This window comes from Erigeron canadensis, chromosome 7 (assembly GCF_010389155.1).
Source record: "Erigeron canadensis isolate Cc75 chromosome 7, C_canadensis_v1, whole genome shotgun sequence".
Taxonomy (NCBI): Eukaryota; Viridiplantae; Streptophyta; class Magnoliopsida; order Asterales; family Asteraceae; genus Erigeron; species Erigeron canadensis.
Genome location: NC_057767.1, coordinates 18927341 through 18999429, shown reverse-complemented (window position 1 = coordinate 18999429; position 72089 = coordinate 18927341). Strand labels below are relative to the sequence as shown.

Sequence of the window (72089 nt, the reverse complement as noted above, 5' to 3'; positions counted from 1 at the left end):
AGATGGTATAGTCCAAGGCATGTAGCCTTAAAGTCTGACATAAGCAATGGAGCATAAATCTCCGAAGTCCAGTCCTAACATCCCTGATTAGCCTCAATACCTGAAAAGTATACTAAAACTTGTCAACACAAAGGTTGGTGAGTTCGTAGGTTTTTGTCAAAAAGTCTAGTCAAAGAAATAAGTCTTTTGTCGATTCTTTTAAGTCAAATAAGTATTTGTTCAATATATAATGAGCAGAGTTACGCCATATAAGTCAAAGTACTCAAGTCTCAAAGTCACAAGTCTCAAAGTCTCAGAGACCTCAAAGTCTCAATGTCTCAAAGTCCGGCCTTACAGTACCTGCCTTAGTCCAAAGTCTCAAGGTCTCAAGTCTCCAATACACAGAAAAAGCACGTCAAATAAGCACGTCATAAAGCACCACAACAAACACATAATCACACACATACAACAAGATAGAAGCACGTCAAATGGCACAAGTAACTCTCTACGCATAGGCTCAATATTGAACATAAACAAAAATTGATAAAACTGTTTTAAAAATAAGTATACTTTTCACCCAAAATTGATAAAATAGGGGCTACGAAACTCACCTGAAAAGTGTTATGACAGTATAATGAAAGAGCACGACAAGCACAATCAAAGTCCATGACAATCAACACCTATCAATAATACATGACAAGTCAAAATGAACGTCTTTTGTCTTAAGTCTTAGCCTATTAGAAATGCCTTTAAGTCCATATGTCTTTATTTTACTTTTAAAAACGACGTTTGTTAAAATTTACGAGACTCGAATAAACCGAACAAGAGTCTAGATTTGACACCAATGACCTTTCTTAAGTTTAAAATACATTATTTTATCAATACAACCTGAATTACATAGCCCAAAATAAGTCTTACTCGAATTTAATCAAAACTAGACGAAACCGGAGATTTTAACCGAAAAGCTTACGAAACCAAAACGAGTTAAGGTTGAGCTCAACCTTATGGTTAAACTCGACCAACTACAGCCCAAAAATGTTATTTTGAAACCATTTAATCATACGTTAATCAATTGGACCAACACTACACTTTTTGGACCAACACTAGAATCGATTATGTGTGTATGGACACGAAAGGCCAAAGAAATCGATTATATGAGTAGGGAAGTGGTTGGACTCGACCATGACAGGTGTAGTTTGACCTGGACAGAGGTCAAAATGATTTTTTTTCCAAGTCTTAAAGGTTCGAGAGTTAAAACAAGTCATTTCGGGTCAAACTAGGAACCTTATGAGCCGTTTAAGCGACAAAAGTCAACAGAGGGTCAACCTAGACCACCAGAGGTCGAGCTAGACCAGGTAGAGGTCGAGCTAGATCAGCCTAGGTCGATCTAGACCAGCCTAGGTCAAGCTAGACCTAGCCGGGGTCGGATTCATACCCGATTTGATAAAAAACGAACGATTTTGACGAGATTTTGTTAAAATAAAGAGATCTAAGGCTAGCCAATTCATACCCATGAGTCTTGATTGCACAAAAGTGTCACGAATCAGTACAAAAAGTGTGAAGTTTGACCGATTTCATACATCATGTGATCGACAATTGCACAACCTTAATCTTGGATACGGAATCGACTAGTTTTAGAGTCTTTTAGCCAAGTAAAGGATATCTTCAATTTTTGTAGTTGCACAAAATCCAAATTACATAAGTGCATAATGTATCAAATCAAAGCCTTAATCATGGTTCAATTCATTTCTTACACACAATTGTTACCGAAATTGCACAATCAACAATCAAACACATGATTCGCGTAGCTTTTGATAAGAACCGAAAGAGTAAACATATATATACATATAAAAACGAAATGGAGAGATTAAGAACAAAACTTACACAAGTTTTTGATGAAGAGAATGATAATATTCACTTGTTTCCTGGTCAAAGATTGAAGCCTTGATTGATTGAAAGCGTTAGAACCGAAATTGAGAGAATGATTTAAGAGAGGGTTTGAAAGACAAACTCTTTTCTTTTATTGTCTATGAAATCGAGAAAAAGTGTTTTTCAAAGATAACCTTAGAGAGAAATCTTATGTGCGTAAAACCTTTTTGATGGAATGAAAGAACAAACTATATATAGGCATGAATATGGTGGAATTCAACCATGGTTGAACTCAACCAGGTCTAACTCGACGAAGTCGACCTCAACCAGGTCGAACTTGACCCATATCAGTAAACTAGACTCTTTTACGAAATTGTGGCCGCTTGAATCGTCAAAAACGGAGTTACGGTTAAAAAGTTATGACCAAAACAAAAATCAACACGTTTTTCAGTTACCGACTTGTTTAATTATTTACATATACCATATTTTGTAGGAACGACACATCTTAAAGCATGGTAAATGATATCCATTGATCCCCTTAATATTTTAAAAGTTTATTTTAGCTTTATTTGGCATTTCTATTAGGCAACTAGTCTTCCTCAAACCTTTTTTTTTCCAAGTCTTAAAAAGTCGAGAACACCCATACTCAATAAACATGTCTTGTCTTATTCATACTCTAACTCATACAACCACACGTTTAATGCCTTAAATTGACAATCATTGACCATATACGAACAGAAAATTATGGTTCGACGAAGGGCTTAGGTGACGGTTGTTACATCATTACCCAGTTAAAAGAATTTCGTCCCGAAATTCAACTCGAACTAGTCCCATTAAACAATTGGGGGTATTTTGTTTTGAAATGATCTTCCCGTTCCCAAGTATACTCAGGCCCTCTCTTTGAATTCCATCGAACCTTGACAAGTGTATACTTGGTTTTCTTTAGTTTCCGCACGTTGCGATCCACAATCTCTAAAGGTTCTTCAACGAAATTCAACTTATCGTCAATCTAGTTTTCGTCCATAGACACATGACGATCTTCTTCAGCTAGACATTTTCGAAGATGCGACACATGAAATACGTCGTGAACTCCCTTAAGCTCTTCCGAAAGTCTTAATCGATAAGCTACCTCGCCAATTCTTTCTAATATCTCGAAAGGTCCAATAAATCTTGGTCCAAGTTTTCCACTCTTGACAAATCTAACCACTCCTTTCCATGGGGAAACCTTAAGAAGTACACGGTCCCCGACACTGAATTCCAAGGGTCTACGTCTGATGTCAGCATACTTCTTTTGACGTTCACGTGCTAATCTAAGTCTCTCTTTAATCTGAATTATTTTCTCGGCAGTCTCTTCAATGCCCAACCAACTGACTATCAACGAAGTCAGCCCACACAACAGGTGATCTACACTTCCATCCATTCAATGGCTTAAAAGAAGCTATATTATTACTCGCATGATAACTATTGTTGTCCAAATATCCTGTCAAATATAGGTGGTCATCTCAGTTACCTCCAAAATCTAAGACACGCGCTCTCAACATGTCTTCCAAAGTCTGAATCGTACGCTCACTCTGACCATTGGTTTGAGGATGGTATGTTGTACTCATGTCTCTTCTAGTCCCAAAAGCATTCTGAAGCCCTCGCTAAAAAGAGGAATTGAAACGAGTATCTCTGTTTGAAATAATCGAAACCGGTACGACATGCGTCGATACGACTTCCTTTACATACTTGCTCACCAATTTCTCTGTGGGATCTTTCTCGCAAATGATCAAGAAATGAGCAAACTTTGTTAGTCTATCAACAATCAGCCATATCATATCATGACTCTCTTTTGTTCTAAGCAGTTTCGTAATAAAACCCATAGTTACACATTTCCACTTCCATTCAGGAATTTCTGGTTGTTTGAGTAATCCAGCAGAATTATGATATTCCACTTTCACCCATAAGCACATCAGCCATCGACTTACAAACTTAGCAACATCCTTCTTCATGTCATGCCACCAATAAAAACTCACGCAAGTCATAGCACGTCTTGTTAACACCTTGTTGTACAGAATACATTGACTTATGAGCTTCATTCATAATCAATTTCCATAAATCGCTAGTGAAAGGAACCTATAGTCTTTTCACGAAATACAAGCCTCCATCGTCTCTTTCATCCAAATGGTATTCTATACCTTGTAGTTCCTTCTTAAGAAGTTCTTTATCGCCAACAACCCTTGTCTATGCTTCTATGATATGATCTCTAACACTTCTTTGCACTGTAATGCTCATCACACGTACTCATCTAGGCTTAACCCTTTCCTTACGGCTCAGAACGTCAGCCACTACATTAGCTTTTCTCGGGTGATCACGAATGTCACAATTATAATCACTAAGTAACTCAAGTCATCTTCTTTGCCGCATATTCAGATCTTGTTTCCTAAAGATATGTTGCACCCTTTTGTGTTCAGTATTAATTACACACTTGGTCCCATACAAATAATGCATCCAACACTGTAGTGCAAAGACTACTGCTCCTAACTCCAAATCATGAGTTGTGTAATTCTTCTCATGGACCTTTAATTGTTGCGAAACGTACATGATCACTTTGCTCCTTTGCACGAATACACAACCTAATCCTTGACACGATGCATCATAGTATACTACAAAATCATCTGACCCTTCAGATAGACTCAAAATCGATACGCTACACGACATATCCTTCAAAATCAGAAACGCTTTTCCTTGTTTCTCGCCCCAAATACGGTGTATCTTTCTGCGTCAATTGCGTTAAAGGTAGCGTAATTCATAGTAAAATTTTCAATCAACCTTCTTTAATAACCCGCAAGACTAAGGAACTATCTAACCTTAGTCGGCGTCTCTGGCGTTCTCCAATTCATAACTGAATCAACCTTGCTAGGATCTACATGTATTCCATCCTTGCTCACAACATGTCTCAAAAGTGTACCTCATTCAGCCAGAATTCACATTTAGAGAACTTTCCATACAGTTTTTCCTTCCTCAACAATTCTAGTACCTTTCTTAAGTGTTCATTATGTTCCACTTTTGTCTTTGAGTAATTTATAATGTTGTCGATAAACACGATAACAAACTTGTCCAAATACAGAAGGCACACTCTTATTCAAGCCCATGAACACTGCTTGAGCATTAGTTAATACAAAGGGCGTCACTGTAAATTCAAATTGTCCATAGCTTGTCCTAAAAGCGGTTTTTGGTATGTCGTCCTCACATACACGTAATTGATGATACCCTGAACGTAAGTCAATCTTTGAGAAACGCTTTGCACCTTGGACCTGGTCGAATAAATCAACAATCATAGGGAGGGGATAACGGTTCTTCACTGTTAACTTATTCAGCTCACGATAATTGATACACATACGAAATGAATCATCCTTCTTTTTGACGAATAATACAGGTGCTCCCACGGGACTGGCTAGGTCTAATAAATCCCTTGTCTTGAAGTTCTTTTAGTTGTGTAGCCAATTCTGGTAATTTAGTTGTTGCCAGTCTATATGGGATTTTGCTACAGGACTAGTGTTAGGAACAAGGCTAATACAAAAATCAAATTGTCGGGATGGAGGTAAGCCGGGTAGATCATCAGAGAAATCATCCTGATAGTCACGAGCGACAGGGAATCACTCAAGCTAACCTTTTTAACAGATGCACTCATGACATGCCCCTCAAAAGGCTCAGACCACTCACACTGAACTTCTAGTATCTCACCATTAGGTAGGAAAAGAAAGTGGGTTTTAAAGAAAAACTTAGCGTCAATTTCTCATAAAGCATGAAAGAGATAAAGAAATGGTGAATGTTATGACCTTTTGGAACCGAATTTTCTGAATAAAAAATTATAAGGGAATTCTAATATATATATATATTTTTTTTTGCACTATATAGTATCGTCGCATCGACCAAAGACATCCAGTCCATACCAACAATAACGTCAAAACTCCCCTTTTCAAAAGGTACTAAATCAATAAAGAAACCATAGTCATTAAGAACTAACGTGCACGAACGAATGACCCGGTCTAGTCTGACTAACTCTTAGTTAACCCTTTGTACATTAAAAATATAGGTAAGACTCGGTCTAGTATTCAATAGCAAAACAAAACTAGTCATGACAAAACTATAATCGGCTCTCAAGTCAAAGAATAGTAGCATAAAGAATAGTAGCACAATCGAATCGTTACGAGTCTTTGTTACATTTAGTACATAAGTACGACTTCTAGCAGCTTGAACTTAACTACACCAACTCATCAGCCTTAGCCTCTGATCTCAATATAGTCGCTCCCAGAGTATGCGGATGAACAACAACTATAGTCGACCTGAACCAGAGGATCAACCTACGAAGATACTTCTCTATGACTTTGCTCTGGGGATTAACCAAATGTGAAACAAACATTCACAACTCATTGAAACGTGTAGCGTAATCAACATGATCAGCACCAATCATTTTATGCTCCAAAAGTCCTCAATATAACCTTATCAGTTCAGTTGCCATACAGAACTTTCCTGTCAACCACTCTTTAAGATTTTACCAAGACATCGCCTCAGCCACTACTCTGCCTCTGGCACGACACTGGCCATTCTACCAAGATAGCGCATCCAAGGTAAAGAAATATGTCACAAACTGACCCTTTGAACAGGAGTACACCCACTAAAGCCAATCACCACTTCCATCTATCTAAGCATTGAATAAACTTGACTGCTCCACCTTTGCCGTCATGATCTTGTACACCACAATCCTTGAACTTTTTGTAAATAAAACATTTGACACCACCTCTAGGCTCTCTTAGTACCTTTACAATACGAAATTCTATCATCAGCGTTTGCATAGTATTCGCTTGTCTCCTTGTTCACTGTCTCCTCATACTGCGCATCCTCTGCTTCATTACAAGTCGGCCCTTCTTTCGTCGCATTTCGTGACAGGACAACATTGATGACTTCAATAATCGCGGTAATTGTCTCCTTTCACAATAGCTCTCATCTCACCGTTATTCCACACACGTTAATATATCTCCAAGAAATCAGTCGCGAAGAAACGCTCGAAGATCTCAATTTCTATGTCACATGTTACACTCAGCAAGCTCTCTCATCTTATCGTCTAAGGGATGCTATCTATAACTTAAACTAGTCATGCAACCTACATCAAATGCAACATAAATACATATATATATACTATTAATATATAACCCTAAATCGAAGTTGAAATGTGGTCCGAATCTAACACAAACATCTGATGCACTAGCGGTGTTTGTATACAAGGTGTACCAGCGGCTAACCCTCCACGCCCCTAGTACATCTAATGCAAGGTCAGATGACGGTACTGGTATGCTCCCTAGGTATTGGCTCGGTATGTATACAGGGTGTTCCAGCGGCTAACCCTCCACCTAACCAACACCCATTAAGCAGCCCAGGGTAGCTACCACACTTTCACTACAAGTGCAATATGTGATAACACAATTTCTAGCACCGAATTCACGTCATCAATGGCGATTTTCGTGAGTGTGTGTTCTTGGTGTTTGTGTATGTTTTGAGAGAGAAAGTGTATGTGTGTGAAATTAAAGTTGCTGATTGGAATTAATGTGTGAGTGTAAGGCTTACAAAGTTTAAGGGTGTGAAAGGTTATCAAAGGTTATGATAACTAAGGTTATGATGGGTATTTATAGGCTAATCTATACATTTATGCTAATTATCACAATTAGCCCCTCAACCTAGTAATCATACACCTATGACTTAACTACAAGAAAGTCCTCTTGTTTAAATTACAATTTATCACTATTTTGGATTTTGAACATTCTCCCCCTTAGTGATATATTTTAATGAATGAAGTACGTGTTATCTTGTCTTTTTGGTTTGATGAGCCCTGTGGTGAAGACAATTGGTGTGTTGAAACAAGTCTTAAAAGCTTCCTTTCTTGTCTTTCTAGAACTTGATTCAGTCTTGATCTTGGACTTCTTGAAGTTAAATCATGAGTTGATTCTCAATGTTCTTTTTGAACAGAGAATAGAGAGTGTGTGTGTGTGTCTTGAATCTTCGAGGATTGTTGAATCATGAATCAGAGTTGTCTTTGAAATGCGGAAGGTATAAACTTGGCTTTTGATTCTTCAATCTTTGATTCTTGAGTGAAATTCAACTTCTTGATTCTTAATGTCTCCTTGAGTGAACTTTATCTTCTGGGAATGAATTCTCATAAATAATTACTCTCCCCCTTGATGTATGCATTGGAGCTTTCTTGATGAAGTGTTATTGTATGACTTGAATATCTTGAATGAAGTATGTTGATGAAGACTCCTTTAAAGCTTTACTTAGTTGACTTGAATCTTCTAATCAATCTTTCAACTTTTTTAAGCTCTGATCTTTGTCACAGCAACTTGAACACTTTGTAGAGTAGACATTTGAATGAAGTTTGGATAAATCTCTTATAAAAAATTCATGATCCCCCTCAATTCATGAGTATAAACATTTTAGAGCAACTTTGTACTTTTGTACCATATCGAGTGAATATCCTTTCATTTTTGATCTTGATCCTCTCATCTTTTCAAGCCAAGATCTCAATTTTCATACTTAGAATATTTTCAATCCAATATCTTAGGACGATCTTCACAAGATCGTTCCTATTCCAAAAATCTGAGCTCAATTGACTGAAATATTAGTGAAAATCTTTGACACCATGAGAATTTTAATTTTCTCCCCTAAACTTTTTGAAAGAACCAAACACAAACTTTTCTCCTTGCTTTCCTTATCAATCATCCTTATTTCTTCCCTAATCAATATCAATCATAATATTTTCTCCCCCTCATAATGACAAAGTTGGGAACCAATGTCATTATGCAAACATTGATTGATAGAATGTCAAAAGAAATAACACGATCCAAAGCTAGAATTTATGCACATGGAGAAATATGGACCATCAAAACATCAACCCAAACCATTAGCCCAACCCAAAGAATCCTAGGGGTGACTAAAATGTAAGGTTGAAGTTGTTGGTACAAACATTATAGTATGGTGTTCATGGAGTGAATGAATCGCTCATGTGCAAACTAATCACCGAACTTCAATTGATTGAAAATCATTTGAAAATCATCAAACATGTGTATGAAAAAGGTTTAAAAACACATTTGAAGTTTTGAAAGATTTTTAAATCACAAACTCCCCATTAATCTATGCAAGAATAGATCAAAATGTTTTTCCATAGAAAGGTGGAGCAAAAATTGGTTTTGTGAAATCAAAATGAGTAAAATTCTTTATTGTGGTATTTTTTGGAAAAATGAGAGTCTATCGTGAACAAGATTTTTCAATTAAAAAAATTTTGCTTCAACAACAATGTTCATAGTAAGACTGCTAGGGAGTACACAAAGGCGTTCAATCCGTCACATCTCACATCAACAAGTTGGAAGCAATAAAACATTTTAAGCAAATTTTAACTCAATCAATTATACAACATGAGACAACCAGGGAGTACACAAAGACGTTCGATCCTTTGCTTCTCATATCAACAATTGAGAGTTTTGAAAAAACTTTTATTTGAAACACTTTATTGATACCAGTTAATTGGTTTCAAACATGCTATTACACATACATATTCATATAAGATTACTTGGAAGTACACAACGGCGTTCGATTCCTTGTTTTCTTATATCAATTTATATCTATAACAACAGGATCTTTAGAATGAATAAACACTCTAAAATAAATAAATCTTTAAAGAACGGGTTACGTACATAGTATATGTAAGCCACTGTAAAATAAATAAAACATTTAAGAACGGGTTACATACAGAGTATATGTAAGCCTCTTTGAAAAAAAATCTTTTTATTTGTTTTCAAGATTTTCTATTTTTGTATTTGATTTTATCTTTTCAAATTTTGTATTTTTGTTTTTCTAGAATGTAAGAACAAAATAATTTAAGGTTCAAGATTTAACATGCCAAGCTTGGAGATAAGAAAGTTAAACCTCTTTTCATCCAATGATTTGTTTGTGAACAAATCTGCAAACTGATAGTTAGTTCCCACAAAGTAGAGTTCGATGTCACCTTTCTCAATATGATCTTTGAGAAAATGATATCTAACATCAATGTGCCTTGATTGAGAGTGATTGACTGAGTTGACTGCAATAGCAATGGCACTTTGAGAGTCACAATAGATAGGGATATGATCATATTTCAGACCATAATCAGTTAGTTGAGTTTTCATCCATAAAGCTTGAGCACAACAACTAGCCGCAGCCACATATTCAGTTTCAGCAGTTGATAGTGACACACAATTCTGTTTCTTGGAAGAACAACTCACAATTTTATCACATAAAAATTGTAAAGTACCGGAATTGCTCTTGCGATCAAGCTTACAAGCTGCATGATCTGCATCTGAATAAGCAGTTAGATTGAATCCAGTATCCCTTGGATACCAGAGACCTAAATTGGGTGTACCCTTCAAATAACGAAAGATTCGTTTCACAGCTTGATAATGTAAATCAGTTGGAGCAGCTTGATACCTAGCACACATACATGTTGCAAACATTATATCTGGGCGAGATGCTGTTAGATACAACAACGAACCAATCATACTTCAATATCTCTTTTGGTCAAATGGTTTCCCATTTTTATCAGCATTTATGTTTGTTCGAGCAGCCATTGGGGTAGAAATTGATGAACATGAAGTCATATCAAACTTTTTCAACATGTCATTTATATATTTACCTTGTGATATAAAAATAACAGTAGGTAATTGTTTGATTTGAAGACCCAAAAAGTAGTTCATTTTCCCAATCATGCTCATTTCAAAATGATTAACCATAAGAGATGAGAAGTTTCGGCAAAATGTTTGACTGGTTAACCCAAAAATAATGTCATCAACATATATTTGGACAAGAAAAACATGCTTACCTTGTTTGCGAATGAACAAGGTAGGGTCAATTGTGCCTTTGGTAAAGCCACCTCGTAGTAAGAAAGTAGTTAAGGAATCATACCATGCTCGGGGTGCTTGCTTAAGACCGTAGAGAGCCTTGTCTAACCAATAGACATCGTTTAGTCTTTGAGTATCAACAAAACCTTCTGGTTGTTCAACGTAAACTTCTTCTTTGAGATCACCATTCAAGAAAGCAGTCTTCACATCCATTTGAAATACAGTAAAGTTTCGGAATGCTGCATATGCTAAGAAAATTCGAATGGCCTCCATTCTTGCAACTGGAGCAAAAGTTTCGTCAAAGTCAACACCAGGTTGTTGACAATAACCCTTTGCAACAAGTCGAGCTTTGTTTCTTACTACTACTCCATTCTCATCCTTTTTGTTTTTGAATATCCAATTTGTTCCGATTGGCTCAGCTTTTCTCGGATTTTGAACTAATCTCCATACTTTCAGTCTTTCAAATTGCATAGCCTTAACACACTCTGGATCACAAAGAGCTTCAGAGACAGTTTTGGGTTCGATGTTGCTGAGAGAAAGTGCAACAAGGCACTCGTTTACTGAAGTACGAGTAGTTACTCCGGCTTGTGGATCTCCAATTATTTGATCAGTAGGATGATCTTTCAGCATACGTGACCATTTGCGTTCATGAGGAAGAGGATCTTGTTGTTGAATATCAACATCATCATCATTAAAACTTGAGTTTTGTTGAGAGATAGAATCATAGCTTGGTAGAACTGCTTCCTCATAGGATGGATGATCAAATTCAAATGGCACATATACATTTGGAGTGTTCAATGGATTTGTTGTTTGAGTAAAGCAAGTAGGTTGTTCTTGAACATTCATTTGAGAAGAATTATCAGGAGAGGATGATGAAGAAGAATTATCAGAAGAGGATGAGGAACTACTACTAGAAGATGAATTTTCTTGCTCAGAAGAACTTGATGATGATTCATGCTTGTTGTCAGGAACTAGATCGTTGTTTTGAATAGGTTCATTGTTTGAAATTGGTTCAACGATGACTTGAGGTTCATCATCATGAATCAGTTTTGAATTGTAGAATTCTTCAAAAAGAATATCTAATTCATCACTCGTTGGAGTTGGAAACTTCTTGAACTTAGAAGCTAAGGTAGAAGTCTTTGTTGAAGTACTTGAAGCACTTGGATCATCATTTGTTGGTAGCAAACTTTCTTGCTCAAAGATCATGCCCGACATCTCATCAAACCAAACATTCATTGTTTCTTGAATTGTGTTTGTTCGGTGATTGTAGATTCGATAGGCAATTGATGTTTTGGAATAACAAACAAAATATCCTTCATCACCTTTCTTCTCGAACTTTCCAACATTCTCCTGATCATTCAAAGTGTGACAAACACACCCAAAGATATGAAAGTAACTGATGTTGGGTTTGCGTTTGTTAACAACCTCATAAGGAGTCTTTTCGAAACCCTGATTGATGATGGACCGATTTTGAGTGTGACAAGCAGTGTCAACAGCTTCAACCCACATATTAGATGGCAATTTGGAATAAGCAAGCATTGTCCTTGCTGCTTCCACTAGCGTTCGATTTCTCCTTTCAACGACACCGTTTTGTTGTGGGGTACGAACAACTGAAAATTGGAGAGTAATGCCCTTGGATTTACAAAACTCAGCAAATACGGCATTCTTGAACTTAGTTTCGTTATCCGAACGGATGTAACTAACTGAAAGTTGAAGATTTACTTGAGTAGTAGTGATGAAATCTATTAGAATCTGAGTTGTTTCATCTTTGGATGCGAGGAACTTGACCCAAGTATATCTTGAATAATCATCAACAATAACCAAGATGTATTTCTTCCCATTTCGGCTTTGTACTTTAATCGGTCCACAAAGATCCATGTGAAGCAAATGAAGAGGTGCTAACGAGTTTGGAGATTTCTTTGGTTTATGAGAAGCTCTCTTGATCTTCCCAACAGCACAAGAAGAACAAACATGCTCACTTTCATACTTATAGTTAGGCAAGCCTTCAACAAGACGCTTTTTGACCAAAGCATTGATAGTTTGAAAATTCAGATGAGAAAGCCTTCTATGCCATAACCAAGAATTCTTTGACGTAGCCTTTGAAATGAGACAAATATTGTCGGTTGGTTGGTTATCATCGAGATTGACGGTAAAAAGGTTATCATCACGATCACCGCAAAGAATATCAACTCCATCTAGAATTTGGACTTTACAAAGAGATTGTCGAAAAATAACTTGAAGATTTTTGTCACAGAATTGTCCAACACTGAACAAGTTATGACTTAATCCTTCAACATAATGAACTTTCTTGCTGACAATTCCATTTCGTTCAATGTCTCCATAACCTAAGATAGGAGCGAAATTGTTGTTTCCAAAGCGAACAGTCTACATGAATCGTTCAACAAAATTCTTGAGCAAAGCTTTATTTCCAGTCATGTGTTTTGAACACCCGGAATCGAGTATAAGATGGTTATTTCCTGCAATCAAAGGAATTTAACCGACTTTAGGTACCCACTTGAAGATGGGTCATTTGTGGTTAGTGAACACAGGCAGGGTATATAACTTAGGAGCTGTATTCAAACATGCTTTAGAATCAACATAAGAATTAACAAGCACATCATTAATAAGCACATTTGGATAAAAAAGTACGAACATTCACACATGAATTAAAAGTAACATGTCTACAAGCATTCAAATTAACATCAACCATATGAGTACGAGAATTAAAATTGTTTACAAGCTCACAAGGCCTTGCCTTGGCACAATCAACATTGTTTATCAAAGATGAATTGTTTGATTTAACAGAAACACCCTTCCTCCCATTACCAGTCTTTCTCCTCCTTCTCTTTTTCTTTTTCTCAACATCCTTTTGATTCCTAGTGATCTTAGGTTCTAAAGTTTTAGCAACCCATTTTGCACCACTAGTTATGCTCTTTCCACCTGTTGAATTGAAACTAGGAAGATTAGAACGATGGGTTTTAAACACTTTCATCCTTTTAGGATCTTTTGGAGGAGAGTAAACTTCTTGTTTCTTTGGTTTGTCATGTGAAAACCATCCATATCTATCCTTATATCTAGTTGCACCATTAGATGTATCCTTATTTAGCAAAACTAAGCTAGACTTAGATACCTTAGATAAAGAACTAGATTTAGAGTTAGATGAAGAAGCATTAGGATAGTCTTTCGGAAGTTTCACTTTGGTGTACTTTGTTCTGGGTGGGGTCTTAGCTTGTTCCTTTTTGACATGTTTCACTGGAGTAGGAGTTTTTGTTTCTAACTGCACTGTCTTTGGTTCAGTCTTGACGAGTTTGGTCTTAACTCGTTTCTTTGAATAATATGAAGTTGGAGCTTTGGACAAAAGATTTTGAGATTCCTCTTTTGTTTCAACTTTGATTTTGGTAGATTCAATCTTTTTCTCAATTTCTGAATCAAAAACATATTCTCCCTCCATGAATTTATCAAAATCAGCTTTAGTGAAAGATTTCAATGAAGGTTGATTATGTAACACCCCAACTAAGGCGGAATGACGAGATGTACAGAAAGTCGAGTTTTCAAAACAAGGATTATAAATAACATTCACCATAGCTTTATTTGATAAAAAGGAATTCACAAATGTACAAGCATGTGAACCAATTTCCAAGTACAAATGCGTCCACCATACTTGAATATTAAGTTCACGAAACAAATATCAAGCACATGAATAGTATACTACAATGATCAAGGCGGATTCCATTGCTCATCACAAGGTTTGATATTCGACTCCAAAGTGCAATGCAAACAATCATGATGCATATAAATCTTCAAAGCTTATGCTAATTCCTGAAAAGCATGAAGAAAAAGTGTCAACTACGAAAACGTAGTTGGTGAGTGCATAGGTTTTTATATAAATCTTGGTACATCACCGTTTTAATACTTAGAAAACCGATTACTATTACATTTCGAAATACCCAAACCATATGACCGACAAAAATTCTCATATCATATTATCGAGTTTTTCTTAAATACCACAATGTTATTAAAAACGTTCAAAATCCATGGTAATTATAAAGTTCTCATTTGTCAAATATTCTTAAGGGGAAAAATATATCAAATGATTAATCATATATCACATCGAAACCATTCGGTCATCAATATTTTAATATCGCCAATTTCAACGACTTTCAAGATTTCATATGAGGGACGATACCCAAACCGTATGTTCAAATCAAAATATCCAAACATATTAATATCAATTTCATTTAGCCACACGGGCATAATTTAATATCAATTTCATTTAGCCACACGGGCATAATTTAATATCAATTTCATTTAACCACAAGAGCATAACTTACATAGTTTTTGATGAGTAAATGCTTGAGCCACTACTACTACCTTTTCATGTCCAAACAATATATTATTTCATTTCATTTCATTTCATAACACAAGCTGTCAATCAAGTGCCTTAATTACAATTGGGGTCGTGCCATGGAGACAACCATTTAAATTTAAGGTAGCTAGAACAATTGGGGTCGTGCCATGGAGACAACCATTTAATTATAAAGGCAACCAACCTTCCACCGTTACGCTCCGGGTGGGTGGACAAAACCTAGTTGCGCAACTATCTAACTACAGGCCTCTACTTTCGGAGTAAATAGTAGTGTACCGAAAGAAAACGGGTTGACAGAACCCAAGCTCATCATAAAATATTTATCACATTGAACATACGAAACAATTTCATTTCAAAGTCATATTATCAAGAATCATTTCATGTATATATATATAAAAGTAGTTTAATTTATATATTATGCTTTTCACCCCGATAGTTAACACATAAAATAGTTTGAAATGGGGGCTATGACTCACCTTGATATGCCTCATATTATACTCATCTATCCAAAATGGGTACTTCCCATCTATAGCTTCCTTGACCATATATCCATTATGTTCCTCCATCATATTTCAAGCCAAGACTATCCCTACGATAGGACTAATATACGTAAGTTCCTATCTTAAGTCATCACTTAGAAATGCCATTTTCATTATGTTGCTATCAATTGTGGGGTCCAAGTATATTGGTAACACTCACATCGTTTTGGTTGTAGAGATTGATGGTGTAAAAGGTTAGTTTCATTACATGCGTAGTTATAAGTTGTTAGATTTTCGGCAACTTGACTTCATTTGTGGTTTCACTTGATATATTAGGTTATCATATAGAAATGCCATATTAAGTTATGTTATCCTTATTCATCATTTGCTGTGTAACCGATTTTAGCGTGAATTAACATATGTGATATCAATATATAGCTTGGTTAACATAATTACTTATGTCAATCTCACTTAATTATCTTTGTTTTATTTTGATTACACTTATCTTCAAATCATATATTTCTCGATTTGTCTTACGATTACTTGGTTCATGAAATTCGTTTAAGTGTTATGGGCCATTACCAATTGGGCCTTAAGTGTCATGGGCTTTTAAATATTTTGGGCTTACATTAGTTATTGGGCTTTACCTTATTTGGGATAGGTGCTTAATAGGTCATAGTGGTTATTGGGCTATAAGGCTTATTGGGCCAAGTGGGCCTACTGATTTGTGTTCCTTATGGGTTCATTATTTGGACCAGGCTAGCCCATTAACTCCTTAGTGCATCTTTTAACCCATTACATACATGATTAGTTTTCTTTTAAATTTTCTGTTTTCATACCTTATTATTACGAATTGTTGGTCACTATTTTGGGGTCAAGACAAATTATTTGGACCTTCCTGATTTTTGTCTAGCAACCTATATGTCTCTTGTAATTTTGTGAATTTTTACTTAATTTTTAGGCATTGTTTGCTACCTCTAAAAATTTCCAAACTAAAACTGGTCAGAATGGTTGCTGTTGTGCGACTTGAAATGTTTTATAAAAGTTCATAAGGATGTGACCTTCCAAAAAATACCACAAAATTTTTTTAAGTCATAGGCACATTGAAATTACTTTCCACCAAGCATGACCTCTTAGAGCCTTTTGGTTTAGGAGATAAAAATTGTCAAAGTTCATAAAATATTTAGACAAAATTATAGTTTTGACCACTTATGGTAGAAAACTCATATCTTTTATTTGGTTCAGTATTTTTGAGTAATTCCAGTTGGTGGTTAATCTTAACTCTTTTGTCTACAACTTTTATTTTGAAAGTTTTGCTTGAAAATGCCCTCACATATTCAGTTTATTCGTTACAAGACAGAAGATTAATTCTGTCAGAAAGTTTATTGGTTAATACATCCCACCAATGATATTGATTGCTTGTGTTAGCCTCTAAATTACCACTAACAAGATTTTCACTTTATTTTGTATCTATTAACATCAATTTTCCAGATTATTAACAATTTCAAAATCATCACTCATCATTCAAAGATCCATCTCAAATCCAAGCTCTTACAACCTATTTAACACAACTTATGTACATCCATGTCAAGATCTAACATTTTTAACAACAAAACCTTTATTAAATCTTACTTTTAACATCAAAATGAGTTAATCCATGAAAATATACAGAATTATATAAATAAATATATGCAAATATGTCTTCATTTTTAAAGCAAAAGTCATTTTTACTAGTTATTAACATAACACAACACTTTTGGGTCTTTAACTTGTTGAATCCTTGAATCATTCTTCTAGATCTTGACATGCATGAGCATGAGGAAGAAGATTCCATCAACTTGCCTTCATCAAGTGTGTTTTCAAGAAGAAAATCAAAGAAAAACATGATTTTTGATAAAGATGTTTTAGTATATACAACAAGATAGATTAAACAAAGAGATGAAGATTTATACCCTTGGTGAACTCGATTTGAAGATGGTTTTTGGGCAGGAATTTCGTGGCCTCTTATGCTCCAAATGACCCTTATTCCAAGCTCATAATAACCTTTAAAACTATCTTGAATCAACCCTTGTTTAATCCTTTAAAAACCCTTATTATTACTATAACTTTAGATTGATTTTTCTTGTCTTTTTCTTTGTTATTGGAGCTGAAAATTTGAAGAAGAGAATGAAGGAAGAGTGCAGAAAATTTGAGAGAGAGAAAGAGATATTGTGTGTGTTGGTGAGAGTGAAAATGATGGTGGAGTGTGGAGGATGGTGTGAAGTGTTGTAGTAACCAAAGGTGTCTTGGGAGTGTAAGGATGAAACATCTAGTTATATTTTGAGTGGGTGAAGTGTATGGGGAGGAGGGGGCCGGTTTTAGGGTGGTGTTTTGGGGAGGGATTTTAAATTTTTGGAGTGTATTTTAAGTGAGTATGTATTTGTATAACATGCATGTAAGTATGGATGCATGTATGGACATTTAAATTAACTAGGTAGTAGACTTTTAAGATATATTTTGTGTTCATATGTATATATATATATATATCCGTGTATGTGTATATACATATTATATCTTGGATTTGTTACTTAACTCTTTAGTTATAATCTTGCATTTTTATTAGACATACATATATTTACTTATTATTATTCAACTCTTTTGCATGTATAAGATTTATAAATAAATTTTTTGAGATGGTCATTATATTTTTGTGCTCATATATACTTTAATTAACTTGGTGTTTGAATTGTTGGATATCCATAAAAAAAAATTTGGGTTGTTATCTCATCTTGTGTGTCTTGCATAGTTATGATTTAACTCCTTGAAATTAAATTTTTGGTTTGTTAACATTTTCATGAAGTTCAATCAGAACTAATTATAGTATGAGATTGTCTTGAATGATTATAGTTTTTGTTTATAGCATTTCTAAGGCATTTCACTGTACTAGAGGGCAATTAGCACTAAGCTCTAAATGTCTAGAAGGCAATTCTCTTAATAAACCTCTACGGATCGATACCTAGATAAGTATAAGTAAATAGTCCTAATTGGAAATTGAGGGTTGTTACAGATTAGTTTTAAATTCTTCTGAAAAATTAGGAATCTTGGTGTCCAACTTCACATTATGGGTAGTCCTAGAAATCAGGTCAACTTGAACTGACACATCTTTGGTCTCACAAGAAAATTTAGTAGAAGTATCAACACCTATACTAGTACTAAGCTTAGGGTGAACAACTAACTCATCAATTGAATTGCATGTGAAAAACCTATAAAGGTACCATATCAAAACTAAACTATGTGCAAGTTCTTCATCAGATAAATCAGATTGCACATAATCATCAGCTATTAAAGTAGCAGAATTTTGACAAGTACATTCAAGAGAATCAGTCAAGGTTTGAGTGGAGGAATTTGTAGATGAATCACAAGTAGTTTAGGTAGAATGGTCTACTAAAGAACTTAGGTCAGTTTGGATAGAAACATTCTCACAAACTTTCTTAGTATCAAGAACAACAAATTTATCCTCTGAAATCGGACTTTGAGACTTTAGGCGATTAATAACTTTTTGTTGAGATTCCACCTTTTGTTGTAAACCTTCTATTTGTTTTTCCAAAATTGTGGTTGGAACATACATTTTAGTTGGTTTAGGTGAATTACCGATAGATTCTTAGTTTTGAAAATTTGATGCTATTTCTTCCAATTTAAAAATTGAAGACTCTTTAGAGTTGGACGAAGCATTTAAAGCATCATAATTAACCAAAAATTCATCTTTAGGTATTCTCTCAACTTCATCAGTCTCAAATTCGTCATCCAATGGACGAATAAATTGTTGTACCATACCAAGTCGAAGAAATTTTTCATCATACAAAAGTTCAATTTCCTCTTTGGCTTTTTGTAATGGAGTGATATTCTCAAATCCCAACCCGAGAAGAAGATCCGTTTTGTCAATTTTTGATTTGTTGAAATTTGCAGTAAAATACAAGAGAGAGTTTTGTTCAACTTTATATAACTTTTCTTGATAGAAAAGTATATTCTTTTTAAATTCCTCAACTTCCTTTTCAAGATTCTCAATCTCAATGCCTTTTAGAAAACAAGTATGATTTAAGTCGGAAATCTTTCTTTCGAGTTCAACATTGTTTGGTTTACCTTCTAGGAGCTTTTTATTAAGAATATCAACATCCATTTGTCTAGCATTTGCCCGAAGCCATTCATTGGTTTTTTGCATTTCAAGATCTTGAATGGCTTTTTCAAGATCATGAATGGTCTTTTCAAGATTGTAAAATTTTTGTAATAACTTAGAGTCAGGAGAGGCATTCAACTCACACTCTTTAACCAACACTTTTTCTTTATATATTTGAAAGTCTTGTTTAATAGCATCATCTGGGTATTCATCATCAGTGCTTTCAGCTTCAAAAACTTTTTCCTTGGCCAACCTCGCCATAAAGCAAACATTAGCAGAGAGATCTTCATCTTCATCTTCATCATCTGAGAGCAATAGCCATTTATCATCTTTAGCAAACAATGCATGACCTGCTTCAACTTGTTTGGCTAACAACATCTTCTGCTTGTAGTACTCATAGTTCCGCTTTTGAGGTTGCTTGCAATCAATAGCAAAATGACCTGGTATTCCACAATTGTAGCACTTTTTGTCTGATGCTTTACCCTTCTCAACAACTTGTTTTTCATTAGCTTCCTTCTTCTCACCATGCTTTGATCCACTTGTTTCACCTTGCCCATAACTCTTAGGATGATAGTGATCTTTCTTGGGAAATGCACTTGTAGAAGAAGTGCGGAAATTGTTGTTTGTTGGCCTCACTTTGTAAAATTTCCTCTTGAAATGCTTTGTTACCGCGGCAAGAGCTTGATACAGTTAATCTGAAACACCATCTCTTGTAGCCATCAAATCATCTCCCTCCTCATCAGATGAAGAAACAACTACCATTTGCCTCTTAAGAGCTTCAGAAACTTTCTTTTCAACAATCAATGCCAAAGGATCAGCAGATACAACTTCTGGCATTTTGCTTGATGAAGCTTTGTTTAGAACTTGGTGTTCATTGAGTTTGAAAGATTCATGAAGATTATGAATGGTGAACTTGGTCAGATTTTGATGTTGCTTAATCTGTGTTCCAAAATCTTCCCATTCTGGACCAAGAGCTTTGATAAATTTGATTTTTAACTCACTCTCTGATTTCTTGACATTGTTCTTCCTAAGTTCATTTATGACATTGCAGAACCTACAGTAGACAGCCTCTAGAGATTCATTTGGCAATTTGTTGAAGTTGTCAAACTCAGTCAACACATTTGTCAATCTTATTGTTCAAGTCACATCAGATCCTTCCATTTGTCTTGCCACCTCATCCCATATCTCCTTGGCTGTATCATAAGAATCAACAGAGCCATAGATTTCATCTGGTAGTGCTTTGTATAAGCATGATCTAGTTCTGTTATCTGCAGCTGTTCGATCTTTATGTTCAGCATTCAAAAGATCAAGAGTGAGTATTGCACCGGCAGTGGGATGGCGATAAACTACAAGTCCATTAAGGATGAAATCTTTAAGCAGGTGACCATTTGGTTGACATTCCACATAGTCCATAAATCTTTTTTTCCATAGTCCATAGGAACCACGGTAGAGAACTGGAGGTCTTGTATCGGAACCTAATGTCAATGCTTCACGAGAAGCCATTTGAACTTGATTTGATTTGAAAATTGGATTGAATTAAGAGTTTGAAGAAAATTGGAAATGAAACTAAAATTTGTTGAAATTTGGCTATGTATGAAATGAAACTGAAATTGAGGTTTGTTTTTGGATTGAAGTAAAGGAAATGAAATGAATTAATGAAGATTGTTTTGATTTTTGAAAAATGAAAATGAAACGGTCTTGTGAAATGATCTTGGCAAGATTGTTTTAGGGTTCTTTGAGTTTGAAGAATTTACGAAGTGTTTTGGGATGATTTGGACAGAGTAACAGTATGAATTGGAATGAAAGAAATTGAGCAAAACCAATCTAGAAGATTAGTTACCCAAGAAGTGTGTGTAAGTCCACCTAACAAGATGTACACGAGATCAAGATATAACAAGATATATAAGGTTAGACAATAATAATCACAAGTTATATCAAGTAACCCGACTGGCAAGTAAATCGAAACTAGATAGGACTAGTTAGAATTACGATCCAGATAATGGATAAGAGTAATAAAGTATAATTGCTTGAAACTATATAAGTTACTAAATATAATCAAGTATTATGGCAATGAGTCGAGATGTACTTTTCAATGTATTTCATTTACTGTTTATAAACAAAATACAAGGGTTGTTGCGGAACAAAGATAATCACACTTGTGAAAGTATCTAAACAACCCAGAAATACAAATGATCTATGTAACGAGGAATTACTCGTAAGAATACTTAGAGTAATATCACACGTTGCAATTGCCAAAGTTCCAAGCAATATTGCAAGTGTGAGAAGTCTTATATTTATAGGCAAACATGTCCTGATGACATGGCAATATGTCGTACTAAATATGGTTGGATGGATTCGTGGGACAAATCCATAACATGCTTGTTTAAGGTAAAGTATGTAAGTTTCTTGATGTGACTTGACATACTTTATTCCCAACCTTTTTGCTAAAACTTTCCCAATCCCAGGTTGATAGTAATTAACCAGGTAAAGGTAGTTAAAGCTGCAAAAAGACTTTCCTCGTAATTAGTGAAAAAGTGTTGTAAGTACTTTTTCACTGAGCCTCTTCAGATTCAACTTCAGGTAAGATCTTCTCTGAGCTCTGCTTCTGAGATGATCTTCTTCCTCAGTCTTCTGTCTTTGACTTCCGTCTGAACGTCTTTAGTGTTGGTTGATTCTGAATCTGAAGTGAAGCTTCAGTGAGCTATATTCTGAATGACTTCAGAATCCTGAGCAAGCTTTCTTTACTGAGCTTCAACTATTTTGAACAAATTATACTTAGTCGATTTTCGACCTAACAGTGTGTGATTCCCAATCACAACAACCTCAAAAGATCAACCAAAACACACCTAAGTACAAGAACAGTGGGACGGTCTTGAAAGGAAATGGGACGTTCTTGGTCAGGATCGTCCTATTTCACAATGCTGGGACGATCTTGGTCAGGATTGTCCTAGCTTCAGTGTACTGGTACGATCTTGATGAAGATCGTCCTAAGTTCTTGGCTTAAAATCTTCAAGTATCAAACACTTTCCAAGTGTTTGAATTGACCAAACCAATCCGAATGGATTAATTAGCCACAACAAACACTTCTCCAAACACAAACACTTGTCAGAACGATCTTGTGAGGATCGTCCTACAAGCCACAAAGCACTAGAAGGAAAAATGAAATGTTCAGAGACTAGGACGATCTTGGCAAGATCGTCCTAAGGCAGAATCGTCCGTGGGTCTTCATCTTCTTCAACAAAACAGTTTTACACATGAACTCCATTAACAACTTTAAAAAGCTTCAATAACTTTTGATTTACTAGGAGTTAGAACTTGAAATCACTGGCAAACTGTTTGTTTTCACCTTAGCAACACACCAATTAACAAAATTCAACACAAAACACAATAGATTCCAAACCCAAATTTTGAGCCAAAATCCAAAAATTCAAACTCGAGATTTAGATCGAATTGGAACTTGAAACTTGACAGGATTATGTTTTAAGCTACTAGGAATCTATTGGTGAATAAATATCTATGATTTTATGTGATTCGTAAGGTGAAATTTGATAGAACAGTGAACATAAAATGACGTACAAAAATATGAAAATATTTTTGATTTGTGATGAATTTGTGACTGAATTCAGTTGTGGATCGAATCAAAACGATGTTTTGCTCTGATACCACATGTGATAACACGATTTCTATCACCGAATTCACGTTATCAATGGCGGTTTTGGTGAGTGTGTGTTCTTGGTGTTTGTGTGTGTTTTGAGAGAGAAAGTGTATGTGTGTGAAAGTAAAGTTGCTGATTGGAATTAATGTGTGAGTGTAAGGCTTACAAAGTTTAAGGGTGTGAAAGGTTATCAAAGGTTATGATAACTAATGTTATAAGGGGTATTTATAGGCTAATCTATACATTTATGCTAATTATCACAATTAGCCCTCAACCTTAGTAATCATACACGTATGACTTAACTACAAGAAAGTCCTCTTGTCTAAATTATAATTTATCACTATTTTGGATTTCCAACACAATCACTGATGTCAATAACTGTCACAAGGAATGGCGATAATCATAGAATAGTTGATCAGGCTTTTCTATGATTATCGCTATGCGATACTAGTTAGCGCCATCACTTCATCTTGCCCTAATACACATAAATAATCACCATAAGTACACAGTCAAAGCACACAGTCACCATAAGTACACAGTTACCAAATGATAGCCATAGTCAAAATAAGCACAGGGATAATAAATCTCAATAGAACTTGAACTCAAAATATCAGTGACGTTAGGACGTCTAGAATGCATCTATGATTCCTATCGTAAATGCTATACGAGGTTCTTAGGTTATAGTCTAGGCTTTTTCACCTAATTCTCTACAACCACGACTTTGATACCATTCTGTAACACCCTACCATTGGCGGAAACATGAGGTGTCATGAAAAGTATAGCACGACATGGAATTACATAGATAATACTAATTAAAATGAAATAGAATATAGTAGATATATTCCCAACACATGAGTTCAAAGACATAATGATGCTAGAACAACTTAATACAATAAGTCCATAAATGGTATAGTCCAAGGCATGTAGCTTTAAAGTCTGACATAAGCAATGGAGCATAAATCTCTGAAGTCCAGTCCTAACATAAAAGTCTTTATCCCTGATTAGCCTCAGTACCTGGTAAGTATACTAAAACGTGTCAACACAAAGGTTGGTGAGTTCGTAGGTTTTTGTCAAAAAGTCTAGTCAAAGAAATAAGTCTTTTGTCGATTCTTTTAAGTCAAATAAGTATTTGTTTAATATATAATGAGCAGAGTTACGCCATATAAGTCAAAGTACTCAAGTCTCAAAGTCACAAGTCTCAAGTCTCAAAGTCACTAGTCTCAAAGTCTCAAAGTCTCAGAGACCTCAAAGTCTCAATGTCTCAAAGTCCGGCCTTACGGTACCTGCCTTAGTCCAAAGTCTCAAGGTCTAAAGTCTCCAATACACACAAAAAGCACGTCAAATAAGCACGTGATAAAGCACCACAACAAATAAATAATCACACACATACAACAAGACAGAATCACGTCAAATGGCACAAGTAACTCTATACGCATAGGCTCAATATTGAACATAAACAAAAATCGATAAAACTATTCTAAAAATAAGTATACTTTTCACCCAAAGTTGATAAAAAATAGGGGCTACGAAACTCACCTGAAAAGTGTTATGACAGTATAATGAAAGAGCACGACAAGCACAATCAAAGTCCACGACAATCAACACCTATTAATAACACATGACAAGTCAAATGAACGTCTTTCGTCTTAAGTCTTAGCCTATTAGAAAAGCCTTTAAGTCCATATGTCTTTATTTTACTTTTAAAAACGACGTTTGTTAAAATTTACGAGACTCGAATAAACCGAACAAGAGTCTGGATTTGACACCAATGACCTTTCTTCAGTTTAAATTACATTATTTTATCAATACAACCTGATTTGAAATCATTACATAGCCCAAAATAAGTTTTACTCGAATTTAATCAAAACTAGACGAAACCGGAGATTTTAACCGAAAAGCTTACGAAACCGAAACGAGTTGAGGTTGAGCTCAACCTTATGGTTGAACTCGACCAACTAATGCCCAAAAATGTTATTTTGAAACCATTTAATCATACGTTAATCAATTGGACCAAAACTACACTTTTTGGAGAAAACTAGTCAAGTTTAAGAATCGATTATGTGTGTATGGACACGAAATGCCAAAGAAATCGATTATATGAGTAGGGAAGTGGTTGGACTCGACCATGACAGGTGTAGTTTGACCTGGACAGAGGTCAAAATGATTTTTTTCCAAGTCTTAAAGGTACAAGAGTTAAAACAAGTCATTTCGGGTCAAACTAGGAACCTTACGAGCCGTTTAAGCGACAAAAGTCAACAGAGGGTCAACCAAGAGTACCAGAGGTCGAGCTAGACCAGGTAGAGGTCGAGCTAGAGCTGCCTAGGTCGAGCTAAACCAGCCTAGGTCGAGCTAGACCTGGCCGGGGTCGGATTCATACGCGATTTGAGCAAAAAGAAACGATTTTGACACAATTTTGTTAAAATAACGAGATCTAAGGCTAGCCAATTCATACCCATGAGTCTTGATTGCACAAAAGTGTCACAAATCAGTACAAAAAGGGTGAAGTTCGACCGATTTCATACATCATGTGATCGACAATTCCACAACCTTAATGTTGGATATGGAATCGACTAGCTTTAGAGTCTTTTAGCCAAGTAAAGGATATCTTCAATTTTTGTACTTAAACAAAATCCAAATTACATGAGTGCATAATGTATCAAATCAAAGACTTAATCAAGGTTCAATTCGTTTCTTACACACAATTGTAACCGAAATTGCACAATCAACAATCAAAGACATGATTCGCTTAGCTTTTGATAAGAACCGAAAGAGTAAACATATATATACATATAAAAACGAATTGGAGGGATTAATAACAGAACTTACAAAACTTTTTGATGAAGAGAATGATAATATTCACTTATTTCCTGATCAAAGATTGAAGCCTTGATTGATTGAAAGCATTTAGAACCAAAATCGAGAGAATGATTTAAGAGATGATTTGAAAGACAAACTCTTTTCTCTTCTTGTCTATGAAATCTGGATTTTTGTGATGAAAAAGTGTTTTACAAAGATAACCTTAAAGAGAAATCTTATGTGTGTAAAACCTTTTTGATGGAATGAAAGAACAAACTATATATAGGCATGAATATGGTTGAATTCAACCATGGTTGAACTCAACCAGGTCTAACTCGACCAATTTGACCTCAACCAGGTCGAACTCGACCCAAATCAGTAAACTAGACTCTTTTACGAAATTGTGGCCGCTTGAATCGTCAAAAAAGGAGTTACGGTTAAAAAGTTATGACCAAAACAAAATCAGCACGTTTTTCAGTTGCCGACTTGTTTAATTAATTACATATACCATTTTTTGTAGGAACGAAACAATTTAAAGCATGGTAAATGATATTCATTGATCCCCTTAATATTTTAAAAGTTTATTTTAGCTTTATTTGGAATTTCTATTAAGCAACTAGTCTTCCTCAAACCTTTTTTTTTCCAAGTCTTAAAAATTCGAGAACACCCATACTCAATAAACATGTCTTGTCTTATTCATACTCTAAATCATACAACCACACGTCTAATGCCTTAAATTGACAATCATTGACTATATACGAATAGAAAATTATAGTCCGACGAAGCGCTCAGGTGACGGTTGTTACACTAGCTAATAAAGGTAACTTAATTTATGTAATATTTGATTCCTTTACGTTTGATGTAGCTATTAATACATGTGTAGTTGAATCTGGTTCTATGGTCCATGTGACCAACTCTATACAAGGATTCCTTAAAATCAAGAAGCTGCTAAATGACCAAACAGATCTTAGACTTGAAGGGGTGATCTCTTAGATGTCGAAGCCATGGAGACTTATGATTGACATATAAACACTGGAAAGTGTATTAGACTAGTAGATACGTTATGTGTACCGATAATTTCTCGGAACCTTGTATCTATTTTTTCTATTCTAAGACCTTGAAGGTTATGTAATAATTCATGGTTGCGTCAAGATTGTCGTTACTCATAATAATGAATTCCTTGGTCTTAGTTTCTTGGATAGATTACTATATAAGTTATAACTAGATCATAATTTCTTACAGTGTTTGTTGTCTCCTAATATTGATGACATAACTAAAACAAAGACAAAATCATCTAGATAATTAGAGAATTCTTCCATGTTGTGGCATAAACATCTTAGCCACATCTCATGAGTTCACATGATATGACTCGTAAAGGATATATGAAATATTACATTCTCTTGACTTTAGTGATTTTGAAACATGTATTTAGTGTCTCAAAGGCAAAATGGCTAAAGGTAATAAGAAAGGAGCCAGAAGTTCCAACCTGTTGAAAATAATTCACTATAATATTAGAGGCCCCTATCCCACATCCATCATTAAACATATATGATTTATTAAATTCATTAATGATTATTCGCGCTAATGCACCTATATCTGATCTGAACACTTAGAGACTTTTATTGATCTTAAATCTTTGGTTTCAATGAAACTTGATCGTAAACTATAAAAGTTGTGAGATCCGATGAAGGAGGTAAGTATTATGGAAGACATACGGATATTGGTCAAGCTCATGGTCCTTACCATAACTTTTTTAAGGAACATGGCATAATTATCCAGTACACCATGTCAGGTTCTCCTCAACGAAATGATGTCGTTAAAAGGAGAATGTAGCACCTTGCTTTATAAAAATGTGAATTTTCAAAAAAATTCAACTTTAAATATAACAACGTTACAAAATGCGGAAGCGATGTTAAAAATCTCATTTGATTCCTGACAGAATCATTAAACAACTTTAAATTATGTTACTAGCATTGTATCATCACAATAATAAAAGGAAATCACCAATCAATAATATGAAATACCAACCGACATAATAAATAAGTCTACTTAAAGCTACTAGCAAATAGGTAACTAAAGTCATCGTCCACTAACTCCATTATAAGCTACCCCGCTCACGATCAAGCCATCAAATGATCAATCAATGCCTTACCTGAGGGCACAACACATTTTCCACAAAACAAGTGTCAGCTTTAAAAGCCGAGTAAGATAACCACGAGTTATAAAACAGTTGCTAGTTAAAACATGTTTTCAAATAATCATAACTATTTCAAGCAACAAACAACAACAACGACAATAAGCATTAGGAATATCATATTACTAGATGTGCCTAGCAACCTCATCAATCAACAATAAGCATCTCAACAAATCAACTTCAGGTTATGCCACAACAAAGCCAAGTAACTTAAGTCACTTGTTATCGACAATATAAATTGTGTGAAGGTGATCAATCGACCTTTAGGAAGCCTCACACCCGACATGATGGGTAGACCATTCGGTGGTTCATCGGCGTCGTAACGGATGGCATAACCAATCCACGAGTAAGTCGGCATCAACAAAAATGGTCTGCCCACGCCATCCGGCAAACCCTAACAACAGAATGAGTCGAATGGGGGGTTATCATGATTACCCCAGGTGACATCGACAATAGCATACTAGCCAAGGCTAGCATGGATTAAGCTTAAGAATTTCGACAATAATTATACTAAAGTATCAACAACAACAACAACTTTTAGGGTCCTTAACGTGTGCGTGATATGGTCTTCCTACCAAGTCTAGTGTACTAGATGTACAAGCCAACATGTATCCAATTAAACATCAATCACAATCATTTCCAACATCTAATCATGCATATCGAGTATAACGACAAATAAAAAGATCATTAGCATGCATGAACAACACCCATGTGATCTCCCGTGAGTTCTCATACCCAACATACGTAAGAAAAGGCTTTACAAACATTTATTATGAAAACTAAGTTTATGTCGTGTGTCACCACGTGCGTCTTCTTACGTTTCCTCTATGTGTTGAATTGTGACATAAACTTCTCTTTCAAGGTTTCGAAGTCATTTGTTGGTTCTGCACTCAAGTTGTCAATCCATTCCTTTGCTTTTTCTATTAAGGAGTAGGAGAAAATACGGCAGGTAGTTCGTGAATCCCATCTCCAAATTGCTGCAATCTTAATCAATTTGTTTAGGAAATCGTTTGGGTCCCCTTCACCGTTATAGTATATGTTATCATGTTGTTTCTTTTCTGCTTTTACCAGACAGCTCCGTATATTGTTTGCCTCGGGGAGGCACTTCGTGCTGTTTCATTCTTATGAAGGCTATATGGGGCTATAGGCTCTAGTTCGTATGTTATTTCTTTTTTGCCTCGGGGAGGCACTTCGTGCTGTTTCGTTCTTATGAAGGCTATATGGGGCTATAGGCTCTGGTTCGTACACCTGATCAGTTTCTCTCAGTCACCTTATTATCGTACATACTACGTCATAGTTTGCTTATACGTAAGCATCAGTGATTCCCTTGTCTACCAATGCGGATACCCTTTCTCCGGGCATACCCATTTTTATCAGCGACATGTTCGATGGGGGAATGACCATGTGTGATTCTTTCGCGGTGTAAAGGGTGCATCTTGGCTCATACTTTCCTGCCTTTTAGGTTTTTACAGACGTCGAGTTGCCCAGATCCTGCGGCATTATCCCTATGCTACTCGGATTTACTGGTTCCGTAATGGTTTCGCCTGGTGTCTGGGTTGGCGCCTCTTCCGAAGGTTCATCTTGATCTGAGCCTAGAACATTCAGCTTTGATCCCTTTCATTTTTGGCCTCGCGATTCTGGCACAAACTTGTTCTTATAGGGGTCCCATAGTTCTGGCATGATTCTGCTTTTGCAGGACGGACCTGGTAGAGAGCTCTTCTGGCCCCTATCCCGTAGTCCTGGTTCGGGCTTGCTCCGATGTTTACTTGGTGATCCCGGTGCGAAGCTATTTGGACCTACCCCGGTCTTGACCTTGCAGACCTGCCATGAACTCGGTTCGGCCTTTGCCTGGTGGTCCCAGTGTGCATCCGTCGTGGGTTTGACCACGTGGTCCTAGCATGAACCCGCTTAACTCTTTACTTGTTAGTCCGGGTGTGGACCTATTCCGGACTTGAGCTGGTAAGAACCTGCTCTGATCTTGGCCTTGCGGTCCTGGCATGAACTCGGTTCAGCCTTTGCCTGGTGAGCCTAGTGCAGATCCGTTTGGGTTTTGACCCTGTGGTCTTAGCATGAACCCGCTTAGGTCTTTACTTGTTGGTCTGGGTGTGGACCCACTTAGGACTTGGGTTGGTGATATTTCTTGCATCTTCCCCGAGTGATTCTTATTCGTAGGGACTCTCTCGTGTGTTCTGTTTTTTAAAGGAACATCCCCGAAGTCGACTGAGGCCCTTCGGCCAGCGTTAGCTGAATCGGGCTTACGGGGAGAGGAGTACAAAGCCAGGGTTGTTTGTCCATCCGACCCTTGATTCTCAGATGTAAGCACGTGATACTTTTGAGACTGTCCTCGCACATTCGGTGTTTTTTCTGCTTCCACTGTCATACTATCTTAGCTGACCGTTGGCGGATCTAAACCTGACGCATGCGGGCTGTCCTAATATTGTTTCTTGGCGTCTGGTTCCTCTAGAGGTGTCTGCAGTTTGCGTGTATCTCGAACGTCTGACGGACGTTTGGCTTCTAGTTCGGTCATCACCATTGATTATCATGACCGTAGGTGGGTTAGGAAAGAATCAGTGTTAATGGTCCCACAGATGGCACCAATTTGTTTGATCAAATAATCACTCTATGACTTAACCGGAGGTGTGAGTGGGTTTGGTGATGTTTTGCTGGCGATTCCCTTCCGGTCAGAGGTAGAGGACCGCTTTACGCCTATCGTTCGCTAATCCTAAGTCGTTGTATGAGACTTAGGGTTTATGGATTAAGTTTAGGGTTTATTCGGAGGTCGAATAAACAGTAGATGATTGAGGGATTTTGGTATATCGCATATGGTATATATTGCACGTATATATGTGATGATGTGTCATGTGTCTTCTTCCACTATTTATATAGAGGGTAGATAACTTAGAGGATGGTAAGAGAATTAGGGTAAATCTCTTCCTCTTTTGTGAATATCTTATTTCATTTATGAGGAGATTTATGGTAATCTTTTAGCAAGTCGTGCCCGAGTTAATCGGAGCATAAGTATTGCTTAATCGGATAATCATTGAAAAGATCTATATCCGATCTTTCTTTTATATTTCCTCAGAGCTGGGTATTTGATATCTTAGGAGCTCCAGAGTGATTATGTTGAACGGAGGTCGAGCTCCGTTCTGGGTAGGTTTTACCTGTACGAAGGTGGCGTCAAATTCTACTCGGGTACGGAGGTTGAGCTCCGTATAGGGTATATCATCACTTCTTAAGAAAAATATCTTTATCTTTTTCTACACCCAAGCCTCTTAATTGATTGATTGATAAGGCTAGTAAATTTGGTGTAAATATCACTTAAACTTTCATTGTGTAAAGAAAAGAAGGATTCATACTTCTTGTTTAAAGCAACCTTTCTAGTGACAACAGTGTCATTACCTCCTTCAAATTGAATGACCAATTCATCCCACATAGCCTTGGCATTGGGATACAACACAAGTGTTGGAATTAGGTCTTCAGGGACCAACCCCAAGGATCATGTTTTTCAGTCTGGTATCCAAGTCTACCAGTCTGCGATCCTCATCAGACCAATGGTCTTCTGGCTTTTCTCTGGTGCCTCTTCTTCCAGTTGGATCAAGAAGAGGACTTACCCCAAGAGACATGCATATATAGGGTCCATCCTTAAGGATTTTCGGAATATACTTCTCTATCCCACCAAAATGCAGCAGCATTCTGGCCTTCCATGTCCCAAAGGTCTCACTGTTTCCATCAAATTTGGGAACAGGAGTATTGGAGTACTGGACATGGACATAATTAAGGGCATTTGGAAGAGGAGGAGGAGGAGGAGGAGGAGGATTAGTATTAACATTTTGTATAGGAGTCACGGGTGGATTATTAACATTAGTTTCATCGTGACCAGAACCATTCTCACCTTCAGTAGTAGACTTCGTAGCAGATATAGGCAAGTATGTTAGCCTTCTGCTCTGATACCACTTTTAAGTTCCAACTCAAGAAATGGTACAAACTGAAGACACCTCTAAGTCGATGGTGAGATTACTTTGCAATATAAACACTAAACTGGAGATGACCAGTTACCAAGTTCTTGGTTAGATTACTTATAAGGTGACAATAAGTAAAAGACAATACAATAAGTAAATACAATAAAGTAAATATGGTGAGACCATGTTTTAATTTTTCAAGTTCATTTTATTTCAAGTAAAATACAAGGTTGTTATGGAACCAAGATAATACAAAGTGTAAATATCCTAACAACATATGAAATACAATTGATCTAAAACTTGGAAATCTCTTGCCAATCGAAACACTTAAAGTTGTGAAATGTTCCTTTATGCGATTGAGAAAATATTACACAAGTTCACCAAGAATATGCAAAGTCTGAATATGCAAAGGTGGTTTCTTGGTTGTGCAAAGACCTCTATTTATAGGTAAACTTGTCATTGGGATTCCAACTTTACCGCTCAAATATGGTTGATAGCATTTAAGGATTCAACTTGAAATCCTTTGAAAATGCTGGATAAAGTAAGACATAAAGTCCCTTTATCAGCCTACTTTATGCATTTTTGTACTTCAATCGAAGAAAATTGATAATGTCAGGATAAAGGTGCATAAAGTAAAAAAGGTCTTCCTCCCAATCAGTGTAAAGCTTTGTAAGTACTTTACAATGATACTCTCCAGTTCTTGATCTGGGTAGAAATTCAACTGGGTTTCGCTGCCATTGACATTATCTTTCTTCCATTTGATGTCTTCGACTTCAACTGGAATGTTTTCCGATGTATTGGACAGATCTTCAACTGGAGGAAGTCGTCAGTTGCATAAACTGTATGATGCAACTGGAATTCTAATATTTCTAGACAAATCTTCTGGTCTCCGGATGCAACTGGAGACTGACCAGTTTTCAAATACCAGGTTTCTAACTCTTTACTTCTCGGATGCCCGAACACCTAAACAATTGTATAAACAAAGGCGCTAAATTAAAATGCCAGATATTTCAAACACATCTAAAAATAATATATTACGGTTACAACCCATACAATAAATGGACTCATTACTAAATAAACAGTTATGCTATATGCTTTCATAAATTTAAATAAACCTCCTGTATCTAGCTCGTTCGCAGTCACGTAAGGATATTTAAAATATGGCATTCTCATTTGCAATAGCTAATGTGTATACATGTACACATAGTCATTTACTTAATCATGACAATTCTTTATTAAGTAATTTACTAGTGATAGCAAATTCCAACATGACCTTTGAATTAAATTCAATATCATGCAAGCTCATGTGCATTCATGTAGAAACATTTAGCTAGCTAATATGTCATTCTTTTATTAATGTTTCTATTTACCATAAGTGACATAATTAAAATCCATCTATTATAACTCACGTATTATAGCTTATATAAATGGGAGTATGAATTCATGCATTAAAATAGAGTTTACATGACACATTACTTAAACATTTATTTTTGTTGACTGGCTGTTAATATAAGTGACACTTCATTAGCTATTCACAGACACTTAGTTATTCATTGCGAGCTGCTATATGTTTCGAACAAACCTTGTTATGCTCTATTTCTGTTTTGCACATCAATAGCAATAAATTGTAATAGTAGTTTTTCTTGATCCGGAGTCTATAGTCGAAACTATAATTTATAAATCTTTCCCTATATTACACTTTACACATATTCCGATCCAGATTTTCTGCAATATGACAAGGTATGTTTTATGATGAAACCTTAACACGACTCCATATAAACACATAACTATGAACTTTACAACAATCATAAGAAAAGAACTAAGATTTGTTAATTACCTCAATGATAGTAAGACTTGATCTAACATATCCAAATATTTTAATAACCAGCCAAAAATAAGGATGACTCAAATGGGATGATCAACACCTCAATAGGGAGCTTAAAATAGCAACAATAGAATTCTTTCAATTCTTCCGTTTTTTATTTCATCTAAAAGACCAGCCGTGGCATAAGTGAATTAAGAAAACCTAATAACTATATCTATATCTATACTATCTTATAAAGCATTTTGCCCTTTTTGAAAATCTCAATTCATGATTTAAACTACCCAAATTACCCTTATTCTTTATTCATTAATTTAAACATCTCTACCTAATATATCTATAATAACCTTAAATCTCAACCACTCATTTTTTTCTCTCTTCTTCATAAATCATTTTATTCCTCTAATTCATTCAAAATCTTTTCTCAAAAACCGTATATCGATAATTTATAAAAGTTGTATGGGTGTTCTTAAAATTTCATGCTCTTTCATTAGAGATGTCATTTGATATACTTTTGACGAATTTTTAAATGCGAGGGCAGAGCCCGTACAGATAAAGTATTTGGCTATCACACTTTATGACTTATCACCTCTTATGACCTATCACCTCTTATGACCTATCACCCCTGCCATCTCACCGCTGCAATACGCTGGCACTTTCCCTTGTTATATAGTAAAGTTTGGCTAGGCTTTGTCTCCCGTTAATTCCAATGTCACGTATGGCCCATTTATTTAACACAATTACGTTTTTATTAACCCATATGCTAAATTGTCAAACCTAAATAATTCACTTGTTGAAGTCTATTATATCTTTTAGTCTTAATAGTGACATGAAATAAGACACATTCAAAGTGACACGAAGCATGTTGACCAACACAAGTCAAAAAAGATGTAAATAAAATTTAGGATGTTACAATTACTTCCTCCTTAAAAGGATTTTGTCCCCAGAATCTACTAAGCTTAGAGTAAATGAAGGTGATGACTATCTTTCACCACAATCTTATTTCTCACGTTAAGTTTCCCCCCTTGTGTTTCTACTATTTAACCAACACTACATCAATTAACTCCCTACAAAACTTCTTATGGTAAAGAGTATTTTCCGGATCAAAAGATTCCCACTTTTAAAAAAAATAATTATTAAAAACAAATACTAACAAACGTAACCTTTAAAATCTGATTTTATATTGCAACATAAAAGAAAATATATATATATTATTAATTCGCAAACTGATAATGACTTACAACCTTTTGTGAAAACTAAAACTAGATAGTCTTAGCTTTTAAAACCACTTCATGCTTACTTGTATTAATAGCCAAAGAAAATTTGCACAATTCAATTCACTGATTTAGATGTCTAATCGAACAAACTTTCTTACTTTGACTTATTACTCACAAGCTTAGAATATCAATATGCCAAAGATTTTTACGTCTGCAAGTTAATCAACCTGTAAATAGACTTTTGATAAAATTATGACATGTTATATAAACTACTCCATGCAATCTAAACTTAAATTTATTAGTAACAATAAAGTATTGATTATTAAGTTACTTTTGTCTTTCTATTTTACTTCGCTAGATCACCAACAAAACCTTTTGTTTTCGTAAAATACAGTACCACCTATTATTATATTATTATTATTGTAACCCAACAAATAATAATAAGGTATAATTGTTTTGTGGTCTTGCCTTGTCATAGGCTACAACTAAGGAGACTACAAAAGAGTGCTAACACATTTTCTATTTTTTTTTACCAACCAAGAACAACACAATGTCACAATCTTTCTTTTACTTAATGCACACTAAATCTCATAAACCATAACTATACTTATATACATGTATAATCGGCTAAGTGAATAAAGAAACAATAAATACAACAAACTTGACTCTTTCTTATCATGTATAGTGATATCCCACCAGTAGTCGAGTAGGCCCATAAACAATTAATTTTTTTTTTCCTTCTATTGACTGATATCTAAAACAAATATAGTGCAAACATTAAACTTTTCCCTATTATCTTTGATGATTGCACACGACAACACTCCTAAAATCAAGTCTACCATTCTTCTTATTTTGTATTCAACGACACGAGACATAAGCAGTGTATATATATTATATTCTTTCGTTTTAAGGTTAATAATATATTAACCATGGTCGGTTTGGTTAGTCGAGTATCAAGGTCAAAAGAGTTTCACCAATCGACACTTAAATCTTCTAAATTATTAACCAAATGGTTATCAAATGATCTCTCAAACATCTAACATTAATTCAAAACTATAGGAAAGACATACCACCTAAACAAGAATCGATAGTAGCATTTATTGACACTTTTAATCACTATATGGGAACCCATGCCCAAACTTATCCACATATATGGCACACATTAATCTAATTAGTTAGCACGCAAGGATATAATACTACATGTCAATCTCACTAACTTAATTGCATTCAGCACTAATCAACACAAGCATGGTCGACAAATACGCTTGAGTAAGGATACACTTGCAATTATGTTCCGGACCATAATTGTAATTGTATCCTTTCACACGTGTGTTCATTAACCCACTTGTGTATCACCGATTGAACCTCTTTCTTTTGGGATTCCTCAAGTCAACTCATTTAGCACCATCCCCACACATCATCTTTACCAAACATTATCACTGACCTAGTGCTCTTGACAACAGTGACCATAACTCACGTCACAACATTATCTACTTAATTTATCAACTTTATTGCTACATAAAATTGTCAAATTTCCACGTTTACTATTCTTACTCATTTCCTTCCAATAATTCCCAGTTTGAAGTACATATCAAATTTCAACAAATAGAAATTTCCACATCTTACGAAGAATCATTAGTTAACACTACCATATTATTTGTAAGCAAATAAGACTAAGCAACATATTATGCATATAAATAAATACATAAAAACCATAATCTTAATCTCACACTCAACCCAAATCAATCCTAAAAGGAAGCTCCTTAAGACTAAAGCACAATTACCTAAGCTCAAATGCGCAACGACACTACTAGTTTAAGTCCATGATCACCTACACCTATGGCCAATGGTTCACTTAAACTACTGCTCTGATACCACTAGTAACACCTTCGCTTTATGAAAAATATGAATTTTCAAAAAATTTCAAATTTAAGTATAAGAACGTTACGAAATGCGGAAGCGGCGTTAAAAATCTCATTTGATTCCTAATGAAATCATTAAACAACTTTAAACGGTGTTACTAGCATCGTATCATCATAATAATAAAACGAATACACAATCACTAATATGAAATACCAACCGACATAATAAATAAGTCTACTTAAAGCTACTAGCAAATAGGTAACTAAAGTCATCGTCCATTAGCTCCATTATAAGCTACCCCACTCACGATCAAGCCATCCAATGATCAATCTATTCCTAACCTGATGTAACACCCCGACAGCGGCGGAAAACTCGAGATGTAAGATAAAGCACACACGCACATGGATGTTATATAGGAATACTAAATGAGTGCATACATTAAGCTTAAATAGTCAATTTCATAACCAAACAAGCATAATAGTAGTCATCACACACAAGTTAAAACAAGCATTCAAATAGAGATGAGATAAGTTCCCTCGCAGGGGAAAAGGTTAGGCATCTTGCCATCAAGCATAAACAAGAGCATGCAAACTTCAAAACCTAGCCTGCAGTCTGCTAAAAGTCCCATGCTACCAATCCTAGCCACGATTTGCTTGATTACCTGAAACGAATACTTAAACGTGTCAACACAAAGGTTGGTGAGTTCGTAGGTTTCAGTACATAAACAAGTTGTATAAATATGTTTTATGCCGTCGATAAAATGTTGAGAATAAAGTAGTATGATGTGGCTAGAGACTAACTTTGCACATAAGTATGTGTTTGAGTATAAACGTGCACTTACGGTACCAGGCTAGCATATATTAATCGTGCACACACAGTCATCAACATGACCGGCAAGTATATCAATCGAGCACTCACAGTCATCAACATGACCGGCTAATATGTATCAATCGAGCACTCATAGTCATCAATATGATCGGCTAATATGTATCAATCGGGCACTCACAGTCATCAACATGACCGGCTAGTATGTCACAAAGTAGTCAAACAGCCATAGAATAATAAAAGCAGTTACGGCATATAAAAGCATGTGTAGTATTCCATTCACCCCAAAACATAAGTAAAGAAAAAGGGGCTACGAAGACTCACAGTGATCCGGTACAAGCGTAGTTTGCAAGCACAGAGAACAAGCACAGATATAAGTAAGATATATCTATTCGAATCCAAGTACGTCTTGATGTAAGCCTAATCACAAGTCATTGATCATAGATGAACACATGTATTAGTTCTTGTGATTAATTATTCACTGAAATAACCTTGATGAACTGATGATTTGGTCCTTTGATGATCTTTCAACGTTTTGACTCGAAAAGTGTTTAAATGAACTTTAAGTACTCGTACTGGACTTGATATGAACAACTTAGAACTCACACATAAGTAATTATCGCATTAATGAGTTGAATGTGACTTTAAATAATGATCTTTAGCCTTAGGAACTCGATTTAGTTGTTCATAGAACTCGTACTTTAATGATCAAGATAGAACATGTCTTTGTGTAATCAATTAGGGTTTGCACAATATTCTTTGTTTTAGCTCGATTCATGAACTAGCTCGATGTTAATAAGTTGCCTTTAATGTGTTTAATCGAATGATAATGATGTTATGAACTTGGTTTGGTGTTAAATGATCAAGTGTAGTATGTTAGAGAACTAGTTCGTGTTGTTTTTGAATTTCACAAAGTCATTTTAGGGTTAGGGTTTCAAGATCGTCCCTTTGGATGAGCTTCAAGATCGTCCTATAGTTTCAGGTGCAAGATCGTCCTACCCTTAAGCTACAAGATCGTCCTAGCAGACCCTAGTTCAAGACTGTCCTACTGACCTTATGCTAGGTCAAGATCGTCTCATTGTTTTGATGTACAAGATCGTTCTAGGTGTCTCTAAGTCTAGATCGTTTCAAGTGTATCAAGGATCCAAGATCGTTTTAGGGCTTAAGAACTCAAGGTCGTCCTAGTACCAACCTAGCCAAGACCGTCCTAGCTTCCAAGTATGAGGACAAGTATACAAGAACGTTTTATGAACAAGTGTTTGAGCTAAACCAATCCAAAGGATCGATTACCCATTAAACGTTCCAATACATCACAACACCACACAAGATCGAACAAACAAGCTCAAGTACCAAATAAGTTGTCCAGGACAATCTTGAGGACCAAGATCGTCCTACAGAGATCGTCTCTCCTCCACCACGAGCTCTAACAAGGACTTAATCAACACACGAAGATCTAGATCTATTCCGGGACTTGTTAGAACACAAAACTAGTACATATATACATAATAACACTAACCATTAGCCCTTTTTACGATTTCAAGACCATCTATAACATGAACAAGGTGTAGCACATCAAGAACAAGTTTTCCCTTATTTTCAAAAATGGGTTTTGTAGATTTAAGCATGTTATGACCCAAATTTGTTCACAAAAAGGTTACTAAACACATTTAGACACAAACCCATTAGCTATTAACACGTTTTTCATTCAAAAATTGGACCAAATCATCAAGAACATAAACTTAAAAAGTACACTTTTAATTTGATCAAAAACTCAAAATTTGTTGTTGTTACCTGAGATTTGATGCTAGAAATATGTTTTGATTATCACAAGGAAGCAAAAGTACAAATAATTTTGGTTTAACAACCCAAAATCAAAAGATGAATTTTGTGTGTGTGAATGGAGGCTGCAAGTATGTGTTTTAGAGAGAGAGTGAAAAAAGATGGAGGAGATGAGTGAATAGTGTCTTTTTCTCACTAGGGTTTCATTTCCTTCTTTATATACCTTTCCCATATTAAATGAACTCCATAAATGCAAGGACTATTTGCGAACATTTTGATCTAGGCATTTTATGAACACAAACGTTTACGACTCGAATTCTAGTATTTTATCGTATTAAGTTATAAACTCGTCATTTAAATCAAGCTTTAAGATCGAATGAACCTTCATGTAAACACATATTTGAGTCTAAAATATATCAAGAACTCAAGTTAAATTGAGCCGTCTAGTCCTTCTAATGGCGACAGCACGATTCAAAGATTTTGTTTAAAACAATTCTATGACGGTTGTTATACCTGAGGACACAACACATTTTCCACAAAACAAGTGTCAGTTTTAAAAACCGAGTAAGATAACCACGAATTATAAAACAGTTGCTAGTTAAAACATGTTTTCAAACAATCATACGTATTTCAAGCAACAAACAACAACGGCAATAATCATTAGGAATATCATATCCCTAAATGTGCCTAGGAACCTCATCAATCAACGATAAGCATCTCAACAAATCAACATCAAGTTATGCCACAACAAAGCCAAGTAACTTAAGTCACTTGTTATCGTCAATATAAATTGTGTGAAGGCGGTCAATTGACCTTTATGAAGCCTCACACCCGACATGATGGGTAGACCATTCGGTAGTCCATCGGCGTCGTTACGGATGGCATAACCAATCCATGAGTAAGCCGGCATCGACAAAAATGGCCAGCCCACGCCATCCGGCAAACCCCAAAAACAGACTGAGTCGAATGGGGGTTATCATGATTACCCCAAGCGACATTGACGACAGCATACTAGCCAAGGCTAGCATGGGTTAAGCTTAAAACTTTCGACAATAATTATACTCGAGTATCAACAACAACTACTACTTTTAGGGCCCTTAACGTGCGTGTGATATGGCAATCCTACCAAGTCTAGTGTACTAGATGTACAAGCCAACATGTATGCAACTAAACATCAATCTCAATCATTTCCAACATCTAAGCATGCATATCAAGTATAACGACACATAAAGAGATCATTAGCATACATAAACAACACCCAAGTGATCTCCCGTGAGTTCCCATACCCAACATACTTACGAAAAGGCTTTAACAAACATTTATTATGAAAACTAAGTTTTCGTTGTGTCCCTCGTGTCAAAAGGTAGTTACCTTACCTTAAATAGTTTAATAAATAAACTATCTTAACTCTTTACTTCTCGGATGCCCGAACACCTGAACAATTATATAAACAAAGGCGCTAAATTCAAATGCCAGATATTTTGAACACATCTGAAATTAATATATTACGGTCATAACCCATACATTAAATGGACTCATTACTAAATAAACATTTATGCTATATGCCTTCATAAATTTAAATAAACCTCCTATATCTCATTCTTTTGCAGTCACGTAAGGATATTTAAAATATGGCATTCTCATTTGTACTAGCTCATGTGTATACATGTATACGTAGTCATTTACTTAATCATGACAATTCTTTATTAAGTAATTTACTAGTAATAGCAAATTCCTACATGACCTTTCAATTAAATTCCATATCATGCAAGCTCATGTGCATTCACGTACAAACATTTAGCTAGCTAGTATGTCATTCTTTTATTAATGTTTCTATTAACCATAAATGACATAATTAAAATCCATCTATTAACTCACGTATTATAGCATACATAAAATGGGAGTATTAATTCATGCATTAAAATATAGTTTACATGACACATTAACATTTTATTTTTGTTCATTTGGTTGTTAATGTAAGTGACACTTCATTAGCTATTCACATACACATAGTGATTCATTGTGATCTGCTATATTTCGAACAAACTTTCATATGCTCTATCTCTGTTTTGCATAGCAATAGCAATAAATTATAATAGTAGTTTTTCTTATTCCAAAGTCTATAGTCCAAACTATACATTTATAAAGCTTTCCCTATACTACACTTTACACACATTGAGATCCAAATTTTCTGCAATTAGACACGGTATGTTTTATGACAAAACCTTAACATCGACTCTATATAAACACATAACTATCAAGTTTACAACAATCATAAGAAAAGAACTCAAATTTGTAAATTACCTCAATGATAGTAAGACTTGATCTAACATATCCAAATATTTTAATAACCAGCCAAAATTAAGGATGACTCAAATGGGATGATCAACACCTCAATATGGAGCTTGAAATAGCAACAACGGAATTCTTGTTTCCGTTTTTTATTCCTTCTAAAAGACCAGCCGTGGCACAAGTGAATTAAGGAAACCTAATATTATATAGTAAAGTACGGCTAGGCTTTGTCTCCGGTTAATTCCAATGTCACGTACGGCCCATTTATTTAACACACTTTATAACGTTTTTTATCAGCCCATATGCTAATTAGTCCAAACTAAATAATTAACTTGTTCGAAGTCTATTATATCTTTTAGTTTTAATAGTGACATGAAATAAGACACATTCAAAGTGATACGAAGCATGTTGACCAAAATACAAGTCAAAAAAGATGTATATAAAATTTGGGATGTTATAGAGAAATAGAACCTTAATGAACATGGTGAAAAGTATACTTGTCAACACTAACTTAGCTACTTTCCTTCGGACTGGGGCCTTACACACAGTCGTTCATATACTCAATAAGAGTTCCATCATAATCTGTCCCTAAGAATCCTGGACAGAACGGAAACTGAGTCTAAAATATATGAACGCATGAGGCTGTTTTGCCTAAGCATAACTCTATAACCCTAACTAAAAGAAACTGGATTCTAAATCCTTTACATGTTTCTTTATCGGTTATTAGTTTTTACTGTCTTTCCTACACTACTACCATTATTGAAACACAGCATGCCACGTTTTTCGAGAACTAAGAGATCAGTGGGGGCACGACAAATCATAACTTGGATTTGCATGAAGTACAAGAAGCGGGAGGAAATACTCGTCGGTTATTATTACTCCAAAGATAACTCCTCTTGTACCCAACACTGCTCCTAATATCACTGATCCATCTTCTGCATATTCGGAATCCTAATCCTCCAAATTAGGATACTACTAATAATAAAACATCTTATTAATAATGCTAAAGCAAAGCATCTTACTACTAATGTTAAAGCATCTTTCTTACTGAACATGAAAATCAACTCAGGAGATCGTCTAAGTCACGCAAGACCATAATTTTGATGATTTCATAAATTATTTCACTGAAGTTGAAGACATTGGGAAGCTTGCTGATCTTATTCCTTACCAAGAAGCCATTAATAGCGATCAGGCTTCTTAGTGAAATGAAGCCATAATTTGTGCGCTAAATTCTATGTAGCATAATAACGTTTGGGACTTGGTTGAATTTCCTGAAGAATCCAAACCTATAGATTGTAAACGGATTTTCAAAACCAAATTAGACCCGAATGGAAACGTTGAACGCTATAAGGCCAAACTGGTTGCGAATGGCTTTACTCAAAAGGAAGGAATCGATTATCAGGAGACCTATTCTCTTGTTTCTCTTAAAGATTCTTAAGGATCATCATGGCATTCGTAGCTCATTATGATTTAGAGTTATGTCAGATGGATGTCAAGACCTTTCTTTTTATGGAAACTTGCAGTAAGATGTATACAGAGCTTGAAATTCCAGAAGGTAAAAAACACATGGTTTGCAAATTAAATAAACCCATATACGGGTTGAAGCGCATCACCAAAATGGTACATTGAGTTTAATGAATTCATAAAAGGACAAGACTTCCAAATCAAGTGGATCAATGCACCTATCTCAAGATCAGTAGGAGTAAATGTACAATCATTATTTTGCACGTGGATGGTATTATACTTGCAAGTAACAACTTGGATATGTTGTGAGTCGAAGTTTTTTACTTTTGCGAAATGTTGACATGAAATATCTCGGTGATGCCTCTTATGTCATAGGTATCAAAATACATCGAGATAGGCATAACGACGTTCTGGTTCTTCCTCAAAAGGCTTATATTGAACACATCTTAGAACACCACAACATGCAATACTACACACCCACTATAGCTCTAGTAGTAAAAGGAGACGTATGTGATTGTTTCTGAAGTCCAAACATTGAGATTAAAGGGAGCGAATGAGGATGATACCTTACTTATAAGTAGTTGGAGCATTATGTACGCTGTACTCATCCAGATGTCGCTTCGCCGGTATGTGCTTGGGAACTATATCTAATCCCGAGGTAGCACACCAAAGACTACACATTAACTTATAGAAGAAGTGACAACTTAGAAGTAGTAGCTGGCGAACCTATCTATTGATGGGGTCATAAATGGAAACTGACTACAACGTTCATCATGATGATTGAATGCATTGTCATCTATAATACCATGTTATGGGATGTTGTTAAAGAACCTGGTTAGTGGACTCGAAAATCGTCAAATTTATTTCTAGACCATTGAAGCTTTACTGTGATAACTCAGCTACCGTAACTCTCTTGAACAGTAACAGTTCAACTAGCGCTGAGATGTATCTCGATAAAAAGTTTCTCTTTGTACGCGAACGGCTTGAGGAAAATGTTCTTTGTATTAAGTGCATAAGTACACATAATATGCTAGTGGATCCAATGAGCGAATGTCTTACTCCTAAAATTTTCGTAGGACACGTGTCGAAGATGAGGTTTGCTAAATGACCTATTTTGATAGCATGTTGTACTTATTGGTCACTATTATTATTATTTTAATGATAATTTTCCTCTAAGCTCATAATAGTGTATAAACATTATATAACAAAATTTGTCTTAGTCAATTGATCATTTTTTATTAGTTTTAAATTTGAGTCATAGTTTAACTAGTGGGGTCCTGAGTTGATGTTCTTCTCTACGACTGTACTTATTGGCTGTGAGTTCAGTTTAAAACAAAATGAACATTTTCCCGACCAGACTTATTGAATACTCATAGATAAATGATCGCTTGGTCAAGTGGGAGAATGTTGGAACCACATTAGTGTGACCGTCACTGATCATCTATCATTCCTGATATGATAATTAACGATAACTAAAATCTCTATGTCTAACAAATACATAAGAGGCCTATTTACTCTTAAAGACATAATATAAGGTTTCTGATTAGATGATTCAACTATGAGGACTAATGTTACACACATTAAACACCAGAGGGGTTGAATGTGTAAATGCTCTCATTATAAATAGAGAGTCGTAAACCCTAAATTAAGGTTAATGAGAAACTAATCCCTCACTTAATTTCGTTTGCTTCTCCTGTAAGAAATCCGTGCATCATTTTCCAGCCGAATTTCTCATCCCATTATTACTCAATCATCTTGTTTTGGGAACCCGAAATCAATAGGAATCATGCTTAATGCTCTTACAGGTTCCACAGGACGATCTGAAAAATTTTATCACTAAAATCAAATCATGTTTATTTCAAACAATTTACACATATGATCGAGATATGAAAGGAGATTCACTTGCACACGCACGTTCATACGGGGCAGCTCCACCACATCCTACATAAACTGAACATTCAAGGTTCTAGCCATGTGCACCTAAATACCAACTATTCCTTAATAATCTAGTCTCAAACTTGTCGTAGTCATCAGTCGGTTGTTGTTACACCTACAAACATATACATAACTTCGTAGTTGGGTCTACGATTTATGCTTATTAAGTAATTAGATTAGACACATTTAAATTCGACTTGAACTGCTTCTAGTTTTGATAAATTAAGAGGAATAAACAACATAATTCTAAGAACAGTGGTTCAAATAAAATATGAGGGATACTCAACAATAACAATGAACAACCAAAACCATACAGCTTCTGGAACAATCCATACCTATGCAACATGTGTTCGTATGTAAAGTCTCCTAATCCTCTTTGTCAGCTGTTTCTCTATTATCAGCGATGGAGCGTGGATGACTTGCAGCATCAGAAGGGTCTCGAGTACCAACAACTAGTGGTTCTTCTTTTCCAACAGTTGCTATAAGAAACACGACAGCAGCCAAGAAGATAAGGATGTAGACAGTTCTCATGCCAAGAAGTGAACCGATATATCCCAAAAATGAAGGCCCTAGCGACTTCTCTATAACTTTTCCCTCTTTGTATCTTTCAAGAAATAGTGTAATTTGGGATCCCTTATCCTCATTGTCAATGTTCTCTGATCCGATAACCTGATAAATTTAACACAAGAAAGAGTTGAGTACCTAGTCATTATCCTCCACAGTCCCTATCAAACATAACATATTACACTGGAAGTAGAAAAAGGACGAGTTGGGTTGAGCGGTTGACCCAAAAGACTTCCTTTTACAAACAAACTAAACTTACATGTAACTAATTAGTACCTCCAATGTGATTTAAAAAATAATAATATTTCAATGATGATGTAATTATTTGGATAACGATCCAGAAGGTTTATGTATTCAAGATACTCTTTCGGCAACTTTTGACCCATTTAACTTATATGCTTTCAAACCAACTTTTCTAATTCTACCAGGTTGATCAGTTATAGATTGAATGTAATGCATACTGACCATTCATAGGTATATGGGTCGATATTCGATATTGCAACCTCTAATTTACTATTTACATCAATTTGTTTTAATAGAACACACTAACATCAGCAAGGAAACTAAATACACTAAGATTACAATTAGACTGAAGCTTATAATCAAGTGAAGTTTAACAATACACTCTGGCATCAATTTTGAGTTTCTTATTCTTAAGAAGAAAATACTATTTATTGTGATCATGGGATAACTTTACTTGCACATGTTTTCATGCAATAGGTAGCATCATCAATATGATCAATTGATCATATAACAGAGTAACATACAAGAATAAAAAAGTCAGATAATCAGAAAAGTGAAAATAAACAAGTCCTAAAACTTGTGGGAGGGACCTGGTTTCTATTTTTAATAAAACTCCTTTGAAATTGAAACATACATTTAAAGCAGCTCCTGTATCTCTAGTGGGTGAAATAGGTAAATCAAAAATAAAAACAATCTAGAAGAATCTAAAGGAACGGGTCCTTTAATGTTCGTGTTCAATTTCCCTCAAACAATATGTATAGATGTGGGTTGCTATGCGAAGGCTTTTAAAATGAAACGCGTGCGAAGTACTAACATACAGCTTAACTATTAGTGACATAAATTACTAAGATGTATGTAAGTGATAGTTAAGTTGTATGTTAATACTTCAGCTCCATGGAAACATGTTTTAAAAAGTTCAATTTTATAATTTAATATGTTTTAAAAAGTTACCTCATCTATCTCATGGGAACATGCCTACCTCACCCTAACCTAAGTCTCTCTCTCTCTCTCTCTCTTTCTCTCTCTCTCTCTCTCTCTCTATATATATATATATATATATCAATTTGTTTGTTTAATAAGCTTAGAAATGTTATTATGTCTCATCAAAATCTCGGAGTTGAAGACTTATCTAAAAATAATTTTGGAATAATACTAAAACAATTTGGGGAGCATTTAGTTTTACCCAACTGACCCATTTCCTTTAAAGCTATTCTTATATTTTACATGTTTCACCCTTTAAAAGGCAAAACCTATACCGAATAAACCTCCTTATAAGTAAATGGGTCAAAATCACCACCTCTAGAATTATAAATAGCAGTAAGTATATCAGCTTACCGAATAAAATATTTCATTTCCATCCCAAACAACCATCTTCGGCAGTAAAGTTTTCCTACCAACTTCAAAAGCCTCAGCAAAATCTTTCCATTGGTTATAACCCACATAAGCAAAAACATAATCACGGTTTGCAGATGCAGCAGCCCGTAGCAACTTAATTAATTCTATCGAATCATAGTCTGTCTCATCCTCCACAATTGTCAGCACAACTTTTCTTTCATCATCTTTCAAAAGCTTCAGGCTTTCTCCGGTGATTGGCAAGGTCAACGGCAACAAACTTTGTTGAATAAACTCTTCCACAAAGTTATCTGTGTGTTCAAAAAAAAAGGAAAAGAAATATCAGAGTATGTTTATTTTCTGTATTATAGAATTATGGGTTTAAGAATTTTAACGTGTTTGTTAAGTGTGTAGATCAGACAAATGTTTTTAGGTTTAGAGATCTCACAAGCCTAAACCGTTTGAAGTATCTGTTTCCCCATGTAAGAATTATAACAGCTTCAAAAACTAGTTAGCTTGTTCCATATGTAGCACATAGTGAATGTCTGGACATTTTGGCATGTGGTACTTAATTATCATAATGACATAATGAACTGCAATAAAATGGCTGTATAGTAATGTGTTTGACTCCGGCAAATTCTGATTATATAGGATTACTAGCATTGATACTCATACGATGTACGGATTGACTATCCATATTATATGATTGATTTTTTAAGGAAAACGGGAAATTTGGATACAATATAAGACGCATTATAAAGGTTGATATACCGTATATACATTAAATAAAAATAATATCATTAAATATGTACGATTTTTACCTACTTACGTGAATTTCATGACATCAAAAAAACAAAATTTTAAAATCTGCATTCATTATATGAATTTGTAAATGATTAATACATTTTGCATGGTTGTAAATCTCAGTTATCTCGGTCGATATATCCCCAATATATCACTTATTGGTGGATATCCCCGATATATCACTTATTGGTGGCTCGGTCGATAAATGGTGGTTGACCGAGATGATATATTTCTGATATACACGATAAATTCGATATATCCTCGATATATCGCTTATCGGTGGTCGACCGAGACGATACTGAAAAGCGATATTTACAACCTTGACATTTTGTATCATGAATTTTATTACTTAAAGAGAAATATAGTAGATAGTAAGTAGCATAAAAATATATTGGTTAGTAAAAAACCAAACAAAAACTTAGATAACAAGACATTAAAGAAAAATATAAAACTATTGAAAATTTCCACAAAAGCATTGAAATTCATGATCATTTAAATAAACTTATACATGAATGAGTTAAGTATACATTACTTTAAATATTATATAAAATATTATGATTCATATTTTTACAATCCATATCATAGGGTTACATTAGATACAAATGAACATATCATTTAAAATTATATTAACATTTACTTCGTTTTGTCAATTCATGAGTTAAGTCTCAATATATTATTGTTATTATTAATTTATCTAGCTGTTTCAATAAAAATGATAATTATGAATATATTTCTAAGTAAAAATAAAATCTATCTTTATAACTAAGTGAGAAGAGGAGTATTAAATGTTTTAGCCCACGAAGTAATCAACAATCCTACATGTCATTATCTATTGCTTATGTGACATCATAAGCTAACTAATATTTAACTATTTTTACTAAATTTGCAGCTGCAATGGAATTAAGTGTATTTGAAATTTCAAATGTACGGCCCAATGAAATTGTTAGAGTTGAAACAACTGATTTAACACAACTTGGTCAAATAAAGTTAAATTTTACAAAACTTCACTCACTTATTAATATGATGCAACTCTTATTCGACATATTTAGAGGGACTAGTTTTGACCATATTTGTAGTTTATAATGTTTGCAATTATCTGTAGTTATTAGATAGATCTATTCCTAATTTAGTGGTAGGGTTTATATAGGACTCTTGCCCTATATAAGGGGCTCATGTTTATTGTATGGATTCATTCAGAAATAAGGGATACAGAAACTTTTATGGTATCAGAGAAACTTTTATGGTATCAGAGCCACGGTTCTGACTACTTCTTTTTCCTTTTTTTTTTTTTTTTTCCTGACTACCTCTTTTTTTTTCTTCCCTACCATTCAATTCTGGTTCTGGTCTGTCACCATGACAACCTCAGATGACAAAGCTAAGTCGGATGACAAAGTCGAGACCTCCCAACCTGTAAGCAATTCTTCAGTTTCAAACATTCAAACCAAGATCCGCACGCTAGACAGATCTAAAGTTACATACTCCTCTTGGGTGAAACTCTTTAGGTTTCACACCATCGCCTACAAAGTCTTGGATCATCTCGATGAAACCCCTGCCCCAGCCGACACTGATCCTTCCTATGAATCTTGGAAGGAGTTAGATGCCCTTGTTTCTCAATGGATCTACAGTACTATTTCTGACGATCTTCTTGTTCGTGTTCTGACGATCTTCTTGTTCGTGTTCTTGACACCAAAGCATCTGCTCGCACGACCTGGCTCAAACTGGAAAAGATTTTCTTGAGCAACAAGCAAGCCAAAGCCCTGGAAACCCACTTTGTCAATCTCACGCTTGCTGCCTGTAACTCGGTAGAAGATTATTGTCAACAGCTCAAAGATTTGGCCAACCAACTAGTTAATGTTGATCAACCTGTTCCCGAGAAGCGTCTTGTATTACAACTTGTTCGAGGTTTATCCCCCGAGTTTGATGCAACCGCATCGTGGACTCCCAGAATGCCGATTGGGATCTGGCCCATACCATGCTTACTGATGAAGTGATTCGTCGTGAATCCCGACAACAATAATCTTCATCAGTTCTTGTCACTCCTGCCCCTACTCCAATCCAACAGTAGTCCAGTCCACTCCTTCTGATCTGAACAGCAACACCTCTCAACAGCCACAGCCGTACCGGGGCAGAGGTAGGGGTCGCGGGCAGCAATACCGGGGCCGAGGACGTGGATAATTCGGGGTTTTAGAATAACTCTTACCCCCAGTGGGCTTGGTGGAACACTCCACCATGCCCTTACTCTACACAAACCACATGGAGACCCAATCATCCATTACAATACCCGTCCACGACCCCATCAACTAACTATGCGAGCTTCCCTCCTACAGGACACTTTGGCAGCATCCAACACCCAACTTTCACCGAACTTTCACTGGGTTTGATGCATTGAATCCTTCTGATTTGAGTGCCACCTTTAATACCATGCAATTGAACTACACGGATCCCAATAACTACTTTGACACCGGCGCTGAGCAACATCTTACTAACCGAGGTATGATTCAGCATCCTAATTCTTTTCCAGTTCACACTAAAATTCTTGTTGGTGATGGCAATGTTTTACCTATTGAGGGGTCCGGCACCGGCTTTCTTCCCATATACGACCGTAACTATATTTTACCAAATATTCTTTACAGTCCACAAATCATTAAAACCTTTTGTTTGTTCGTAAGTTTACCCGTGATAATAATGTTTCTATTGAATTTGATCCTTTTGGATTTTCCTTGAAGGACCTCAAAACGGGACGCCTCTTGTCCCGCCACAATAGCACGGGCAATCTTTAACCGGTTACGCCACCAACACTGCCGCCTCTCGCCTAGTCACTCACATCCACCTCCTTACCTTGGCATGATCGACTTGGACACCCTGGCGCTCAAGTCTTAGATTTTCTTAGTCGTTTTAATTTTTTATGTAATAAAAATCATGCTATTACTTTTTGCAGTTCTTGTCAATTGTCCAGCAGCTAAGGTTTACCATTTTATGAATCTAATTCTTTTACTTTTACCCCATTTGATATCATTCATTGTGATCTGTGGACTTCACCCATTACAAGTAAAACTGGATATAAATATTACATGGTCTTGATTGACAATTTTTCACATTTTATTTGGGTATACCCACTTAAATATAAATCAGAAACCTTCCCAACATTTACTAAATTTCATAGAATGATTCTCACCCAATTTAACCGACATATTAAAACATTCCAATGTGACTTGGGTGGTGAATTTGACAACCATGCTTTTAAGAACTTTGCTCAACAACATGGCCTCTTGTTTCGGTTTTCTTGCCCTCAAACATCTTCCCAAAACGGTCGGGTTGAACAAATGATTCGACACCTCAATGATACCATTCATGCTTTACTTATTCATGCCCATCTTCCACCTACCTTTTGGGTGGAAGCCTTGTACACAGCCACCTACCTTCACAATATTCTACCTACAAAACGCCTTAATTTTTTTACCCCTACCTTTGCTCTCTAGCTCCGCCACCCAACCTATGATCACTTACGTGTTTTTGGGTGCGCATGCTACCCAAATTTATCCACCACTCAACCCCATAAGTTACATACCCACTTAGTCCGTTGCATTTTTCTAGGATATCCTCCTGATTTCGATGCTTTGATCTTACCACAGGCAAAGTCTCTATTTCTCTATCATGTTACATTTGACGAGAACACCTTTCCATACACCATACTGACACCAACTACAACCTACAATTTTCTTGATGATATACCACCCGGCTTCACTTTCACCCGCCCCACATCCAAATCGATCGAGTCTGCCCCGTATTCAGCCTCTCCTTTTCCAATCACCTATACTCGTCGTCCTCGACCACCGGCCCCGTTACCAACACCAAATCCATCAGCTACGGCAGCCCCGGCTGCGACTCCAAGCTGCACCTCCACATCAGAACAAATACTCATCCATGACCACCCGCTCGAAAGCAAAACACACTTCTTTCCACTATTATCTCTCTTGTTCCCACCTCCTACTCTAAAGCCTTTTCCGACCCTCATTGGTTCCATGCCATGCAAGCAGATACATGGAAAGTCCGGTTGACAAACCGGTCATTCGTTGCATGTGGTTATTCCGCCACAAATTTAAATTTGATGGCTCCCTAGAAAGATATAAGGCTAGGTTAGTTGTAAATGGGAAGTCTCAAACCGTAGGTATTGATTGTGACGAGACTTTTAGTCTGGTTGTTAAACCGGCTACCATACGCACTATGTTATCAGTAGCTATTTCCCGTGCGTGGCCCATTCATCAACTTGATGTTAAAAACGCGTTTCTTCACGGACATTTGAATGAAACAAATTTTATGCATCTAACCACTAGGTTTTGTTGATAAACGATACCCCACCCATGTCTGCAGGTTGAAGAAGTCATTGTAGCCCCTCATGCCTGGTACACTCGGTTTGCAACATATATCTTATCGCATGGCTTCCGCAGCAGTGCTTGTGATAATTCTGATAATTCACTGGCAGGGGTTCTCACACAGCATATTTATTGTTATATGTAGGCATTCTTGCAGGAGATTATAAGCACTCTCACGAGAGTTTGCTATGACAGATTTGGGTCAGTTGCATTACTTTTTGGGGATTAAGGTCACCCGCAATTCTCAAGGATTATTCTTAAATCAGTCACAGTATGCAACCGACATAATCTCTCGGGCCTCGATGTTTTCATGTAAACCTTGCACTACACCAGTAGATCTTTCTGCAAATTTGAGTGCCACAAATGGCGACCTGTTTTCCAATCCTATTTTATATCGGAGTTTGGTTGGCGCTTTAGAGTATCTAACTTTCACCCGACCCGATATTTCTTACGCGGTTCAGCAGGTGTGTTTATTCATGCATGAACCACGTGATCCGTGTTGGTGCATTTCCAAGTGACAACATCATTATAGAAGAAGTTTGTCTTGAGTCTATTGAATATATACTTGTAATGAACGTTAAGTTTTCACATGTAATAAGTTGAACTCATGTCAGTCAAACTTGTGTTGACTTGGTCGAGCTCGACCTACATGAGGTCGAATGATCTAACGTCAGCCCGGTCCAGTCCATGTTTAAGCCTATATATATATAGATGTAAGGTTTAGGTTTCGAGAGGTAGAGATAAGGAGAGAGTTTGAGTTGCAACTCATGAATCTTCTGGTAATTGTATTTTCGTGTTTAGGGACTTGGTATTTACTTGTAATTGCATTCACTGAAGTAATATACGGTTCTTATTCATATTCATATTCATACTCGTGTTCTTATTGTCGATTGCTAGTGTATAAGAATATCCGCACTTATACATCAGATACTTGATCTCGTTTGATCCGGTGGCCAAGGGACTTTCAATTGGTATCAGAGCCATTGGAGGTATTATATTGGTTCGGGATTAAGATTTCGACAACGATTAAGGACTCTACACTCAAATCTTCAAAGTTTTCGGTTCGGTCTAAGACTCTCACGCTCCACTCGAGCTCGACCTCAACCTATTAAGCTCGACCTCGACCTATTCTGGAGCTCGACCTCTTCTGGAGCTCGACCTAGTATGGAGCTCGACCATTTGGAGCTCGACCTTTCCTAGCTCGATCATCTGAAGCTCGACCTTGCCTAGCTCGACCATCTGGAGCTTGACCTATCCTAGCTCGACCTATTCGGGCTCAAGTGACTAGGTTCTGATATTTCTTGTTCGATTATATAATTAGATTTTGTGCTCGAAGTAATTGGTTTTTTTCTTTTAGTTTGCAATCTTGATTATGTTTAGGTTATGAACTTTTCTGAATATTGAACTTGTAAACTCTTGTGAGTTTAGGTTTGATATATGTTAATCGAGTTTTGGACTTGTAAACTTGATCAATCTTGGATACTAATTTATCACTTTTCGAATTGTCAAGAACTTGTAATTAAGGGTGTTCATTCGGTCGGGTTTTGGGGGAATAGAGTTATTCGGTTTGGATTATTTGGTTTTTTAAGAATTAGTAAACCACCCGATACCCACTCCATTTACATGACTACCCAATCCAAATCACCCAAATAAAGTTCGGGGTATTTGGTCGGGTTTTGGATTACCCAATTAAAAAACACTTTCAAATTTTACTTAAGTATATTTGAATAATCATGCAATCCGATTATCAATTTACACCATTTTATTTATTCATGTGACGTTATTGAAATAATTACGTGCATTTAGATTATTAGAACGACATAATTAAATAATTAGAGTAGTATTTATGTCATTTTGGTTAAGTTATTATAGTTTTTATTAAACATTAATTCTTTAATCGGGTTCGGTTGGGCCCGAACTGATAATTTTCTAAACCAAAACCAAACCATTTAACAATTTCCTTATTCGGTTTCACCCAAACACCAAACCAAATCCGAATAATCCAATCCAAATAGTACAAATGTCAAGTGGATTGGATGGGTTATTCGGTTAATCCAAGAATAAGTTGATTTAGTCTTGGTCTAAGCTTGTTGGAATATTGAACTTGTAAACTCTTTGAGTTTTGGTTCGATTTCTGTAATAAAGCATTCGACTTGAAAACTTGATCAACTTTAGATTCTAAATTTAGACAACCAGGGAATTCAATACCAGGGAAAAAGGTTGTTGTAACAAGGAGCTACTAGTTATCTTTTGAATGTATATAAGAACCGTGTCATGATGTTGTTCTGTCAAGGAGCTACTGGGTTATCTCTTAATTGTATATGTGAACAATTGTGTCATGATATTGTTTTGGCAATAAGCAACTATGTTATCTCTGGATTCCATATCTGAACAACCGTGGGATGAAGATGAGAGTGGGAGATGTGTTATAACCAAAAACAAACATATAGTTTTTTTTTTGGTTTAGTCATGGCCTCTTTTTGGTTTTGAATCCGTGTGATTGTGTCCGACCTAATCTTTGGATCAAAGGCGCCTGATTATAGGTTAGGTGATTCAATTGAATCAAATGAAGATTGAAGGTCAGGATTGAAAATCCAAGTAAACTGTTGATGATCATTGTTGTGCGTGTGTTTGGGCTTTTATCTTAAAGCTTTTGAGATGAAATTAATCATTTGTAGCCAAGTAGTTTATGATCAAACCTTTATTTTATGCCAATGATATAAAGATGATTAATCTGGTAACTAGTGAAGGGGTTGCAGATTAAGTGGTTCTTTGTGTATTTTGGAGATGCTTACCTTGAGGGGGAGATTTAATACAAAAGACATCAGATGGTTGGTGGATTTGTGAAGTTACAAGACAAAGTCAAACACTATCGGTTGAAGACATGGATCTTGTGAGTGTTGCATATCTGAAATTCAAGTTACGAAATTACTTATCTTTGTGGGAGCTGATTAAATTCCATACTGATTGTTGGAGATTCAACTTCTCTGTCATATGCCGGTTAAGCTTCAAGATCAAATGGATTGAGCTATGTTGTCTTGCATGATATTTGTTATTGCTCGGAGAATCGATGATATCTGGATTGCTTGGAAGCAATGATTTATGAATTACTTTGAAGTAATGATATTTGGCATGATAATATTGCTTGGAGCTTAATTTAGAAGAGGTTACCGTTGAGGGAGAGAGTTACAATCTGTGTATTGGATTTGTTAGTTGTCATAAGGATACAAAAATTTTGCAGTTTGAAGATTAGTGTGCAGCGCAAGAAGATCAAGTCTTACCGAAAAAAAAGGCCTGATATCATTGGTTAAATGGAAGTCTGTTGATGCAGATTTTTTAACTAATGATTGTCATAATTGGTGTTCGTTTCTGTTATTATTGCTTATGCATTACAAGTGAAGACTTTGAAGATCGATAAAAATTCTAAATGCTGATGTCAAGGGGGAGTCTGTTGGTGCATTTCCGGGTGACAACATCATTATAGAAATTTATCTTGAGTCATTTGTATATGTAATTATTAAACGTTTTGTTTTGTATGTAATAAGGTCAAAAACGACGAAGTTAATCGAAACGGTAACTAGATCGGTCTAGGATGATCTAGGTTGGTCTAGGTCGACCTTGGAGGTCTAGCTAGACCTCAATGGGCCGAAATATTCATGGATTCGTGCCTTGAGGTATAGGTTCGGTCCATATTAGATTAGTATAAATAGGAGATTAAACCTTATGCTTAAGGTTAATCTCTCTAGTTCGTTTTTTCGGTATTTTGTAAGCTCGTGTGTTAATTGTAATCGTTATTACCGAATTAATACAAGGCTTTGTTTTTATCATTCGTATATTGTTCATTGTTCGTGTATTCGGTTTACCGAATATTGTTGATTGCTAGTGTTCGAGATTTTCCGCACTCAAACACTAGTTATCTAATCTCGTAGATCCGGTGGCTAAGGGACTTTCAATCCGCATTATGCTTTCATGAAGCGTATTCTTCGCTACTTACAAGGGACACTTAATTATGGGCTTCAGATTGTTAAGTCCAATTCTCATTCTTTGGTTGCATACTCAGACACTGATTGGGGGGGCTGCCCAAATTCTCGTAGATCAACCAGCGGGTATTGCGTGTTTCTTGAAGATAATTTAATATCATGGTCATCGAAACGGCAGCCTACTCTCTCCCGTTCTAGTTCAGAAGCGGAATATCGGGGTGTCGCCAATGTTGTGGCTGAGGCCACTTGGATCGAAATTTATTACTAGAGTTGTATATTCCTTTAAGACAGGCCTCCGTTGTCTTCTGTGACAATGTGTCTGCAGCCTACTGATCAGATATCTACTTTGTGCGGGAAAAGGTTAAAGTTGGTCATATTAGTGTTTTGCATGTCCCTTCATCTCTCTGGTATGCTGATATCTTTACAAAAGGCCTCTCCAAACAACTGTTTCAGTCTTTCAGGTCCAGTTTGAGCGTTTGTCCACCGCCCGCTCAAACTGCGGGGGAGTCTTAGCCGACATATTTAGAGGGACTAGTTTTGACCATATTTGTATTTGATAATGTTTGCAATTATCTGTAACTATTAGATAGATCTATTCCTAATTTAGTGGTAAGGTTTACATAGGACTCTTGCCCTATATAAGGGGCTCCTGTTTATTGTATCGATTCATTTCAGAAATAAGGGATACAAAAACTTTTAGCAACAACCTTCTAATTACAAGTATATTTCATAACTTCATATTTTTGATTGCTTGACACCTTTACTATCATATTCATATTCATATATATATATATATAATAACTCAATATTCTATCCTTATAATAATATATTGTGAATCGAATATGTCGATCAATCAGATATTCTTAATTTTTATTTGGTTAACTCTTTAAGTATTTGAATTTGATTACTTTATAGGCTTTCTGGCATGTATCGATATGTTTTAGCTATTAGGTACCTAAGTTTTTAATCCATAAAAAACATGAAGACCCATTATTTATTCATTATGCATTTATGAATTAAAAAATTAGTATGTGAGAGGGATTTCACCCAACTTAGGTGTGTGACAACACCACCTTCACTTTTCCCTTTATATATTGGTATTTCATCTATATATATTCTCTATATATTTGGAATTTTTAAGTGATAAATGAACTCAAAACGAAAGATAAGTAAGAGTTCCACCAATTATGTTATATAGATAACTCACAATTATAAATGATAAAATGATCAAAAACAACATTCAATGAGAGGAGACTTTATATGAAATGGGAATAGAAATTCTATGAAATAAATTAAAATTGTAACAGAAACGGATAACTGCAATATGTTAGGAACAGGTTGCACAGCGGAAGTAATAACAAGATAAATAAAGAACACAGTGAACATAATGTGGTATCTCACACAATGTGTATGAACTAATCCACAGCTGCAACTAGGGATTTTTATTAAGCTTGATATAACAAGAATTACAATGCATAGACTTTGATATATACAGCTAACAGGTATAGGGCTTATTGCTTGGTGAAGGAAACCTAATATGGACCTCCTAATCACTAAAACCAGCCAAAGGCTTAACAAAGCCCATAAGGCCTTCACAAACCCAACACAATACCACATTCTCTTCCATGAAACTATAACATAGGTAATATGGTATTCTATATATATATGATATACAAATCTCTACACAAAGAAGGGAATTAACTGCTAATAACTAAGAATAGAATGTAGGCAACTGTCCATGTCCCAGCAATTTGATATCTCTATCTCTAATCAGGTGACAATCAACTTCATTGTGTTTGGCTATCTTGTTGAAAACTTGATTTTTGGCTATATTATGGCTGACTGGTTATCACAAAAATAGTATTTAATCACTTCCAGTCAAGTAACCCAAGTCCCCCTTAAGTAACAGAACCTACTTGATAAAGACCTTGATCTAAATAGTACATCCTAAGCCAGGTGTAACTTTAAGATAGCTCAAAACAGGAAGAGTTGCATTTCCATGACCTGTTACCTTCGTGGCGGGGCATTTAGCAATGTTAGCACCCTGGTGAGGGCTGGCTGGTTGCTAGCTATAAAAACTTGTTGGAAAAGATAACTGATTGAATAACTGCCAGGTAACTTAACTTTCCAACTAGTATCCTATATTTCTCTAGATCCTCCATCAGATGTTCAACCAGTGCTTTGAATATTTAGTGATGTCTATTACTACCCATGTGCAGATATTATCCTATTGTACCAAAACAAATATGGTTTCTTGCTCAAAACGTGATTAAAAATTTTAAAAATTTGAGCTTCACATCATCATAAAGTTATGTGCACACACAAAACACGAATTGGCCACGTAATGGGAAACCAGTGAAATTTGACAACAATGGGAACTCATGGTCATAAATTAGATCTTAAATAACCCAGAATCAGATGTCGGGTAGCTACTAGATTCAACAATAGTAAGATTTCCAAGAAACTAGATGTGGTTTAAACATGGAACAATAACTTGAAAATTTTTGGTGAGGCGTTCCCTACAAGATCTCAACTAGAACAGGAGCGTGGGAGGACCAGATCTGAGATACCTAGAACATGAAACCACAAATATTTTCTGGTGAGACCACGACAGAAGCAGAACAAGAAACCAAAATATTTTATGGTGAGAGCACGACAAACGTTTTATGGTGAGAGCACGACAGAAGCGGAAAATGAAACCACAAACAGGAGCGGAACATGAAACCACCAAAGGTTTATAGTGAGACCACACCAGGACTAGTCGTGACAGATCAAGATGAACTAATAGAAAGCATTAAGAGCAGATGGTAAGAAAGTGTGTGTAAGAGAACAAGTACAAACGGCATGGGAGACAATAGCATATGTATATATAAATGACATAGAAAGTTACATGAAATGTATGTATGTAACTAATTGCTAATAACTAAGATGAGTTTTTAAGCAACTGTTCATGGGTGTGAATGACTGTATAATCATATCATTAACAAAACTTAGGGGTAAATACTATATACTCGATTTATATTTACCATAAGACAATAATGTAACTCCTTATCCAGAACTGATTAACAAACACCAAAATAATCAGATAACTAGAAGCAGAAACCATCCAAGCAACATAATTATTGCAGACTTTAAATCAGAATAACTAACTACTCGGAGGCCCAAAGTATGAAACATATGTTACCGATGTGGTACAAACCAGCTTTACACAACAAAAGAAGAATAATAGCCGGCAAAAGTCGGCTGTTATATTAGATAATTAGATAAAATACTGAGTAGGGGCCTCAGCAAGCTCCACAACTGGTTTTAGTCCAGCAACTCCTAGTTCATAGAACCTAAATAATTTCGACTCCCCTAAACAATTGGCTCATAGGCCTTATTTAAGGACATCAAACATAACCTAACTTGATGGCTAACTTGGTTAACAAGTACTTACCAAGAATAAGAAACTACTATTAAAAAAAATACTTAACACCCTTATACTTTTATTGGATATTATTACAGCAGATTCATATCAGTTACCTATTTGTTTACTTTAATACGTTTTACTAAAAAGGTGGTAAATGGGTAATATCTACTCATTACTGGGTCGTCTGAATGGTCATATTGGGTAAATAAAAATAACCAAAAGAAAAGCGAGTGTAACGGGTCGAAGTTTATCCAAAGTGTGCTCTAAATACATATAATCTTCTAGATCTTATTATTAGAAAAGGTTACACTGGCATTGTAGGAATACAGTTTTTGTAATTGCATTTACCCAGCATATACTTATAATATAATAATAATTAAAAAACTTCCAGGTCAATCAAATCCAAACAATTTCACCAACTTTTTTACAAGGCATAATTTCACCTATTACCCAACCTATCTTAACCTCACATGCCCGTTTGTCCACTTCTATCTTTACTTATAAAACTCCCTGTTTCATAAAACATGACATAAAGTGCAGAAGGTATTGAGACAAATGTAACCTGAAATTCAAACTAACCTTCAAAAGGACCATAAAAGATGTTCTGTTCATTGAAGTTTGGATGAAGGGCTAACAAAGCAGGGACCTTCTCAAAATCATACAAAGCCATGGTTTTTTCTGAAATATCTTTGGCCACAGAAAACCATGCATTTTTCTTGAACTTTATGGCCAACTTTGCTATTGCTGACTCATCCAAACCAAATCCTATGAATATAGGAAAAGATGTCCCAGCTGCTTCAACAAACTCAGTAATACCAGAATCAGATTCGATAACTGTAACATCAGGGGCGACAAACTTCCTAAGGTACCGAACTAATAATTCTGCCTTTCTTGGACCACGATAATCAGTGGGAACTCCATGCATGAAGATTTTTAAGGTGGGAAACCCACTGAATCACAAGAAATACATGTTCAGAATGGGAAACCCTATTAAATTTTGACCAGGTTAAATCTTTAATCCAGTTAAAGTGAGAAAATCAACTCACATAGCAAGTTAAATTATAAGGGGCACGTTCATCACATTTACCTATATATGGAATGACCGAAGCTATTTATATATCAAAAGTGCAAGCCAGAAATTGAAAAATAAATATAGGTTAGAAGTATAAAAAAAAAAAAGTCAAATAGGTTGTCAAAAGATTTAAAAAGTGCATTTATAATGCCTAAAAACCTGTTGCATTTCAAATTAAAACAAACAGATTCTTACTGAAAAAGATAACTTTTGTAATCATATTGGAAACATTATTTAATTTTGGACAAAAAGTGTTTGTGGTCAACATAACAGAACAAGATAATTTGACTTGCCCAGAAAATAATCCACTTTTACAAATTAGCCAACCCATTTGACCCACCCAATTTGCCACCTCTAGTTAGAATATATGTTGTTATAAAACGAACTGGAAATGAAATGAAGGCATAGAACATACTCAATTTCATATTTTGAGGCAATACGCGAATACTTGTCCGCGTCTATTTTTGCAATCACAACAGGCTTCTTCAATCCCGAAAGCATAGGAGCAGCTTTATCTAACTGATTAAAAAATAAAAGTTCGTCAGCTTTTATAACTTGAAATACAAAACACTATTAACAAGTCATTATTATAGAGTTAATGCTATATCTGATGGCCCCGAGAAAAGAAATAATATGCGACATATGCATATGTTTTTCTGTGGTAAAACTAAAACTTAAAGATGGGTCATAAATAAGGATCTAATCTAAACATACAAATAACATCGGACTAAAGGATAACTGGATAAGACATTATGCGTGCGGACGAGCAAAGTAGTAACAATGTCCTATATAATTTCAATTTTCTTTATTAAGAAGCAAACATTAAAGGGTAAATGGGTGGGAACTCTCTGATCCCATGTACCATCTTGGTACCCAAAACGCATGCCGCATAGAACTCATGCCCGGTAAGTCACCATTCTCACATGGATCACAAGATATAGTTTCTCCACTTTCCTTCAACAAGTTTTGAACCTGTGACCTTTAGCCTTCATCAGTGGGCCCATGTGGTCACGTGATGCGGTACCATTGGGGTTTCACCCCATTGGTTGAAAAGGCAAACATTATATTTGCAATAAATTTGATTAACATAATCTGGCAAAGTTCATGTTAGGTAGAGTTGGTACGATGGACACACTAGGTTACGGATCCAGGTGGATAAGTGTTTTGATGCTGTCAAAACAATCTTGTCAGGCTCACCAAGAATACTATTTCCCCAAATTTTATAACCGCTGATGAGTACAAATGATTAGAAAAATATATATTACTTAACCATTCATTGATGATCTATTGTTAAAAAAGCCTTTTGGGAGACTAACCATTTAATGATGATCTATTGTTAAAAAAGCCTTTTGGGAGACCGTATGCATTAAAATTACGCTTTCAGCATTTCAACCTATGTCACATTTTCTTTCCTCTTAAGCTCAAAAGATGAAGGAACATGGCTTGCATAATTCAAAAACTGTGAATATGAGATAATGGTTGAATAGGCTTTGACCTATAGTAAGCCAGACACTTAAAAAAAAAAAAAAAAGATTCATGATTGACCATTTGGTCCATTAGTCAGATCTTTGAACAAAATCTCCTCTTGGTTTACAAAGGCCTAAAATATTAGTAATATTGCCTAGAATGACAATGAACCTTTTCGTTTATCCCTTCCACACCATCCAACTATTTTTGTCCCTTCAAGGCAATCATACTTTTTCAATATCCCTTTCAGATCACTAAAAAAACTTTGAGATATGTCCTTAGTAGACTACTTAGTTACCAAAATGATGCCGTTATCAGCCCAACATAGGTCAAACCTATGTACTACTAGAGCTCATAACGATGTCTTGCAGGTAACAAAATGGTCGTACTAGGGGACATTTATAGGTTTTAATGGCATGAAAAGTAACATCTAAATATATGACGGACTAAAAAAGGAGCATAATGGTCTGAAAAGACAAATGAGAAAGAACCCGGGACAAAAGAAAACCTCACTTTCAATTATATGATGGTTAATTATCGAATCAATGATTATCAAGTCCTCATTCGAATCCCTATGAATAACATCATCATTAATCAATTTATACATATAGATATTAATATAGATGTACGTATATATATGTAAATACCTCAGGTGAAAGACGTTTGCAGTGACCACACCATGGTGCATAGAAATCAACAAAAATGAAATCAAAAGAAGAAATAGCTGCATCGAAATTGGATTCAGTCAGCTCCAACACTTTCCCATCTTCTACTTTTATTATTGTCTCTTTTTCATGGCAATAGATCGATGGCACCACACATAGTGATATTACTACCATTAACTGCACATAATAATTGTGATACATATTTCTGGTACTTGGTGTGTATATGATTTCAAGTTTAAATAATTTGTTTGTTATACTCGTATTATAAAAGGGAAGGAATAAATCTAGAAACACTGACTTTGTCAACTCAAGTTACCTCCGACTCACCGGATGATCATCAAATCCGGTTGTGTTTTTAGTTAATTACAGAACTAGCCCTTAAACTATCGATTAAAAAAAAAACCGTTATCTACATGGATCGTCCTTGCAATTTATCTAGAAAATCAAGTTTCGTCCTCATCTTTGAGAAATGACCCTGGCAATCCATTATAGATTTATAGGTGGATAAGTTTCAGGTTTAGTCACGATAGTTGTTAAACTCTTACGAGTCACGAGTCGACTTTACAAGTCGAGTCGATTTGCACCAAACGAGTCGACTCGTTTTTGTCCAGACTCTTACGAGTCGATGTGTAAATTTAGAGCAAGTCACGAGTCGCAAACTTATAACTATTGTAGTTTGACACTATGGTTATATATTATATATTATACTTAATATGTTATATTATTTTGTGTGTTATCTATGTAAATTTGATCATTTTATTGAAAATTTGAAGATAAATCGTAAGTATATGTCTCAAAACTATTGAATATGTAATATTTTGGTAAATTTATAAACATAACGAAATTATATTTTGTATCTAAAGACGTCACATACACACACACATATATATACACTATATAATGTAGTACTTAAAAATGTCCTGACTCTATGCTTAAAACACAAAGGTCCTGACTCTATGCTTAATGAGTCGAATCATGTTCCGAGTCACGAGTCAAATAATCATATTTTTGAGTCAAGTCAAAATTTACGAGTAAACAACTATGCTTAAAACCTAAGATAACAACCATTATCTGAATTTCTATGTGTCATGCATGTGAGAATATTAAGTTCATTCTCACCCCAAAGGTCCATACTTATATGTAAAAATATTATAAATGATGAATACAATATTAATGACGGTTGCAAGAATATAAAAATGACATAGAAAATAGTGAAACGTTTAGAGAACAGGAAGTTGGACCTAGCCTAAGTCTCAACCTATTAAATAAAGAAAAAAGTTGTTTGTACTATAAATTTTTTCTGATTTTCATGATGTAGTGATGTATTATGTGTAATGTAAATACTCTGTTTTTCTAATCTTACAAGTATTTTGTTTCCCTCTTGTTTAAGTTATTTGTTGATAACATATGGTCAGATTAATTAATTAAAAGATTGAAAAAGAATCCTAAAGATTCAAAATCTTGATCTTTTTGTAAGTTGATAGATAGAATAATACTCGCGTTAAGAAATGAATTAGCATGCTATTTATAGTTTCCTAAAATTTTCCAGATTCGACTCTCATTGCGGCGCAACTAGGTAATTGCGGCGCAATGGTCTTTGACTTGCGTTGACTTATTGACTTTCATTGACTCGTTGCTGGCTTGAAATTGAAGGCATTGCGGCGCAACTTAACTCTTTGTTTTTATGTTGCGGCTCAATGGGCTAGTTGCGGCGCAACATGGCTCTTTTCTGACTTTTGTTGACTTGACTCCAAACGTAGCCTTGGAACTCATAAAACTTTCGTAAACACTTCTTTTCCCTCAAAAATGTCATTTCTTCCAGAAATACGCTCAAATACCTGTTATTTACCTGAAACACTAACAAATACCATAAACGCACCAAATGTATACGAAAACAACTCAAAAACTATACGAAAGCAACTAAATTCATTGTGAGAAATGAATATAAAATACGACACGTCAATATATATATATATATGGGAGTGGGAATATAAGGCTGTTAAGTACCTAAGCTTAGGTGTGGAACACTCACATATTGTTTTTTTAATCAATAAAATTCATGGGGGCCAAGCATTTATTCATTAATCAAAAATATTAAAAAATTTGTATGTGAGGGTTTCCACACCTAAGCTTAGATGTCGGACAACCTTATATTCACTTTTCCATATATATATATATATATATAGTCAAATATTTCCTTTAAGAGAACGTGTAGAATATCAACTATAAAACTTGTAATATGAAATTGATAACAAAATAGAGTAATAATCTGAAAGGTCCCAAACTCATTTTAGGAAAAGAAGAATTTTTTTTTCTTTTTTGAAAAGATGCGCCGCATGTTTTTATACATGCGCCGCATTTTTGTTTAGACATGAAACATGTGCCGCATGTATAAACACATGCGCCACATTTTTTTTCTCAGAAGGTACCCAAACTTTAGACTTCCAGAAATGCGCCGCATGGACCAAAATATGCGCCGCATATTGGCATCTGACAGCAAAAACATCCATTTTGACATTTCATACAACTAGTATTTCTCCAATCATTTTCATACTTCAAACCAATTTTTCCAAACTTCAAAAATAGTTAAATACACATGACTTGACATTCCAAAAGCTTTAATTAGATCAAGAGTACGATTTACAACGAAATGGGTCATATTACCCAAGTTGACATCGACTAGGGTTTTACAATACATCAAGATACCAAAGGTCATGACTCTAACGCAACTTTTTGCAGAAATGTACATAACAAAACTTTATCAAAAACACTACATATGTACCAAGAACCATTGAGTTCAAAAGGGGCTACTACGGGTTCTAGCTTCATACAATTTTTACCGTAAAAGTCAACATTTCACCATTCAAATCATCTATATTCTTCAAAATACTAAATCTTGTTTCCACTTTCGGGACAACCTATAAAAAGGGTAAACAACTAAAAAGAAAGTCAAAGCTTAGTGAATACCATTGCATACGCTTATACACACGAAGGAGGGCAAAAACACAAAGGACTATCACATGTAGCCAATGGCATCGTCATACCATCACTCGCATACTCACCTTTGCGCTAACAAAACATACATGGATCCATATACGCTAAACAATAATCTCAAGAGGTTCTTAGGCCTCAAAAGTTCTTAGGCCTTATCTCAATACAACAAGAGGTTCTTAGGCCTTATTTCAATTCAACTATGGGATTCTTAGGTCCCGGCCTCAAATTAGGCCCTAACGCCAAATCGATTACCACACATGGAATCCACCATTATATGGTAATCGACCTGACGTACATATAATCGTATGCAAGAGTACTCACCTCATTCGCGACAACCAAATTCCAAGATGACCACATAACAATCATATTGCTTTCACCTAGCAATAAACGCAAACGCATAATTGGTCATCAAGCCATAGCCAAACACTAACAATTCACTAACAATCTTAACTAATTTACATTCTCATCATTCTCTAAAGTTGGCTTCTTTCAAATTCTCATTTTACTTTCACAATATCATGGCCATAACTCATTTTAATACAAAAATCACCATTTCTTTATCTCTTCAATATGACCATACAACATTTTACTCAAAAATCATTATTTTCATCTTACTTCTATATGGTCATACTACATTACTAATCAAAATCTTCATTTTCTTGCTTTGGCCATAAAAATCACTAAAAACACTTTTATCAAAATATTCATGCAACCACATATCAAAATACACCATTACTAGTGCAAATTTAGAAAAACATCATGTAACATCCCCAACATTTTATGTCAACCATTGACCATATCGTTAGTCAACGTTCGCCTTCCGTCGAATTTATACGTCTTAATAGTTAACATGTTATGTGATAATGACTACGGTCGTTATATATGATTAATGTGTCTACGTGTTAATGATTAATTTCATTAAATGTGTTCAAATGGAGAGTTTAATATGTCATATGACAAAGTAATATGTTAGTAAAGTGATTAATAATAATGATACGTATTCCCCACTGAGTTAAAGTGATGAAAAGTGTTCCTGTAAGAGTTTAAGGGGGCAATAAGTGAAAGATATAAAGTACAAGGGTATAGATTTTAAGTTTTGGAAAGTTGGTCCAGCAGATTTAGGGCCATATCACGTTCCATAAACCCCATAATCAGATTGTAATCTCAAAAATAATTCTCCCTCAAGAACCCTAGAGCCTCTCTTCAAGTTTTGTGCGATTTTGGATCTATTCGGCGGTGATTTCTTCTAGGTTTTGATCCCTCAATCATTCGTACAGGTAATTCTTTATTCTAAGATCATAGGGTAATGGTCTTTAATATCTTTTATCCACCCATATCTGGTCGTGAGGGTTGGGTTGGTTTAATTGCAATCCGTTAATTGATTTCGAGTCATTCGGGGGATTAATCGGTTGTGTAATGATGGTAAATGATTCAAGGATTAATTGGTGTTTTCAATGAGTGATGTTGGTCTTTTTTTAAGTGTATTTGATGTTCATAAGACCTGGAGATGTGTTTGAGTCGTTTGAGATGTGTTTGGTTAGGTTTTGGGGTTGTTTTTCACGACTGGTCGTCGTAACTCCCGTTACGGTTGTGTAACTCTCGTTAGCTGGGTAATTGCGATAACACCCCCACTGTAATTCCCGTTACAAATTTTCGTAACTCCCGTTACATATTTTCGTAACTCCCGCTAGGGATTGATTTTGTTAACATTTTTAAACGACCATAACTTTTGAACCGTAACTCCGTTTTTGAGGAATAAGCTATCCACGGAATCGTGAGAGAGTCTACTTTTTAATGGTAATGCTTTTTAAAGTTGAGGATTATGTAAAGTTTATAGAAAGGTTAATTTAGTGAGTGATTTCCATGTTCCGTCGAGTTATGTAAGCTCTAAAGTATTAAACGAACCTCCGATGCATCAAGTCTTGTCATGGGTGATATTTATAGGTATCTAGGCTTGAGTCATGACCATAAATAGTGGGTAATTTATAGCTCATTATGTCGTTTAATGATTATAGGTAGTCGGGAATACTTGCAAAGCTCGGTAACTTACGTTATCATTTGTTGTGTGCTTCTACAAGGTAAGATACACTACTTTGACACGCTGAGGGTTCAACAAAAACATAGTTTTCATATGATAACTTCCCCAAATGGTATCTTGTTTGCTTATGGGTATTCGGGATTATACGGGAGGTGATATGGGCTATGTAGATGCATATTGAAGCCTGAAATGCTACCCCATAGATATGTGACGTTATGATATGATATGAAATGCTTTGAGTTGTTATGAAATACATAATGAAATGAACTATGTTATGCAATGAAAGATGATATGTAACGATATGTTATGAAATGTCATGCAATGATATGAGATGTAATGATATGCTATGAAATGAAATGTAATGTCTTGAGATGAATTGAAATGTGATATATGTTGATGAGATGTGAAATGTGCATGATTACCTGGCTTGTTCATCTAGTTCACTAGACTTATTAAGTTGTCATGACACGTGCACGTTTAAGGGCCCAAACGTAGAAGATGATATGTGATGATGTTTAGGTAACGTGGACACCTAAACTATATGTAATATGATATGAAAGTGTTAAGCTTAACCCGTACTTGCCCTTGCCCGGCACGTGCGTATATGGTTGCTTGGGTGGCTCCTTGCAACGTAATTACGTGTTTTGAGCATCTCCGGGTGGAGTGATTAACCACCAATATCTTTGAACATACGGATTTCTCCTGGATTGGCTTGCCATTCCTTAACGACATTGATGTACTACTGAATGGTGGTTCATCTAGTCGGGTGCGACTTATGTCACACTTAACGAGATGCATATGCTATATGAGATGCGTGACTTTTGTCACAATTATAAAGATGTTCAAATGTGATATGTGATGATGCAAAAGATGACTAGGCACATTTAGGATGACCCATTCTAATATGAATGATGTTGATGATATGATATGTAAGTGTGATGATATGTTGAAAATATGTGCCTTAACGACTTAATATGACTTTTATATAATGTTTTAAATGGACAAACGTTTTATAACTTATGTGTTATCTTACTTAGCTAATTCGTTAGCTAACACTTGCTCTTTTAAATGTGTTGTGCCCTCAGGTCCAACAATAGTGAGCAGGTAGATGTGAGGCATGGGTAGATGATCTTGAAGCTAGCTATAGTTTACCCATAGCGGCTGCTCGCTTTAGACATTTGCTTTATGTTTAAATATTAATGACTTGTATTGATAATATACTCGGTTGTTTAATGTTGGGCAACCGATGGATTTCCATTTAGACTTATTTTGATGATATGGCTAGTAACACCATTTAATGAATAAACCAAACAGATTTTACTGGTTTGGACTTTTAAAGTTAATTCCGCTTCTTTTAATGCCATTAGACAAAAGTTTTTGGAAATCCTTGTTTTTAAATGATGGGTGTTAACATCACATTATAATCATCTCATTACAAATCTCCAATTTGTTAAGTTCCAAGAACCCTAACTTGATTTAAATCAAAATAACTCATTTTAATAAACCCCTAAATTAGATGGGTTTCAAGAACCCTAAATTGAAATAAAGCAATTAGCTCATTTTTAAGAATAACCCTCAATTTAGTTTATCACAAGAACCCTAAAATCGAATAATGAAATAACTAAAAAAATCATACCTTCAAAAGAAAGAATAGTATAAAGAATCACAATTTATTCTTGATCTCATTCTTGAATTGGAAACTCACCACAAGCACACACCTCAATTCACCCAATTTAGTTATTAGAATAATTAGAGATTATTATTATTATCATAAAATTTACTAATAGTTTGAGGGATTAATTCTTCTAATAATACATGAGCTCTTGAGTTGTTGGAGGAAGAAATGAGGTGATGAAGAAAATAAAGAAAGTTGGTGTAGTGGTGGAATTGTGATTCAACAAAGAAGGAAGTGGCTGGCACTCCTATGAGATGCCACGCCTCTTACAAATTTTAATGGGTATAATACCCGATATCCACTAAAGTTCCAACTAAATTAACCCCGTATCTAAAAATAAAATACTAGAAAATTATTTTAAAGTCAAAACTATAATAAAGGTTAATTTTTTATTGGCTTAAAAATTTAGGATGTTACATAATCTTTGTTATATAATAACATTGAAACGTAAATAAATTGTAGATTAGTTATTATATAATCCATTATTATTATTTTTATTGTTATTTTCTTTCCTTTTATTATCACCTTCTATATTAAGACAAATAGATGTGAATAGTGATTCTCTGTTTAAAATATATATTCAGTTTAGCAAAAATGATACAAAAAATGTGATGAATGGATTCGACAGTACTCTATATGATGTTTTACCTTTTATATCAAGACAAATAGATGTGAACACTGACTCTTTTGTCTCTATATGATGTTTTAAAATATATATATATACAGTTTAGCAAAAATGATACAAAAGATGTGATAGATAAACTAGCCAGTGTTCTACCTTTTAATTAAAAGGTCGCTGGTGGCAGCACCATCTTCATGTATTTTTTTGGGTTTGTATTATAATATGGAGAGAATAATTGAGAGAGCAGAAGAAGTAATTCTTATTAATTAGAGAGCCATTAGGGTTACAATATAGCCTTGTATATATAGGCTTTATATGAAGGTTCTAGAAAAGATATCATCGCATAAATATGGAAGTGAGTATCCATACTATATTTAATATTACAATACTCCCCCTTGGATATTCACACTATATTATACGCAATATGATGTATGTTGCCTCATTAAAAACCTTACCAAGAAAAACCCGGTGGGATAAAAACTCGGTGAAAGGAAAAAGAGTGCAGCGCGTATAATACTCCCCCTCATTTGAATATCCGTCTTTAAATTATCAAATGTTGATCTTGTATACAAATGACTCAATAATCTGCCAAAGTATTGCTTGACCAAGTTTGATGAAGTTTGATTGTGTCACTGTCTTGTTGATCATATGTCAAGATTGACTCTATCGTTGTTTGAGCTTGATCTATAAACACCACATTATCTTCAAATAATACTATTGAATATTTCTTCCCAATATCACGAACACATTCTTCTAGGGCATCTTCATCATTGATCTTTAACAATGATCATCTTCATAGCTTGATGATGTAGTTGTTGATGATTGCTAAACCTCCATAAAATTTGTAGCGTCACCATTTGTGAAAAACCAAATTCTTCATGACAGTGCTTTAGGCGGACGAGACAAATATCTAGAATCAACATATCCAATCATCTTTGCAAGTAAATTTTGATCAAATAATCTCATATCTCATGTATCGAAGTATGTCTTCAGTTTCATCCAGCGACAGCTTGTTGATTCGAAGCCATTTATTGCTAATAAATCTATAGAATGATGTAATATCGGGGATATGCAGTAGTATCATTAGTACTGCTAAAATACATCAACCTCCCATTTGCGGTTCGAAAACCGATAATAGCTTAATGAATAAGCCTTGCCAATATTGAAGCTCTTTGACCTTTCGTCAATATATTTTCATAAATGGACAATAGTCTCATTCAATTAATGCTCGATTTTTTGAGATAATACAACACTAAGTTGTATTTATCCATCTTTTCATGAGATTCAATTATATGAAT

The 72089-nt window shown here is 35.3% G+C and overlaps 1 protein-coding gene across 1 annotated transcript; it reads right to left on the bottom strand.

Moving 5' to 3' along the window:
* Nucleotides 1-45744: 45744 nt before the first annotated feature.
* LOC122608138 (protein disulfide-isomerase 5-2) lies at nucleotides 45745-63781 on the bottom strand. The gene is made up of 5 exons (XM_043781228.1): nucleotides 63445-63781; nucleotides 61746-61849; nucleotides 60838-61208; nucleotides 47696-48003; nucleotides 45745-46222 (listed from the first exon to the last, which is right to left on the bottom strand). The coding sequence occupies exons 1-5, from the start codon at nucleotides 63661-63663 to the stop codon at nucleotides 45920-45922; spliced, it is 1305 nt and encodes a 434-aa protein (XP_043637163.1). The 5' UTR covers nucleotides 63664-63781; the 3' UTR covers nucleotides 45745-45919.
* Between the last annotated feature and the right edge of the window lie 8308 nt (nucleotides 63782-72089).

Bases quoted from the DNA above. Each gene is read 5' to 3' on its own strand.
- LOC122608138 (XM_043781228.1), bottom strand. From the start codon at position 63,663: ATGTATCACAATTATTATGTGCAGTTAATGGTAGTAATATCACTATGT. The intron at 48,004-60,837 runs GTTAGTTTGAAT...TTGAACACACAG, and splicing joins CTTTTATGGTCCTTTTGAAG to ATAACTTTGTGGAAGAGTTT. The intron at 46,223-47,695 runs GTAAGCTGATAT...TAAATTTATCAG, and splicing joins GAAATGAAATATTTTATTCG to GTTATCGGATCAGAGAACAT.